Source organism: Lotus japonicus, chromosome 1, assembly GCF_012489685.1.
Source record: "Lotus japonicus ecotype B-129 chromosome 1, LjGifu_v1.2".
Taxonomy (NCBI): Eukaryota; Viridiplantae; Streptophyta; class Magnoliopsida; order Fabales; family Fabaceae; genus Lotus; species Lotus japonicus.
Window position 1 is genome coordinate 37,560,030 of NC_080041.1, and position 72,089 is coordinate 37,632,118.

At 39.5% G+C, this 72,089-nt stretch overlaps 3 protein-coding genes across 18 annotated transcripts; 2 read left to right on the forward strand and 1 right to left on the reverse strand.

Moving 5' to 3' along the window:
* The first annotated feature begins 7,085 nt into the window (after window positions 1–7,085).
* Window positions 7,086–9,349, forward strand: LOC130734613 (uncharacterized). The gene has a single exon (XM_057587101.1). It carries the CDS (start codon window positions 7,578–7,580, stop codon window positions 9,123–9,125), a length of 1,548 nt encoding a protein of 515 aa, XP_057443084.1. The 5' UTR covers window positions 7,086–7,577; the 3' UTR covers window positions 9,126–9,349.
* A 15,159-nt stretch (window positions 9,350–24,508) lies between these two features.
* LOC130734614 (nicotinamide/nicotinic acid mononucleotide adenylyltransferase-like) lies at window positions 24,509–50,375 on the reverse strand. Of its 16 annotated transcripts, none has more exons than XM_057587111.1 (19): window positions 50,121–50,375; window positions 49,784–49,863; window positions 49,611–49,681; window positions 49,027–49,112; window positions 48,582–48,665; window positions 48,308–48,392; window positions 47,725–47,804; window positions 47,358–47,459; window positions 47,032–47,090; window positions 40,172–40,274; window positions 40,017–40,090; window positions 34,463–34,564; window positions 33,900–33,973; window positions 33,087–33,714; window positions 32,654–32,712; window positions 25,544–25,649; window positions 25,255–25,375; window positions 25,102–25,165; window positions 24,509–25,014 (listed from the first exon to the last, which is right to left on the reverse strand). In XM_057587111.1, the coding sequence occupies exons 2-13, from the start codon at window positions 49,858–49,860 to the stop codon at window positions 33,943–33,945; spliced, it is 954 nt and encodes a 317-aa protein (XP_057443094.1). In that variant the 5' UTR covers window positions 49,861–49,863; window positions 50,121–50,375; the 3' UTR covers window positions 24,509–25,014; window positions 25,102–25,165; window positions 25,255–25,375; window positions 25,544–25,649; window positions 32,654–32,712; window positions 33,087–33,714; window positions 33,900–33,942. The 16 variants fall into 16 exon arrangements, with proteins under 16 accessions (XP_057443094.1, XP_057443095.1, XP_057443096.1 ...); XM_057587112.1 differs by having other exon boundaries at window positions 34,463–34,532; window positions 49,611–49,684; window positions 50,121–50,374; XM_057587113.1 differs by having other exon boundaries at window positions 33,845–33,973; window positions 34,463–34,532; window positions 49,611–49,684; window positions 50,121–50,374.
* A 5,608-nt stretch (window positions 50,376–55,983) lies between these two features.
* LOC130734855 (uncharacterized) lies at window positions 55,984–57,216 on the forward strand. Its single transcript, XM_057587208.1, has one exon. The coding sequence runs from the start codon at window positions 55,984–55,986 to the stop codon at window positions 57,214–57,216; it is 1,233 nt and encodes a 410-aa protein (XP_057443191.1).
* Window positions 57,217–72,089: the final 14,873 nt, after the last annotated feature.

Genomic DNA, 72,089 nt, shown 5'->3' on the forward strand with positions numbered 1-72,089 from the left:
TCAGTGGACAGAGGAATGCGAACAAGCTTTTACCAAATAGAAAGAAACATTGTCCACATTACCAGTACTCTCCAAGCCAACACCAGGCGTTCCCTTAGTGCTCTATTTAGCGGTTACTGACAAGGCGGTAAGTACGGTGTTGCTCCAGGAAGAAGGAAAAAAGCAGAAAGTTATATATTTTGTGAGCCATACTTTACAGGGGCAGAATTGCGGTACCAAAAAATTGAAAAGGCGGCTTTGGCGATTCTGAAAACTGCAAGGCGCCTCAGACCTTACTTCCAAAGTTTCCAAGTCAAAGTTAAAACTGATGTTCCCTTAAGGCAAGTACTTCAGAAGCCTGATTTATCAGGGCGATTGGTTAGCTGGTCAGTGGAGTTATCAGAATATGACATACAATATGAACCAAGGGGCCAAGTCACAGTCCAGAGTTTAATTGACTTCGTGGCGGAATTAACACCCACTGAAGGAGAGAAGACTCAAGGAGAATGGGTCTTGTCTGTGGATGGATCCTCTAATAACGCTGGAAGTGGGGCGGGAATAACAATTGAAAGTCCAGATAAAATGATCATTGAACAGTCTCTCAAGTTCGAGTTCAAGGCGAGCAATAATCAATCTGAGTACGAGGCTCTGATTGCCGGCTTAAGGTTGGCCATTGAGTTGGGAGTCCAGAAGTTATTTATCAAAGGAGATTCGCAGTTAGTGGTTAAACAAGTGAAAGGCGAGTACCAGGTGAAGGATCCGCAACTGTCCAAATATTTGGAAGTGGTGCGCAGATTGATGATGGAGGTCAAAGAAATCAAAATAGAACATGTCCCGAGGGGACAAAATGAGAGGGCTGATGTGTTGGCGAAGTTGGCAAGCACAGGGAGATTGGGCAACTACCAAACAGTCATTCAAGAAACCCTGCCTCGCCCGAGCATTGATTTGGTAGAAATAAAGTTGAAAGCTGTAAATTCAGTCAATGAGGGCGAGCTACCTTGGATGGAATCGATTAAGACCTTCCTAGAGAACCCACCAAAGGAGGATGATTTGAACACGAGAACAAAACGCAGGGAAGCCAGTTTCTACACACTGGTGGATGGTGAGTTGTATCGGCGGGGAATCATGTCTCCCATGCTCAAATGTGTCGATACCAAGGACGCCCTCGGAATAATGGCGGAAGTCCACGAAGGTGTGTGTTCTAGTCATATCGGCGGGCGATCCTTGGCAGTAAAAGTGATAAGAGCAGGATTCTATTGGCCAACCATGAAGAAGGATTGTTTGGAGTATGTTAAGAAATGTGAAAAATGTCAAGTCTTTTCTGATTTGCACAAGGCTCCACCAGAAGAATTAACAACCATGATGGCGCCTTGGCCGTTCGCCATGTGGGGGACTGATATCTTAGGACCATTCCCTGTAGCGAAGGCACAAATGAAGTACATCATCGTGGCGGTTGATTACTTCACTAAGTGGATAGAAGCCGAGGCGGTGGCGACTATCACAGCTGCCAAGGTCAGGAACTTCCTGTGGCGAAGGATCGTTTGTAGATTTGGGGTCCCCATGGCGTTAGTAATGGATAATGGGACCCAATTCACAAGTAGTGTTACCCGGGAATTCTGTGCAGAAATGGGAATCGAGATGCGTTTTGCCTCTGTAGAACATCCCCAAACCAATGGGCAGGCTGAGTCGGCTAACAAGGTTATCCTGAAAGGTTTAAAAAAGAAACTGGATGAAGCAAAAGGGCTTTGGGCGGAGGAACTACCAGGCGTTCTTTGGGCATACAACACCACGGAACAGTCAAGCACAAAGGAAACCCCGTATCATTTAACTTATGGAACTGACGCTATGCTCCCAGTGGAAATAGAAAACCAAAGTTGGCGAGTGGCTCGGTTTAATGAGAATGACAACGGGGAAAATCTGATAGCAAATCTGATTATGTTGCCAGAAGAACAACGGGAGGCACACATACGAAACGAGGCGGGGAAAGTAAAGGTTGCAAGAAAATTCTCAACAAAAGTCGTGCCAAGAAAAATGAGGGTAGGAGACTTAGTGCTCCGAAAAAATACAATACCCGATAAACACAACAAACTTTCACCCAACTGGGGCGGGCCTTACAGGATTATTGGCGATGTTGGAGGGGGAGCTTATAAGTTGGAACAACTAAATGGCCAAAAGGTTCCACGAACATGGAACGCCTCTCATCTAAAGCAGTATTTTAGTTGATAAAAACAACAAATGTAAATGAAGTCGCACTCTTTTTCCCTTTCTTTGGAAAGGTTTTTAATGAGGCGACATTTGTAAAGAAGGGACAATTGTTCCCATACGAAAGAAAATTAATGAAAAGATCATTTCAACAGAATCGTGTATATTTTTTAATTTATATTACGAGTTCATGCAATGCAAATCGTATCAAGGTATGCAATACCGCGAGTAAACCTTTCGGAATAAGAGAGTATCGCCTTCAAAAGTTAAAAGCCTTGGCAATTCTAGTGGCCACTAGAAACCAAGCCTCGTCGAAAAATCGGCTAAGGTACGTAAACCAAAGTAACAACGAAAGTGGGAAACAACTAAAACAACGAATGAACTTAAAATGATTCATTTAAAGTAGAGAAAAGGGGGCGACGCCCATACATGATTTGGAATGAAAATAAAAGACAGGGCAATGCCCAAAGAAAAATTTCAACTTCATAAAATAAAAACAAATTCAAGCCAGGTTCTCGTTGTTGGCGTTGTTGCCCTGGCTTGTCCCAGCTTGAGGATCTTCCTTCTCTTGATCCTCATTCCTGTGCTGCTCATTCCCATCCTCGTCATCTTCTTCGGGCTCACTCTCATCATCGAATTGGGGAAGGAGGTCGAGGCTAATGTCATCATCACCAACCACTTGACCATCCTTGATCTCCTTCAGCCACCCAATGCGGGTAAGATCAAAGCCCGGCTCAACTACACTGATCTGCTCTTTAGCCGCCAGAAAGCCTTGAGCATATTGGAGAGAAGCACGCCCTATGATGGAAGCATTCAGGCGATCATATTTCTTTTCCAACTTTTGATATTTGGCTTGAATGGTAGTGTGCTTGTCATTTATGGCTTCTTTAAGAGACTTGGTCTTTTGAAGAAGCAGGTCCGAAGCAGCCAAGTCTTCAGTTAACTTAGCACACTTCTCCTCAGCAGATTTCAGCTTTGTGTTGGCAGTCTCAGCATCAGTTTTAGCCCGCTCATAGGCTGTCTTGTAATCAGCTGCCTTCTTCTCAAAACGGTTCTTGGCTGAGATCAACTCCTTCACGCACTGAGCCATTCCCGCCACAGTACTGGCGGCAGAAAGCGCGTGATGGATCGCCAAGGAAGCAATGTTGGGGGGGCCTTGACCGGAAATGTCCTTGTGAATCCGGTTGTCAAAAGTACGGGTCATGAATTCCAGCCCGTTGAAGTGAGGATCATTCAAACTTAGCAAAGGGGGAGGAGCCTCGCCACCAATGACTGAACTAGGGCCAGCCTGGCCAAATGGAGTTGGTGGGCGGTTGATCAGCGCGCTTGAATCTTGTTGAGGGGGCGGGACATTATCATGTCCCTTCTTTTTCTCAGCTGGATGACTTTTTGGATCAAGAGTCGATTGGTGGAGAGGCTTACCACCAGCAGCACCTAAAGTTTTTTGACGTTTAGGGTCCCTGACGTTGTCAGAACCCGAAGTACCTTCATTCTTCTTCTTCTGCTCAGTTTCGGCGGCCCTCTTCTTCGCCGCCGCGGCAGATTGGGCGAGGTATTCCTTCGTCTTGATAGGGTTCGCGTCAACCTTGCTTTTTCCCATCGTAGCTGTATGGAAAACACCAATTAGACAAGATACATGAACAAAAAGAGAAACAAGTTATGTGCAAAGATTATAAACTTACTAAAAAATTGATTTAAAGTGCCGGATTTCGACGCCTCAATCAAGTCGTGACCGGAAATTACCGGTAGTGTGCGGAGGTAATCGGCGACGCCTTGTTCAGATTCATCCAAGGCGTCATATGAAACGGATATTTTTCGGCGAGGGTTCTTGGTCCAGTAAAAAGGGAAGAGAGGGTTATTGTCGGAATCTCGGAACAAGTTCTTTATTTCGGGCGACTCCACAACTTTAAAGTATTTTTTTCTGCCATACTTTGTAATGGCTTTTAAGGGCGGTGAACCGACTCATGTTCTTACGGGCTAAAAGTGGAACCCATTTCACAGAAGTAGGTTTAGTGGTGACTGATTTATAGAAAAGGAAGAACAAAGGATAGGTTGGAGTGAAACTCAGGTGTTCACAAAGAATTTCAAAGCAGCGGAGAAAACCCCAGGCGTTGGGCTGGAGTTGGCAAGGCGCCACATTCAGAAAAGAAAGAACGTGACATATAAACGGCGAGAAAGGAAGTTTGATGTTCAAGTCTAAGAAGAAATAGCCATAAATAAAGAAGAAATCGGGCGATTCATCGGCTGGTTCTTTACGCAATAAGACACAGTCATCTTCGCCACATGGGAGGACATTCAACAGATGATCTTCATTATTCGAGGTGGCGGGATTTATCTTCGTGAACCCTTGAGCAGATATTCGAAGCGAATTAATGCTCCCAACGCTGCTCCAGATAGAATGCAACAGACATTTATCTTCAACTAAATGCACGTCAGAGCGCCATTCAGGTGAAGACAAATCTCCATTAGAGGAGAGAATTGAGTCTACAGAGCCGGCGGGACCGGAATCATCATGGGTAGAAGGCGAGGAGTGAATTTCAATTATAGAGGGGGCGACAACTTCCTCCTCCGTGGAGGGTGAAGAAAGTTCTAGGGAAGAAAGGCTAGCGTTTGGTAAAGACATGCGAGGCAGTTTCATAAAAAGAAGAAAGAAGATGAACAAACTAAAAGTAAAAAGAAGATGAACAGAGTCAAAAGAAGAAAGAAGATGAACAGAGTCAGAGAAAAAAGAAGTAAACGAAGAGTCTCAAGAAAGAGAAAAACTAACCAGAGGGAGAACTGTGAATTTAAGAAAGGAGAACGTCAGCGATAGGGGAGCACCGCGCAATGACGACGGCCGGAGGAAGAAAAGGTTCACCGGAGTTCAAAGAAGAGAATGAAAGCTGCGGTGAAAAGGGTTTTCAGAACAAAAGTTTTAAGAAAGTGAAAAATGAAAAGTGAAAAGGGGATTTTATAGAGAGAAAGGAAGAGAGAGAATGAGTGGGGGAAGATCGTGGGATCGTGGGATTTGAAATTCGAAAAGGTAGGAAGCGAAAAGACATTACTCCTCGAGACGCACAACTGAAGATTGCATTTATAACAAATGATGACGAAATCCCGGAAAATAAGGATACGTGCGTCAGTTGAAAAGACGTGGTTGACGGTTATGATTAATGGCGACATATCTTTGAAACGGCAACAAAGGTGGCGAAGCGTGAAAATGGCGATGTAACAACGAAAGTAAAATGGCGATGAACGAATAAACAATAGAGGCGAACTACTAGGTAACATGATGAAGACATTTCGACTCTTTACTCGAGTCTCATGTCTTGGGGGCATGTGGACTGGGCGGGACATAAAGAAGATTATGTCCCGCCCAAAATGAACAATAAATGATTGAAGATAGCCATGGCGGGAAGTGCGACACAACGAGCTTCATTGCCCCCCTTAGATGATGGACCCACAAGCCAGCTGGAAGATTCCTTTGGATTTGTCTTATATGTACAGGGATTTGGGCCCTGATTGTCAGGCCCAAATATAGGAAAGGTCCATATCATGACCACCCCCTCTATAAAAGGGGAGGTCATCCACTTGTACGAAACCAACTTTTTCAGCATTAATGAGAATATTCCTTTTATGGTAGTTTTGTTATTTTAGTGCTCTGCTAGGATTTACTTTCTGTCACTCTTTTACGTAAGCTTGCCCTAGTACAGAACAATACCCTTACAAGGCAGATGATGACATTTGCTTGCATTACTCCTGCATCAGCTCAACTTGTCTCGTAGCTTATCTTTTGGTTGCATGGGTAAGTTCAGAAATAGATGCCAAAAAAATTGACTTTACATCCAAGGCTAAGAGCAATCGATTTTTAAAGAATATGAACTTAATAAATTTAATAGGGATTTTTTATTATTTTTGCAAATAACCCCACATGATAATGACCCGCCAATCCAAATATTTGAGGACCAATTGATTTTTTTTTTGCAAATAACTCCACATGATAATCAAAACCTTTCACAATTGATTTTGAAGTCAGAACCAATCTTATAAAGGAGTTTTAGTGACGGAAAATGATATTTGGCACGAGTGTGGACGGTTGATTTTAACCTTGCGACAACCTTTATTTCACTCTGCTAATTTTTTGTTTTTGTCAAAAGCATCATCATGTTACTATTTGTCAGATTCTTAGGCTAAGTTTATTGTGCAACATAACAACTCTCTTCAGTGACTAGCTTCTCAATATAGAAATTGATTCTGTTAAAAAATAAGCTGATCTGAACTTGTTGTGTAGTTTTATGGAGAATGAAGAGACCAGTGGCATGGCATTTGCAGTCTTTGGTTGGTTGGGATAAGAATCAAATGGAACTAAATGGAGGGCAAACCAAAGGACCCACTTTGAAAAAACTGTTTTAAAACCTCAACAAACTAAAAAGAACACACATCAATCATAGAAAGTCAAGAAGAAAAAGCAAGTTGTGGATATAGTGTCAAATTTATTTCGTCTCTTAATTATGAGATTGAGAGTTCGATTTCTTTTCTATAAGAATGAAGCGCATATTATAACCAGCATTTTACCACTTATTATGAGCACCCGCTACGAAGAAATTAATCATTATTATCAACTACGATAAAAAAAATCTTATAAAAAAGAAAGTCCAGAAGAATAATGGCCTGAGAGTGGAACCTTTTACTTGAAGTGTGTGTTACTGTTAGCACAGAGAGAAAGTGAGCATTTCTTTCCTCAATGGCAAGACAAAGGAAGGAATAGTTGGCCACAATTCAGTTATTAGTTTCAGCACTAGGGTAGGGTCCCCTCATCAACATGGATGCTGATGTGGACAAATCTGAAACCATTGGATCAAGTAGGGTCTCTCTTTTATCTCTTCTTCTTTTTAATCTTTGCTTTCATGCATGGATTTCTCATTTCTCCTCCAAATATAGTCAAGACTCAAGAGAGAGAGAGATATAGAGAGTTAGAGAAAGAGAGAGAAACAAACTCTCACCCTCACTCACGCACACACACACACACACACTCTTTTTCTTTGTTCTTTTCTTCTCCCATGGCTTGGCTTGCTCATTCTCATTCATCATCATCATCTCTACCCAATACCCAGTTACCCACCTCTTCAAGTTTTGATTTTTTCTTCACAATTCACTTCCCAAACACAAACAACCTTCTATACTAGTCCCTTCACTTCACCTTCACCTTCAAGTTTTCATTTTTTTCTTCACAAATTTCCACACTTGGCTTTGAAATCTTGATGTGATGCCATGAATTTGGTTCATCTTTCTCGCGATTTTTGTGCTCTCTGCTCGATAATCTGATCTGGGTATTCGCTAGTTTTCTCTGATCGTGCAAGAAATTCAGCATTTTTCTTCTGTTTCTGAAAATTTTCACATTTCTTGGAACCCCATCAATGGAAGAAGATCAAGAATGGAAGCACGTTTGCAAATTCTGCAGCAAGAGGTTCCCTTGTGGGAGATCGTTAGGGGGTCACATGAGGTCCCATTTCACCAATGGTGATTCATCAATTGATCAGAAGGAGAACAAGAAGAAGAACAAGAACCCTTCTTCATTGGCTAGTTCTGAAACTGGGTATGGTCTCAGACAGAATCCAAAAAGGACTTGGAGACTCAACGATTGGAATGATGATGAAGAAGAAGAAGAAGCAGCTATGGTGTTTGAAAATGTCTGCAAAGAGTGTGGTAAAGGGTTTCACTCTTTGAAAGCTTTGTTTGGTCACATGAAGTGTCATTCAGAGAAAGTGAGAGTGTTGAAGTTGATCAATCACAGTTTTCATGATCAAGATTCATGGAACAACAATGTGGGTCGGAATCGGAATCAGAAGGTGGTGATGGATAGCCAATCGGATAGTGAAGCTGCTACCATTGCTCCAAATCGGAGGAAAAGATCCAAGAGAATAAGAACAAGGTATGTGATGAGTGGCAAAGTTGCTTCTTCTTCTTCTTCTCTGTCTTTTGCTGCATACCCTTGTTCCTCCTCTGTTTCTGAGGCAGAGTTAGAGCAATATGAGGTTGCTATAAGCTTGATGATGCTTAGTAGGGATGTGAATCCTTGGTGGGGTGGTCTCAATTCTGTTGCTGAGTCTTCTGAGAATAATAACTCACTGCATTTGGAATTGGAAGCACCATTTTCAGTTCCAATTTCTAAGGTTGAGGGCAAGAGGCTTATGAATTCTGTTTCTTCTAATCTGAACCCCAAAGGGGGGAAAGGTTCAGAAATTTTGGTAGCTGAGAGTCTTGAAAATGGATCCAGGATGGACAAAACCAGAGTTTGTGTAAATGGGGTTGTCAAGAATGTAAAGGATGAGAAGCCAGAGTTTGCATTTGAGGTCAATGATAAGTACACTAGTTCAATGAAGGCAAAGTTGAAGAGTTTGGTGAACAAGGGTTCAGAAGGTGAATTGAGCTGCAAGAACACTCATAAGAGAGGCAAGTTTGAGTGCACTACTTGCAACAAGATCTTCCACTCTTACCAAGCTCTTGGAGGTCACAGAGCTAGTCATAAGAGGATCAAAGGCTGCTTTGCTTCCAAAGCTGAGAGCAGTGAGAACAACAGCATTGAATTGGAAGCTGCAGAAGCAGAACTCTACCCTGATCCTGATCTAACAACAGAAAGTAAGCTCATGATGAAGAAACATGAACTAGGTGCTGGTTTTGGTGATGAGACCATGAAGAGCAAAGAGCATGAGTGCCCAATTCGCGTCAAGGTTTTTCAATCTGATCAAGCCTTGGGTAGACACAAGAGATCTCATTTGGCTGGTGAGTCTGAGAGTAGTACTAGTCACAGTGAAACAGTTTCTGAAATAGGGGACTTCCTTGATCTCAATCTTCCTGCTGCTACAGAAGAAGGAAGCAATAGCCATGGTGAGCCTTTCAGACCCTGGTGGATAGTAAGAAGCAACCACAAGCAAGAGGCACTGGTAGGCCTCATGTCTAACTGAACCTCTCAATAGTCCATTCAACTTGAGAGTGAGAATTTCTTCAAACTGTGTATAGAAAAGTTTAGTTTCTGCTTTCATTTCATTCATTCTTTACAGGATTCATGTCCTCTTAGGTGTTGTTTCAGTTCTGTTCATATTCTTCAAGTAGTTCACTCCTTTTTGGGTGATATGTGATTGACTATTACTTTGTTCATACTTCAAAAACTAAGTTCCTATGCTGCAAATTTCAAGCTCATGATGTTGGTTCTCATTAATGAATTGTAACAGATTTTTAAGGTTGTGTAGTTTTCACACACTTTTTCTCTACCTTTGATGTATGAAGTTCCTAAAGTGACATTTTGGTGAGTAATTATGTTATCTTTGCATCAAAGAGAAATAGATGAGGTGTTGAAAAACTGGGGTAGATAAAAAGGCAAGATTTCATTAGAATAGAAATAAAGAAGGCATGTGAGGGTGAAGGTGGTTGTTTAGTCACCTACCATAAAAGCCTGACCACCCATCTATATCTCTTCTGTTCTCTTCTCTAAGTACTTGGCACACACACTACACAACACAACTAGTGTGTTTTTAAATCCTCCTTAGTGGTGCTGAGAAGCCAATATCATAATAATAATTCACCAGGGGAGAAACCGAGGGAGGTGTGCCTGGACCACAACTATGTAACAACATATAACTTCTTGACACATAGTGCACCTAATTATAATTCTGTTTAAGTGCTAGGTGATAAAAGATAACTTTTTTTACTTTTTAAGATTAGAACCTTGATTTGGTTATAATTATATATATTAAATTATTATAGAATACTTTGTAAATAAGTATGTTAACCACAGGGTTTCTAGGGAACAAAGAAAAATAAACAAAATTTGACTCTATGCTGGGATGAATTATTTTTTTGAAAGGTGGGATGAATTTAATCATAGTAGAAAGGGGAGATGGGACCATAGATGCTATTTGTGCACACCAATTAAAAGGAGTCAACAAATCCTTGTGGGTTTAAATATTGGTTAGCTATGAACGAATTTTTAAGAAAAGTACCATTTATTTTAAGTGAATGTTAGTTTGCAATGATATAAATGAAAAATTAAACACTCAACATGTGGCCTTTTAACGTGTCATAACCAACTATATTGATTTTGGTTTATCTGCAGTTAGAATACCTTATATTCATACATTCATAATATCTAAATAATACAATTAAGACTTAAGATCGATTGACTCTTATTTTTTATCGAAATTGAATGATAGACATGTCTTAAAATGTAAAAAGTCATCCTACGGTAACGGCGTGAATATAAGAATTCCGGACCACAAGGAATCCATTTCCAACTATATGGTGTGGAGCTTACTAAACAGCATAGCAGCTTGGTGGTTTGTAACTGGCACAGTATGGGGCAGTCCCTGATTTACATGGCTGCAGTAGCTGGCATTGTGGCAGGTGCTTTAGCAACTAATGCAAGGAACTAACTGCATCTGCAGAGAAAGCTCTGCAGTCCCAATACTGCATGTGTAGTTAGTTAGGCAGCTGTTCCAAAAGGGTATTCTTGTCATAAAAGTTAACGATTTTTCTTTTTCATAATTAAACTTATCTTCAAATTCATGCACTGTCATTGCATTTGCATAGTAACAAGAAAGAGATGGTTCGTCTGCTTCTTCATAACAATATTATTTTCTGCATGACTGTGGGTTGGGGTTACACTTTTAATAAATATCTTGATAAGGATATTGGGGATTTTTAATTTATCTATTAGAATTTAGAATAAGTGCGTCCAACTTAGTGCTTTGTTTTAAAAAACATAATGCAGAAATATTACAATTTAGAATTTGTGAATTAGTCAAATTCATTACTATTAAAAAAAAAAAGCAAATTCTAAAATTCTCTCCGGCCTGTTCAGCTAATAAATCAAGGAAGTGATAAGAACATAATTGTTAAGAAACTACTAGAATGAAGAGAGTGGAAGAGAGAAGCAAGAATGAGACATGTGATTCTGTGAAATAAGGTGTGGCTGATTGATGCAGCCTCCTTTATTTATAGCACTAGAACTAGGTTAATTACATGGAGAGGTGATAATGACCCAAGCCCATAGAGAAGATACATGGTCCAAACCTATATGGTCATCCTATAAATAACACTCCCCCTGGATGACCATCCCTTAAGAATGTGCCTCATTAAAACATTACTAGGAAAAACCATGTGGGATAAAAACCTAGTGAAGGAAAAAGAGTACATCATTCTATAGTTCGTCTTTATACATTGCCTCATTAAAAACCTTACCATGAAAAACTCAATGGAAAAAAAAAACATAATTAAGGAAAAAAGAGTACAATGCATTTTAATTGAGATATTTCAGCCGACGAACTCCGATATTTCGCACAGCTTTTCAAACGTTGTAGTCGGAAGGACCTTTGTGAACAAGTCTGTCAAATTATCACGTGAATGAATTTGTTGGATGTCTTTGTCACCATATTTTGTAGATCGTGAGTGAAGAAGAGCTTTAGTGATATGTGCTTTGTACTATCTCCCTTGGTGTATCTTTCTTTAGCGTTGTGTTATCTGCAAGGTGATGGATGAATCTCCGATGTAGAATTTCTCATATTTAGATATCTTTTGGGTATTGACTTTAAGTCCAAAGACTCTTATAATTTTGCAAACGAATTGCTTCTTTATATGTTGGCCAACCACACCCTTTAATATGAGTTCAATATTCTCGCACTTATAATATTGAGCGCTACTTCATATGTCGACAATTTTTCAAGTTATTGGTTCCTTGTTTCAACCGGTATAGATATAATCGATTGACATCTCTTTGTATCAATAATAACAGGTACCTGAACCTCGTCAGAAGGTTTAAAGAGTTTTCGCAATCTCTACACTTTTCATGATAATTCTCTTCATAACAAAACCATCTTCCTTCTCTAAAATTTATCTTTGGAACCAAGTTTAGGCATGCCTTAGCCTAATAAAATTTCAATAGAGAAGGTCATTTGCAGCATAAAGGAATTTAGAAATCCCTTTTTGATCAGAGAATGCATCTTTCGAACTTGAGGTTCATATTGTTGTGTGCGAGTATATATGCATTCAAAACAAATTTTCTTAGCTGCTTAGTTTTTCTCTCCCCCTTATGCCGAGAAATAACGATAAGTTAGATATGAAATATCTTCTGGCAAAAGCTCAAATTCATAGCATAATCTCAGCTTTCTTTTAATCTCACATAAGTGTTGTCTGTTGGACAACGAAGAACACATAGCATAAAAAGTTCTTAGATGAGAGATATTAGGTTCCTAACAATGAACCAATTGTAATGGAGAGAATTATAATACTCATTGGCTTGATGCATATAGATGTAGCAACATCACATGTCCAAAAAAATAAGGACATTGGTTCTCTTAATAAATGTCTAGCTATAAATAAGAAGCATATAGCTAAATATCTTTGCCAGATCATTTTAAATATGAAAATGTGCAACTTGACATTCAAAATCATGTCACATACCAACTTGATCAAGGTTGGGAGTTTTATTCTATCAAGGTCGATGCATCGATAAACACTGAATATGTGCACATGTATCACATCAAATATATTCAAGAATCATAGGGAATTCCCCTTACTTTGCCACAATTTTAATTTTTGGCTTTGAGAACATCTGAGAAATAGACTTTCGCATTATAAGATTCGGAATGGTCTAACCGGTCATATGCCAATCACAATCACTTCTTCCATCTGAAGAACTTCGCTAACAAAATAATGCTTCAATATTTCAAAGAATATTTTCTCGCATTTTGAATCCTTCTGGGATTTTCACATTTTCCTCATTTTATCTTCATACTTTGATATCACCAGTTGGGGAAATATGAGAGCTTAAAGTAGGAGACTCTCTAAATTACACTTGAATTTCAACATACTTCCCCTCAAGTGTAAGTTAACACTATTTTATCGTACTCCCCATCGGCAGAAACATATCTCTTTTGAAATATTGCTTTTAGGGTCTCTTCCGGAGAACCACCATACAATATCATATATACCATTACATGTTCTTCAGGAACAATAAAATATCACAACTTTTATCATGTTAGATGAAATATTTATTTCTGGAAATATTTCAATCATAATAGAATCACCTATTGTACTTGAATGTATATAAATGAGGAACTTTAATATAATTTGTCAATGTTGCACTTAAAATTGGCATATCATATCAACATACAAACAAATTGTATTAAAAACTGACTTTCATTATAATAATTGGAGAGTTAATGACAATCAATAATTTCCATCAAACTACTATTATGAAGAAAAAAAAATGCTGCGGTTGCTAAAATTGGTCAGAGAGAATTTGAAGGATTTAAAATTAATACTAATAAAGACTAATAAGTGAAGGAATAAAAAAAATTACAACATATATTAATTAAAAAAAAACGCGAGAGAGACTTCAAATTAAAAAAAGTTGCAAGTACTTTGCTTCCTAATCCCCTAATTACCTTTTTCTTTTCATGTCTTTGCCTATTTTTCCTTTTTCTTTTCATGTCTTTGGTCTACCTTGAGTATGTTTTTTTTTCTAAGTTGCTATTATTTTGTTTTTACTGGACAAAATAAATGATGAAAAATGTAAATTTAGATTGTCATCTTTAGAAGAAAGATTATTGAGTAAAGAATTTACTTATTATTGCATAGGTGAGGCGAGCCTCAAGAAATTTATCTCTATGATTTTCCTCTATCATAGAAATAATTCTTCTTGGTGGTCTTATTGCATCAAATTCTTCTTCTAGGTGGTCTCAAAGAAGCAACTATCGGCTAACTTTAACTCTTTTTTCAGCACCAGGAGCGGATGGACTGCCTGCTCTCTTTTACCATAAATTTTGGCATGTCATTGGTGATGATGTAGCTGAGTTTTGTCTACAAGTTCTGAGTGGAGCTACATCTCCAGGTATGATAAACCACACTCTATTGGTACTTATTCCTAAGATTAAAAAGACTGAGCATGCCACACAATTTAGACCAATTAGTTTGTGTAATGTCATTTTCAAGATTATTACTAAGACAATAGCAAATAGGCTTAAGTTGATCTTGCCTGATTTAATTTGTGAGAGTCAAAGTGCTTTTGTTCCTAGGCGTTTGATAACTGATAATGCTTTGATTGCGTATGAATGTTTTCACTACATGAAGAAGAGAATCAATGGCCGGAATGACACTATGGCACTTAAATTGGACATGTCCAAAGCCTATGACCGAATTGAATGGTCCTTTCTTGAATCTGTTTTACAAAATATGGGCTTCCCTGCTCATTGGGTAAGTCTAATTATGAGTTGTGTGACATTAGTGTCTTTTTCAATTTTATTGAACGGCAATCCTCAACCAAGTTTTGCTCCCCTGCGTGGGCTTAGACAAGGTGACCCGTTGTCACCATATTTATTTATTTTATGTGGGTAAGTCTTCTCAGCCATGATCGAAAAAGCTATGATTGATTCTGAGATTAGTGGTATTAAAATTAGTCGGCATGCGCCTGTCATATCACATTTGCTTTTTGCAGATGATAGTGTGCTATTCGCACGAGAGATAGTGGAAGAGGCCCAGTGTTTGAAGAACATCCTAGCCACCTTTGAGCGAGCTTCAGGTCAACGAATCAATTTTGACAAGTCTATGCTTTCAATGAGCCGAAATGTGCCCGATATTCATTTCAATGAACTTAAGCAGCTATTGCAAGTAAAGGCGGTTGAAAGCTATGACAGATACTTGGGTTTACCAACTATCATTGGTAAGTCTAAAACTCAAGTGTTCAATTTTGTCAAAGATCGAGTCTGGAAAAAGCTTAAAGGGTGGAAGGAAAAATTCCTTTCGAGGGCAGGCAGGGAGGTTCTTATTAAATCTGTGGTTCAGGCCATACCCTCCTATGTTATGTCTTGTTTTATTTTACCTGATGGTTTGTGTGCAGATATTGATCACATGATAGCTAGATTTTACTGGGGAGGTGACCCAAATAAACGTGGTCTTCATTGGACAAAATGGGAGAATCTTTGTAAGAGGAAGGAAGATGGTGGCCTTGGTTTTGGTGACTTCAAATATTTCAATATGGCCTTAGTGGGAAAGAATTGGTGGCGCATTTTTACTCGCCCTGAGTGTCTGTTATCACGAGTTTTTAAAGCGGTTTATATTCACAATTGCAACATGCGTGAGGCCAAGAAAGGGTATCGTCCAAGCTATGCATGGACAAGTATCCTAAAAACGAGTTGGATATTTGAGAGAGGGTGTTCTTGGAGAATTGGTGATGGAACTCAGGTTGATATTTGTAGGGATAAATGGGTGTCGGGAGATGCGCCTCTCATTTACCGACAAGATTTAGTGGAAGAATTTAATCTCACCAAGGTTGCAACGCTCATTGATCATGACTTGCACTGTTGGAGGAGAGATTTGATTGAGCTGGTTTTTAGCCCAAGCACTGCGGCCAACATTCTTTCCATTCCTTTGGGAGTGCATGGGGGCATTGACTTGTTTCATTGGCCAGGTACAAGTGATGGACAATATACATCAAAAGAGGGATATGACTTCATGCGGTTGTTGTTACACCGTGATCCTGCGTCCTCTTCCTCTACCGCTACACTTGAGCCAAGGAGCTGGAAGTTTTTCTGGGCATCTCGAGCTTTGCCTCGTTGCAAAGAAACCTGTTGGAGGGCAATTACTGGTTTGTTGCCCCTAAAGGAGAGTTTGTTCCGGCGCCACGTCGATGTCGATCCAGGTTGCGGTTTTTGTGCTTCCGAGAGGGAGAATGAAGACCATCTTTTCCTCCAGTGCCCAGCTGCCAAACACATCTGGTTTGCGTCTCAGCTAGCCATCAGAGCAGATTCTTTTACCTCGTTTCAAGCATTCTGGACAGCGGTGATAGCGATGGATGATGAAGAGGTTCTGGCCATGGTTCAGACGGTGGTATATGCGATTTGGGAGGCAAGGAACAAGGTCTGTTTTCAGCAGGGAGAGCTGGTGGTGGTTGCGGTTCTCCGCAGTGTGGCTAGTATGTTGGAGGAAGCTCAGGTTCGTGATCTTTCTTGTGCACCTTCGGTTTCGTTGCCAGCAAAATGGAGCAAGCCGGCGGTGGGTATCATCAAATGCAACCTTGATGCTTCTCTTCGTGTTGATGGAACGCGTGGCATGGGGATGGTGGCTCGCGATTGCCAAGGTGAGGTCATGGCGGCAACATGTTCCTTTCCTATCTCTTGTACTTCACCACTTGTGGCGGAGGCCATGAGTATGAGATGGACATTACAGTTGGCTATTGATCTAGGATTTCGCCGGATATGCTTGGAAACGGATTGTCTCCAATTATTCAATAGTTGGAAAGCAAAGGAAGCCGGGAGATCTTATTTGAGTTCGATTCTGCAGGATTGCTGTGTTTTAATTAATGCTTTTGATTTTGTTTCGCTTTCTTTTGTTAGACGCGCAGGTAATACTGTTGCGGATTTTTTGGCTAAGAACTCTGAGACCTATGCGAATATAGTATGGGTGGAGGAGGTTCCGGTAGCCATTTCTCATTTGGTTATTTCCGATGTAAGGACTCAATTGCCGGTTGGCCCTTAATATTTATTCAGTTTACCTTAAAAAAAAAAAAAGAAGATGCTATGAAACTTGCAGCTTTGCTTAAGCTACAATGTCGATTTCAGCAGCTTTAAGGTTTTAAATACTAAAGCGTTGCTCAAATATGAAGGAACTTTCGAGAATCATCTTGTACGCTGCTACCCAAATGCTTCAACAGACTTAGTACCTTGCAAGAGATTTAATGATTTTTTAATGTGAATATATCTTTAATAACTTGAGCATCAGTTAAGAACAGGAGAGGACAATTCGATGTTTTTTTTTCTACTATTGTAATATAATTTAATTTAGTCGTCATATAAGAGTTAGTACTAAAAAAAGTGAGGCACTCAAATTTGAACTTTTCCGAAATTCAAATCGCCTCTCCACAAACCATGAGTTTTCTACATTATTGATTTATTCATTTGTCCACTTTTTTCTTATTATTTGTTACACAACTCTTTTCATCATCACATTGAATATCTATATCTCAAAATTCCTAAACCTAGATATAATACACGTGCGTTGCTATATAAAAACTAATATAGTTTAACTGAATATTAAAATAATTTTTAATTATAATTATCATAAAATTAAAAATAATTATCTTAAGACAATTTAATAAATATTATTAGAGTTCTCTTTGTGTAAAAAAATATATACTCAACTTTAATAATTAGCATTGAATTAGTTTTAATAGTTTAATTATTTTTTATATGAAAAATAATTACGTAAATTTTAAATATTTATATTAAATAATAAGCTTTTAACATCATTAAATAAGTTATAATAATATGTTGTGTGCTCTTTATAAAAACAAAAAAAGTAATTTTAACATTTAAAATTAAAATTATATTAAATTATAACTTTAATATATAGCTATTAAAAAAAACTTAAATAGTGTAAACCATGCATTCCCAAGTCATTTGAAATTTATTCAACTTTTTTATATTATTTTTCTCGGTTATGCATTCTCAAGTCATTTTCACATAATAGATCGAAACTTTTTTTTTTCAAATTTCATTTTATGAGTGTCTAATTTATTTATGAAGGATAGTGAGTTAGTTTTTTTTAGAAAACAGAAATATATATATAAATAAATAAATGATGGAATAAGACATGAATACAGAACTCATAATATAAATGATGGAATGTTTCCATCACTATTTTGATCTACCTGGTTGCCATGCTTCTTAGTTTTTAGCATTTCAGTGTGGGTCGTCACTAGAGCTCTTGTGGTTGTGAAATCATTAAGCAAATCACCCGCTAATTTGCACATTTCTCTGCAACCGTCTAATAATACAGCATGTCGAGCCATGTTCACTGGACCCCAATGACCACTAACATCAGCAACATAACATTCAATGGAGTCTCTAGCACGTTTTGTCCACCTATGCAACACTAGACTTTTAGGAATTTCATGCATACCCAAAATAACCATTACCGCAATTATATGCTCACATGGAAGGCCAATTGACTCCCTTCTTTGGCAAGAACATTTTAGCACAGGTGTTGGTGGATAAAAGTATACATGCCACTCCTTGCTCAGTGTGCGAATTTTTGAAACTGTGAATATCTAGAAACATGCAGTCAATTTACGCCCACTAACGTAAACTATGAATGCTTTAACGATAACAACACGGAATTTATCAAATATTGCGGGTGTGTACAAAGAGGCAACTGACTTCTCAAGTTGCTTGAACGGTGTTTCCAAAGGTGGCTTCCCAACCACCGATGCTAAGTCTGCTTCCACCTCCCTAAACCGCATGAAATTCAAACATCTATGGAAGTGTTGTAAAAACTCTGTCAGGTTATACCTTGAATGAATAAACTTCTTGATTTCTGAATGCAAACTCTCACATGTGATGTGGTCCGGAACCCAGCAAAGAAACAACCCCGAATATGAGCTACTGCCCACATCTTTCTATTTTCATATTGTTGGGTAACTCATTCATTGTCTTGCGCGCCAAATTTAGTTAGCAAAGCATCCCACTTATGTTTGAATTCACCCACTTCAAAATCAACCAACATGCATTTTTGGAACCCTTCGATGACCCCTGGAACCTTAATATTTCTAGTAGCATTCTGCAGCAAGTGCCAAACACATAATCTATGATGAGCACCTGGAAGTACAATGGTAATGACATTTTCATGGACATATGACCATCAGTGATAACAGATGTAGGAAATTTTCCTTTCATAGCCTCAACCAATCTCTCAAGCAGCCATATATATGTCTCTTCAGTCTCATTTTCTATTATTGCGCTTCCAAACATCGTTGTTTGGTTTTGGTTGTTCAACCCAGAAAACATCATAAATGGGTACTGATATTTGTTCTTACGATAGGTTGCATCAAAGGCTACAACATCACCGAAAACTTCATAGTTCTTTTGGCTTATGCCATCTGACCAAAACAATAGTTCCAATTTCCCATCCTCATTAGCATGATGTCGCCAAAACAGTTCAGGGTATTTTTTTCTCATTTCCTTAAGGTACTGAATATTTGTTTGTACATCACACTTCAACTGCCTCCTCTCTTTCTCAATCTGATTGTGTAAGTTCATTTTGGTAAAGGGCACCCTATCAAATCCCCTGGACTGAGTTGCAATCATGTTGTAAACTCCAATTATGCCAATGCCAGCGTTCTGCATGCCATTAAACTGCCTTACATCACCGTCACTTAACCTTCTATGCAATGCCAACCTTCCAATATGTCTTTCACTTAACAAGTCGTGATTGTGTTCATCATCAAATTTTGTAACATACCAACGAGTTGTTGCAATGTCAACGTGCACACGGAAGTTTGCGGGACAACCACAGCGCCGCTCTGACTTCTTTCTCTTTCGGCTTTCACTTGCTACAACTTTGCGAAACCCTTCTCTAAAACATACAAATGATTGTTTCACAACATCCCCTTTTTTGTTCTTTAAGATTTTATTTTTCCTCGTTGCAAACCCTTTGACCAAGGCATATAGGTTATAAAAATCATACGCAACCTCACGATTAACAAACTGAAACTTGGCTGCTGCTTCAGTACTCAAAATCTTCATATCATAATTCAACAAATCATTCATACCACTAATAACAACTATTTCGTCCTGGACTTCGTCACCACCAGCGTTTTCAGACATGTCATCCAAACCCTATTTTCAACAATAATTAAGGTTCATGATCAAAACAATCACAATAGTCAACCAATGTAAGTCACAAACACTACAATGTGTCCTTAATAACTTCAAAATCAATGAATACATGCCCTAAGTACCTATTTTGAAATTTTTATATAATTACTATTTCCCATACCTGATCTGTCAAATGATCTTCAGCTCCGTTTGGGACTTCGTGACCTTCTTCACAACTATCCATTTCTACAATTTGGACAACAACACCTCAGTCAAAAAATATTTTTCCAATAATTAATCAACGTCCAATTGTATATCATAATGTGGATACCTCTTTTTGTTCGGGCTTAATCTTTTGAATTAAAAAATATTAATAACTTTTTTTTTTGGTCAAAAAATTATTAATAACTTAATTAGGCATATAGAATTAGAATGATCAAGTGAGTTGATTTATTTTGATTCCATGACCATGTGTCAATAATAAAAAAAGGGGCTTTGCGGTGTTTCATTAATGGGCTTTGGCCCATTTTGTGCAAGCAAAGATTAAAGAAAAAAAAGAAAGAAGTCAGAATTGAGATCCATGAGTCCCACCTTTAAGGCAAGTGGTTCCTATAAGTACAGGGTCTTTGATCTTTCTTAGTTTACCTAATAACACTGAATGCAATGAACTTGATTAAAAACATAAAACTTTGTCTAATAAAAGAGAGAAAGAGGAACAGAGGAGCGTGGCAAGTCAGTTTGTGGAGTTTGTGGCTTTGTTGAGGTATCTCTTCTTCACTCCACTGAAGCATCAGATCCAAGTGCACGTTGCTTTTAGTAGCAGATAGGCCTCGCCCCCGCCAGACCACCGTCAAAAGGCGGTGACTTTGGTGTTGTGGTGACGCCCCCGTTGATTCCGGCGTTATCAAAGCCACACGCGCATAGAAGTTGGCTACGCTGGGTTTCAGAAAAGAAGAAGAGGTAGAAGAAACGAAACAGAAACAGTAACAGAGAATAAAAAATGGAAATAAAAAAAATTAATTGAGAAAGGGTGGAATCTGTTTCTTTATATGTCTTCCTCCCTTTTCTTTCTTTTAATAATCTAACAAACATGAATACTCCATTTGAATATGCTACGGGCCCTTTTCTTTTTTTGAATCATGGCTGTGGTTCAGTTTTCTCTTTTGGTACCATGTGGACCTGATTGCTTAAAATTATCAAATATGAGTATCAACTATTACTAGTTTTCTTCCTAATTAATTATTTGCTTAAAAATTCTAAAAAAATATATTTTTCTTCAATCTTGTAAATAATCTATCATAAAATGCTAAGGTCAAACCTCTTTGCAAATCAAAAAAACAAATAATAATCTTTTTCTCAAAAAATATTAGTCTTTTAAAGAAAATTAAAAAAATATCATAACCAACTCATGTTTTTTCTACCAAGAACTACGTAGCCTTGATTTTCTCTGTTGATAGAGAATACGTAGGTCCGGGGTCACTCCCGCCAAGCACTCCAAACAAAAAATCTAAATTTTGTTCTTATTTGTAGAATAATCTTTTCATTACACTAGCAACTTGTAAATATTCTTTTCAAAAATAAAATACAAGACATTTTCTTAAAGGTAAAATAAATGATTTAGAAAGCTAAGAAATTTTGCATAATTGACATAGGTAACCGTTTCTTAACGGACGTTGTAGGGGGCTAACGCCCTATACGTAACCGACTCCCGAATCTAGATTTGGTTTCTATTATTTGGGTTCTCTTATGTTCTCCCTAAAAACATTAGTGGCGACTCTTCTGATACTTGATTAGTTTTAATGCGTCGTTCCGCCGCGACCCCGGTTGCGACACATAACATCAAATCGAACGTAACCTGCACAACCGTATGGATAAATCCCAAATTAAACAATTACCCACAAACCCTGATTTTGTACACAATCGAATATCAACCCTAAACTAAACAATCGCAGCAAATACATCCTATCTATCATTCACATACTCCAAATAAAGCCCTGGTACTCATAAACATGTAACCAACATTTACATTTTTATATATGTCTAAAAACGCCTACCAAAAAATCGTGTAATTCCAAGGGCCAATCGAGGTTATGCACATGACAAACCCACACGTAGCTTCTAATCTAGAACCACCTCAGAAAGATAGCAGACGAACATCGGCTGCGATTTTTGCTTCCACCCAAACCGGTGTTTCTCTATTTTCAGTCGATTTTTGGATGATGTGCCGCAAAATTACCCCCTTTTAAACCCTAAAACAGGTTCTGGAAACATGTACCAAAAAATAAATACAAATATGTAACACCCTCCCCGATAAATACTTACGAGGACTACCCTTGCAAATATGAAAAACAACAATAAAACCGGCTGAACCGACTGCACCAAGTCATTTTCTTGGAGCACGCGTACAATTAGGTGGTGCACGTTAAACGCACCCCAAAATGGTGGACTTTTTCAATAGTCCATATTAGGCGTTGCCTGACTGACAAATGAAAAATGGAGAGTTGTGGGAGAGATCAGATATGTAAAAAGTAAAAAAGACAAGTGTTGAGAGAAAGTTAAGGAAGAATTAATCAAGTCAGAGTGTGTTAGAGTAATCATGTTGTTATTGTTAGAGTGTTACATGCACAGACAATTAGTATAAAAGCACCATAACTCTATTAAGCATTGTACATTTCATTTTATACTATGATATAAAAATTTCTCTACACATGTATTTCCTCTCTCTCTTTTAATTCGTTGCTTTATCTTCCATATCCTTTTGATAAGCCATGGATTTTAGCTACGAAATAAATATGGGTGCAATTGCTGGGTTGTGCTATGTTCCATTTTTCAACAATTGTGATTTCCTTCACTTCAGAAAAAAAAAAAACAATTGTGATTTCCTTGATTAGTTCACAATTTCAAATGGTGAGTTGAGTCAATTATTTTTAAAGATAGGTATATGAAAGTTCTAATATTTCATTAATAATTGTGACAAAATGAGTTATATATACAAATACAACTGTAATCATGACTCTCTTGATAAATTTTCATTAAATTACTCCATTTTAAATATGCTTTTGCTAAAAATTGACAACATGATCTGTCATTTCTGTCAGCTCCCGTAGCAGGTTTATTGAATATATTGTGAAGAATTTAATTACAACCAAATGTGCCTAGCTAATCTAAATGTTGTGTTATGTTTTTATCGTAATTTGCTAGCTAATCTATTTCTTTTGTTTTTTTTTTGTCAAATAGCTAATTAATTTCTATTTTTTTTTTGAAAAGTAATTAATTTCTATGTTAATATATACAGGTAGGATAGGTAAGATCAAAGGTTTATAGTGATGGCCATCATAGGTTTTATTCTGGCCTCTGGGCCTTACTTAATTAAATATGACCATATTGCACTATTATTCACTTTTGTTCTTACTACTCTCCACCTTCATGGCTACCAACAACAATCTTCCACGCCGCATACGTCTCATCGCCAATGCAAATAAGGAGGTTGTGGAACAAGCAAAGAAGCATGCTGAACAAACAAAACGAAGAATGATAAAGAAGCATGCTGAAGAAGCAAAGAATGACAAATTGCAAGTTTATTTGGATATATGCACGAAAAGTATTGATATTTGAGTAATTTGATCATCTTTTGAAAATATCTATGCCATATAACATATTCATATGGGAGTATAAAGAGTCAATTGATGAAGAGCATGTAAAAAATATTTCACCGTACAAAATTAAGGAATAATTATATCTTCACACCTCAAAAATGAGGTATGGAGAGGTGGAGGAAGAGAGATAGGAAGAAAGAAGAGAGAAAATAAAGATGTGATAGTTGATTTGATTAATAGAGAAAATAGAAATAGATATAAATGAAGGTGAAAAAGAAGTGGAGATGTGTGTATATATCATAACTCAAAATTAAGTGTATCAACCATTGTGTATATCATGTATCAAACTTTAGCACAATAATAATAATAATAATAATAATAATAATAATAATAATAATAATAATAATAATGCTTAGTTTTTTAATATTGAAAGGATTGTTAATTTATTTTCAAATTCTTATTTAAGGTTCTTAATTATACTATGGTACCGAACCAATTGGCCGAGAAATTCTTCTTTATCATACATTAAGTATCTTTGAATCTAGACAGTCTCAATATATAGTTGATGTACTTTTAGCGAATAATCAGCCAAATTGAGTGTGTTTGGCACCATGCAACCTTGGGTGAGTCTATATTTTGTTAGGGGATAAGTTGCATGTGACCCAAACTTCAAGGGGTTAATTTGTTTTTTTCCTAAAAAAATACAAAGAATTTAGAAGGGAGTTAATATAAATTTATTTATTTTTCTCATTTTAATTCAACCAATAAAAAGTAGAGAGGTTTCACACTTATTTGAGTTATTTCTGTTCTTTTCCCTTTTGTTCTACTTATTTAGCATCCATCCTTTCATTTTCCTCCCATATTCATTGCAAAATGCAAATACATCATCACCATGTTTGCATTTCGGTGATTTCACAATAACCCACAATAGTCATTAACAATCAAAATGCAACCGGAATGGAATATAATTGCAACTTCAATGTGAACCTTCTGTACAATTTTAGAAGATGAAAATAATCATTACTCTTAAACATGCAGCTACCTAAAAGTGATTAGTTGTTAATGCAAGTAAATTCTTAAATTAAACATAACATTCGGACCAAAAAAGGCAAAAGTAAAAATATTTAAACGAGAAATCTCAAATGGACTTTCCAATTTATAGGGATATCCATAATAGAAACCCCCTTACAACACAAGGCTGGTGTCAAAAAAAAATACAAGGTTATCGATGACTCTAAGATTGTTGAACCAAAGATCCTACTATACAAGTACACACTACACAGACCCACTGCTACACATCACAACTTAAAATGCAAAAGGAACATAACAGACACTAGGAGAACCAACCTTGTGAGGTCTATGACTTTGCAACAAATCATTGGGATGAACTCTAAAGTCCAAATATATCACTTTACTAAATATTCTTCCAAAAAGCGTAGTAAACCAAATTGATCTTGTAATGCTTAACGCATCAATATCCAACATGCTAGAATTTCAGTTTACCATGAATTTTAGAAGGTATGTAAGACTCTGTCAAGAATGCAAGAGTACGCACAGATAATGCTTCAAGCTCAAACTTAACTCCTTTCTGCAGCATCAGCTTTAACTCCAACCTTCATAAACAAGTTAATACAAGACACAGCAGACAATCTTAATCCGGTTGAAGACAACAAATGTCAGAGGATGTGTATGAATATTACCTCCATCGTAGCATCTCCCTTTGCAGATAGCATCTAAGCAGCATGGCTTCAATTTTTCTCTTGTCTTTTTAAGAATATTGAAGATGCAATACATATTAGCTCAGATATACAACTAATTCAATCGAGAGAACAACAAGTAATACCTGTAGTTACCTTCAGCAGTCAGAGGAAGAAGGCACTGTTTTGGGACCAAATATCTCTCAGAATCTGAAGGAAAAGCTCCAAGCCAGTGTATCTCTGGGACACGAAGATGTTTCATGTCATAAGCCATTTGCTAACAAAATAAAAGGGAATAGATTAGTCAGACAGACTATGAAAATATAAATCAGCCATTAAACAGATTTAAATTCAATCCATTCAGTAATCCTGCACATTTCATATTCAGATCCCTGAAAAGACACTTTGAAGCATTTCTGAATTGATAAACTCTACAAATACTAACCATGGAACCAAATCTGTAAGTGGTTAAGATGTCAAAGCCATAGGGATCACAATCTACCAAGCAATACGCGGGGAGGTGCAAATTATCAACCAGAAGCCGCAAAAACCTGTTAGGATACAAAATGAATGAAATCAAACTCAGACCTTCATGAACATTTGTAACTATGTGCACACACAAACGTTCATAATGCTGTATGAAAGGGCAAACTCACATGCAGCTTTTTTTTTTTTGATAGCATAATATCTTTAGTTAAGTGAGAGATTTTTCACACCTTCTTGTTGTAAGATCAAGGTTTGATCAGTGGTTGCATCTCTATATTTTGATTATTACAATTAAGGTTTGTGATGATGAACAATTGTGGTACCCTAACGTTTGTCTCCTTGAGTTGTGACAAACAGGTTCTGATTCTGACCCAGCCGATTCCATCAGAAGAAGAAGAACCAAGGGTTACTAAAAAGAGAGTTTTAAAGCTTATCATGTTCGTTCAGAACAGTGGCAAATCCTTCAGAAGTTCTGAAGATAGAAGCTCTCAAGAGGTACTGAAGAACCGGAGTCAGAAGCTCTGAAGACCAGATGTTCCAGAAGGAACGGTTCTGAAAGTAGAAGACTCAAGTTCTGAAGACCTGTAAGAAGTTGGCTCTGAAGACCCAGGCTATTCTAGCTCTGACGTTCAGAAGTTCTGAGGAACTTGTTCAGAAGCAGAAGTTGCAAGGTCAGAGGATCCAAGCTTCCGTCTGACTCTGATCAGAAGCTTCACCAACGTTCATCTGAAGCACTCCAGATCATAAGTCAGCTGGTGAAAGGACAGGTCGCTGTCATAGTACACATCGTACAGTCTCAGTCTGTCCGCCACCTACCTCGTTCAGCCTAGCAGTCTGATATTACAAGATTGCCACTCCAACGGGCAAAACCCTAGCAACGGCTACACCTTATGTCTTGGAGTATATAAGGGCTGAAGATAGAAGAAAGAAGCTAAGAAACTTTACTGATATTCTTGAATTCATTCGAACCAATCTCTTAGCAATATTTCTTCACTGTTCTTAAACATCTGAGTTTACCATTAGCTTTTCAGAAGCAATTCTTGTAAACCCAAAAGCTTTTACAAACACTTTGTAAGTTCCTTAAGAGACCAAGGTTGGTCGGATCTTGAGAGGACTGAATCAAGGTTGATTCAGTGTTTAGCTAGTCTTGAGAGGATCGGTAGATCAGCTTCTGGAGAGAATACTAGTGAGAAAATCAGTGTATTGTTAGTCACTTAGCAGGTTGCAAGTGCAGTTGTAACACTCATTGATTTTAGTGAATTGCCTTCATCAGAAGGAAGAAATCACCTTCACGGGTGGACTGGACTAGCTTGAGCTTTTATCTCAAGTGAACCAGGATAACATACGTGTGTATTAGAGTGAATAGGAAGGTTAGGGATATGAAAATATCGCCTATGTGTACTTGTGTTTGTGCCAGCTGGAATGTCAGCTGGACACACTAGTTTTTTCTGTTATTCTGTTATGTTAGCTGTCAATTCTGTTATGCCAGCTGTCAATTCAGTTAGGAGTAGTTATAGCAGTTAGGTTGTTAGCTTAACTTGCTGAACAAGCTTCTACAATCCTATATAAGGATTCATCTTCTCTGTATCAGTTTAACCAATTCATAATAGAAGTTTTCAGATGCATTTCTTTTTCTCTCTTTCTGTTTTCTCTAACATGGTATCAAGAGCTTAAGATCCATGGCTATGGAGTCTTCACCTTCTTCTCTGCCTACTCCTTCTTCTACGAATTCTCTTTCTCAAGCATTCTCTCACAAATTGAGCATCAAGCTTGATGATTCCAACTTTTACTCATGGAAGCAACAAGTAGAAGGTGTCATCAGATCTCACAAGCTGCAGAAATTCGTTCAAGATCCTCCTCAAATTCCTGTGAAATTCTTGACTGAGGAAGATCGAATCATGGAGAATGTGAATCCTGAGTTTTCAGATTGGGAGCAACAGGATTCATTCCTCTTCACCTGGCTTCTTTCTACGCTTTCGCCTTCGATTCTTCCCAATGTGATCCAGTGTGTGCACTCTTGGCAGATCTGGGAAGAGATTCACTCGTTTTTCAATGCCAAATCGCGTGCTCAGTCAACACAATTGAGGAATGAGTTGAAGAACATCACAAAAGGTACCAAAACTGCTTCTGAATTTCTGCAAAGGATCAAAACGATTGTGAATACGCTTGCTTCAATTGGAGAACCTGTGACTTTCCGTGATCATCTGGAAGCTATTTTCGATGGTCTCTCTGAAGAGTACAGTGCTTTGATGACGGTTATCTACAACCAAACAACCTACTACTCGATTTCTGAGGTGGAAGCTATGGTGATTTCGCATGAAGCACGATTTGATAGGATGCGAAAGAAACAACAAGCTGAAACCACTCCTGCAGTGTTCCTTGCACAGGCGCAAAATCCGCCTTCATCTTCTACTGCACCGGCGCCGCCGCCACAAGCTCTGTGGACTCAGCATACTCCGGCGCCGCCATCGCCAGCGCCGCAACCTCCTGCAACCAGTGTCGCTTCTTCCCAGCCACTCGATGGTACTGTTGCTTCTGGCTATGAGAGTCGCGATGAACAAAATCGCAATTTTGGTGGCTATGGCAGAGGACGCGGGCGCGGGAGAGGACGCAATGTCCAGTGCACATACTGCAACAAATGGGGTCATGACACAGCTTCTTGCTGGTCACGCCCTTCAGGAGTTGCTCCTGGTACTAATCCTCATGGTAATTCTGGACAATCTGGAAATTCTGGTCAATTTGGGAATGTTAGTCCCAATTTAGGGTTTTCTCCAATGCAATTTGGGGGTTTTCCTTCTATGGCTAATTTTGGGATTACACCTTATGCATCCTACAATCCCATGTATCCACAGTATGGTTCTAATGCTAATTCAGGTCCTGGTATGCCTACTTGGCCTCCTTGGTGTGTTCCACCTATCTCTGGCATGCAATTTCCTCAACCAACTGGAATGCATTTTCCTCCAGCTGCTGGAATGCAATTTCCACAAGCTGCTGGTATGCAATTTGCAAGACCTTGGGCTCCTCAGCCAACCACTTTTCCAAGGTCTCCACAACATCCAGCTCCCACTGGTGTTGCTCCTCAGGCCATGTTGACTACTGCTCCTGCATCTTCTACACAATTCACTGCTGCACCTCAAGTGAATTGGTGTCCTGACTCTGGGGCCACACATCATGTGACAAACAATCCTGGCATTTTTGTGGATAATGTGCCTCTAGCAACACAAGATCAACTTCTGGTGAGCAATGGTCAAGGATTACCAATTCAGTCCATAGGTTCAGCCACTCTTCCCTCTCTTTTTAATCCTAAAGCTATTTTAATTCTTAATAAGTTGCTCCTTGTTCCTTCTATTACAAAGAATCTAGTTAGTGTTAGTCGTTTTGCTAAAGATAATAATGTTTACTTCACTTTTCATGCCAATTTTTGTGCTGTTCGTCATCAGGACACCTCTGAACTTCTTCTCACTGGAAGTGTTGGTGATGATGGTCTTTATTACTTTGATGGACCACCCTCACAAGCTGTGTCTCACTCTCCTGTTAAAGCTTCTTTGTTTCAGTCTTCTTTGCATTCTCAGCCACTGGCACAGGCTGGCTTAGCTTCTCAGCCTGTAGGAAACAAAGCATCTTCTGCTATTGATTTGCCTTCTTCATTAGTGAATTCTAGTGTTTCAAGTTCTGCACCTTGTAATAGTAGTAGTAATATTTCCATTTATGAGTTGTGGCATAATAGAATGGGTCATCCCCATCATGATGTTCTCAAGCAAACTTTGTCTTTGTGTAATGTTCCAGTTTCAAGCAATAAAAGTGTGTTTTCTTTTTGTAAAGCTTGTTGTTTGAGCAAAATACATCGCTTGCCTTCTTCTTCAACCACAGTTTACACAAAACCCTTTGAATTGGTGTTTGCTGATTTGTGGGGACCATCTTCTATGGAATCCTCTTGTGGTTTCTTCTATTTTCTAACATGTGTTGATGCATTCACAAGATATACATGGATTTTTCCCTTAAAGAAGAAATCTGATACCTACACTACCTTTGTCAATTTTCACACCATGATTGAATTGCAATTTGGCCACAAGCTTAAGAGTGTCCAAACAGATGGGGGAGGGGAATTTAAACCTTTAACTGGTCATTTTCAGGCCCTAGGAGTTGTCCACAGGGTCACTTGTCCCCATACTCATCATCAAAATGGGAGTGTTGAAAGGAAACATAGGCACATAGTAGAAACAGGTTTAGCTTTGTTATCTCATGCTTCTATGCCCTTGCATTTTTGGGATCATGCTTTCCTCACAGCCACTTATCTCATAAATCGTATGTCTACTACTACTCTACAAGGTGCTAGTCCTTACTTCAAATTGTATGGTAATCATCCTGATTTTAAAAGCCTCAAAATATTTGGTTCAGCTTGTTTTCCATTTCTCAGGCCTTATAATTCCAACAAATTGTCTTTGCACTCAAAAGAGTGTGTGTTCTTGGGTTATTCTTCCAGTCATAAGGGTTACAAATGTCTTGATCAATCTGGTAGAATATATGTTTCCAAGGATGTTCTGTTTCATGAACATAGATTCCCCTATACTACTCTCTTTCCTTCTGAACCTTTTTCACCACCAACCTCTTCAGCAGAGTATTTTCCTCTTTCTACTGTTCCTATCATATCTAGGAGCATGCCTCAGCCCTCTCCAGCTCCAATCTCTACTGAATTGGCTAATCCTGGGCCACTTTCTCCACAATCCGAAGCATCAGACCTGCAGTCACAACCTTCTCCAATTCCTACTGGTTCTGGTTTAGTTTCAACATCTCAGCCAGCTGAGCATGCATCCTCAGAATCAGCACATCAAGAAATGGCTACATCCTCAGGGGTACATGCTGCAAGTTCAGCTTCTACTGTTGCAGTACCTGTGAATGCTCATCCTATGCAAACTAGATCTAAATCAGGCATTATCAAACCAAGACTTAATCCTACTCTATTGTTGACACACATGGAACCAACCACTGTTAAACAAGCTATGAGGGATGACAAATGGTTACAAGCTATGAAGGAAGAGTATAATGCTCTTATGAGCAATGGTACTTGGTCTCTTGTCCCTCTCCCTTCCAACCGAAAAGCAGTGGGATGCAAGTGGATTTATAGAGTCAAGGAGAATCCTGATGGCTCCATCAACAAATACAAAGCCAGATTGGTGGCTAAGGGCTATAGTCAAGTTCAAGGCTTTGACTACTCTGAGACCTTTTCTCCAGTAGTCAAACCAATCACAGTGAGACTCATCTTGTCCCTTGCTATTTCCAGAGGATGGCCATTACAGCAAATAGATGTTAATAATGCTTTTCTAAATGGTGTCTTGGAGGAGGAAGTGTATATGACTCAACCTCCTGGGTTTGAGCATAAGGACAAGACATTGGTGTGCAAGTTGCACAAGGCTCTCTATGGCCTCAAACAAGCCCCAAGGGCTTGGTTTCATCGGCTTAAAGAAGTGTTGCTTCAGTTTGGGTTCAAAGCTAGTAAATGTGATCCCTCACTTTTCACCTACAACTCTCCTCTTGGCTGCATCTATATGTTGATATATGTTGATGATATAATTCTTACTGGTGATTCTATGGTCCTTATTCAGCAGCTCACTGCCAAGCTTCATTCTATTTTTGCTCTAAAGCAACTAGGACAGCTTGATTATTTTTTGGGTGTTCAAGTCACACACCTGGCCAATGGCAGTCTTCTTCTCAATCAAACAAAATACATCAATGATCTTCTAACAAAGGTGAATATGGCAGATGCTGCACCTATCTCTACACCTATGCAGTTTGGGGCAAAGCTTACCAAGCATGGAGGGACTAGCTTGCATGATCCCACTGAATATAGAAGTGTAGTTGGGGCTCTTCAATATGCAACAATAACTAGACCTGAAATATCTTATGCAGTGAACAAGGTCTGTCAATTTTTGTCTGATCCTCATGAGGAGCATTGGAAGGCAGTAAAGCGAATTTTGAGGTATCTCAAAGGTACTATCACTCATGGAGTGCTCTTGCAGCCTTGTTCAATGACACAGCCTCTTCCTTTGTTGGCTTTTTGTGATGCTGACTGGGGATCAGATCCAGATGATAGAAGGTCTACATCTGGGTCTTGTGTCTTTTTGGGGCCAAATCTTATTTCTTGGACTGCAAAGAAGCAAACACTAGTGGCCAGGTCTAGCACAGAGGCTGAGTATAGAAGCCTTGCTAACACAACAGCAGAATTACTATGGGTGGAATCACTTCTCACAGAGTTGAAGATTGCTTTTACTGTTCCTACTGTCTTATGTGATAATATGAGTACTGTTTTGTTAACTCATAATCCAATTTTACACACAAGGACAAAGCACATGGAAATGGATCTATTTTTTGTCAGGGAAAAAGTGCAAGCCAAGAGCCTAGTTGTTCAGCATGTGCCCTCAGAACATCAAAGAGCTGACATCTTCACAAAGGCCCTATCTCCAACCAGATTTCTACTTATGAGAGACAAACTGAATGTAGTTGACAAACATCTTATGTTGTCACCTACTTCAGTTTGAGGGGGTGTATTAGAGTGAATAGGAAGGTTAGGGATATGAAAATATCGCATATGTGTACTTGTGTTTGTGCCAGCTGGAATGTCAGCTGGACACACTAGTTTTTTCTGTTATTCTGTTATGTTAGCTGTCAATTCTGTTATGCCAGCTGTCAATTCAGTTAGGAGTAGTTATAGCAGTTAGGTTGTTAGCTTAACTTGCTGAACAAGCTTCTACAATCCTATATAAGGATTCATCTTCTCTGTATCAGTTTAACCAATTCATAATAGAAGTTTTCAGATGCATTTCTTTTTCTCTCTTTCTGTTTTCTCTAACAGTGTGTGCTCTAATTCATATTCTCTAGCACCTAGTTCTTATCCTTGAGTTTGTCAAAATGCCAAAAAGCGAAGCTTTTGCTTAAAAACTCTATTCAAACCCCCCCCCCCCCCTTTCTAGTGTTTTTCACACCTTCACTAGTAGGGATATCTGGGTAACCTCTTTCCTGTACAAAGAATTGAAACAATGTATTTAGAACGCCACAGACATTGATGGCTTACAGTGATGATGATGCAACGATTTGCACTACAGAACTGGTCGTTTGCTAATCTTTGGAAAACTGCAAGTGAAGTTCAACATAGACTGTCTTTTCAATAGGAAATATGTCACGAAAGAGCCTTCTTTATTTTTCGCCTCCTTCTTTTCTCAAAAACAAAAGCATTTGCTTACCTGATTCTTTCTCGACAACTAATATGTAATGAGCAACACTAACGATATCTATACACAGGAGTTAAGTACTGTTTTCCTCATCTCTGATCATTTTTTATTTTACTATGAAGTAGAAAATATGATCAGAACTTAGAAGAAGGAAGCTAAACTATTTAAGTATATTCACCCAGAAAGTAGGATAGGGTGGGCCTGCAGAAAGCTATATGGTTATATGTAATTTATATGGTGAAAATTAATGCAGCAAAATTAGTTCCTAGTTCTTACAGTGTTGGGAGAACTGATGCAGTCATATATCCTTTTTCCTTCAAAGAATCTTATCCAGCCCATGACTATCCTATAGCAGGAATAAATTTGATGCATAAGTCTTACCAGTTGAACACATTTAGACATGGTACTAGAATATGAAGAAACTGAGCAGAAGGCAAAAAAGTATCAGCTTTGAGAAAAGTAATTAACAATTTCAGACAAAGCAAGAGAGAAGAATTCAAATGGAAGAATGTCATATATGCCTGGCTTATTAATGTTCTGAGTATAAACTAGGAAGAATCATAATAGAACCATATTTTTTCACAGTCATCAGTTATGATAGCAATGGAATTTGTCAAACCAATGGCGACAATAGATCTCAAAACTCAAAAATAACAATTATTATAATAAGTATCCTTTGAATTTCATATCAACTTTCAGATGCACCAGGGGGGGGGGGGATTTTGTTTTATACAAAAAGTTATGCACTCATGAAATAGTATCAGATGTGAAATAAAACTGTTATCATTGTTCATATAAAGGGAATGACCCCGTCAAAAAAAGAAAATATAAAGGGAATGACAGAAAAGTGAAATTTCCAAGATCGAGTGTATGATCTCCTCTTGTACCCTTTCCCAGCAGGTACCTGCAAACAAGAAAAATGAAAGGAAAAAACATAAGCCTCTCAAACATGAAGCATGAATTGCTTTCTATTTCAAATGAATAAGCTGCAAGAGAAGAAGAATAGCAGAAAATTTACATGAAGTTTTATTTACCAAAATACACCAAGTTAAGAGACCCAAACTGAAAATATAGTGCAAAAAGTTCTACCACATTAAGGTCATGGCGACTGCACTGCATAATGACACATATATCATTTATTGAGCGGTCCACAACTGACTGATCTGCATTGTGAAAAGGAATAGATCACATGAAAAAGAAATAATTGTGTCATACAGCAGTAGTTAAAGCTATAAACATAGAAATAAACCGTTTAAGAATCAGCAATATAGCAGTCATGGCATTGACTTTTAAACAATCATGTGTACAAGATTGTGGCAAGTTGTGTATAATTCAGAATCATAGTATAACTTTGCAAACTTTTTCCATAAGATATCCAAAGCCTTTTATACGCGAAGATCATTGTATAACTCAAAATGGAACCTAATAAGACTATACAACTTGGCTTCAACCTCGCAGCAGTAGAGAAACAATGATGACAACTCTAGTCAATGCTGTTCTAGAACTCTTAAAAAATTCAAGTTTTCACAATAGCTGGAACCATAGTACAAAAACTAAAAAAACATATGAACAGAAAGAAACTGAAAGGCAATTATTATTATTAATCTTATTCTTAAACCAAATGACATTTACCCAAATCCTAAAAGACTCACCCAAAAACACAGATGGATGCATGTAATAGATGTCCCTCTTTGAACTGTGCTTGTTCTCTTGCAAAAGCTTCTGAACAATCAACAACACCTTCAACATAACATCTGAGACATAATATCCAAAACAAAACAAAAAAACTCATAAAAATCAACAAATCTTGAAATCTAGTGTTGAAAACTGTAAATGAGAAAACTGATTAACATTGATTTGTAAAAGCTACAGATTCAAGAGATTACATCAGTATTTATAGAAGAGCACTTAGCTTGTTGATCAAGCTAACAATCCTAACTGATTCTGTTATGACAGCTGTTATGACAGCTCAGCATAACTAACTATGACAGCTAACACTAACTAACTCTATAACTGACTGCATACACAGTCAGCAAGCTAACTAACAGTAGCTTCTCTTACACGTTACATAGTGTACTCTAATAGACCCCCTCAAACTCAAGGTGGTGAGGAAAGGATTTTCTCAGCCACATGGAGTTTGGAACGAAGAAGCTCAAACCGGGTTGGAGAAAGAGCCTTGGTAAAAATATCTGCAAGCTGGTCTTCAGAAGGAATATGGTGAACAAAGAGAGAGCCATTCAGCACCTTTTCCCTGACAAAAAAGATATCAAGCTCCATATGCTTTGTTCTGGTGTGCAGAACAGGGTTGTGTGTTAAAGCCACAGCCCCCATGTTGTCACAGAAAACTCTAGGAGAAGAAAAGGGGACCTTGAGCTCTTGCAACAAAGATTGTATCCAAAGTAACTCAGCAGAAGTATTGGCAAGGCTCCTGTATTCAGCCTCAGTACTGGACCTAGCAACTAAGGTTTGCTTTTTGGAACTCCAAGACACCAAGTTAGGACCAAAAAACACACAAGATCCTGAGGTGGACCTTCTGTCATCAGGGTCAGAACCCCAATCAGCATCACAAAATGCAACAAGAGGAACTGTAGAGGACAAGGAACAAGGATTGAGGTGAAGACCATGATGAATAGTACCCTTAAGATACCTTAAAATACGTTTGACAGCCTTCCAATGATCTTCTAAGGGCTGGCTAAGAAACTGGCAAACTTTATTCACAGCAAAACTGATTTCTGGCCTTGTGAGAGTAGCATACTGCAGGGCACCAACAATGGACCTGTACAAGGTTGGATCTGCAAAATAATCAGACCCATACTTGCTCAACTTGGCACCACCAATCATAGGAGTAGAAATACCCTTTGCTTCCCCCATTTCAGCTCTTTCAAGTAAATCATGTATGTACTTGGTTTGAGTTAAAAGCAAGGACCTATCTTTCAAGTGATGAACCTGAACTCCAAGAAAATAATCAAGCTGACCCAGTTGCTTCAGAGAAAATTCAGAGTCAAGATTCTGCACTACTTGCTGTACCAAAGGCAGAGAATTGCCAGTAATGATGATATCATCCACATAAACAAGAATGTATATGACTGAACCTTTTATGTAAAAAGTAAACAAGGATGGATCACACTTGCTAGGTGTGAACCCATACTTAACTAAGGCTGACTTTAACCTTTCAAACCATGCTCTAGGGGCCTGTTTGAGGCCATAGAGAGCTTTGTGTAGCTTGCACACAAGTGTAGTATCTGAATTCTGAAAACCAGTAGGTTGAGTCATATAAACCTCCTCTTGGAGAGCTCCATTAAGAAAGGCATTATTCACATCTAATTGGTGAATATGCCACTGCTTGGTGATGGCCAAAGTGAGAATAAGTCTGATTGTAATAGGTTTGACCACTGGTGAAAATGTTTCTGAATAGTCAAAGCCTTTAACTTGATGATATCCTTTGGCAACAAGCCTAGCTTTATACCTATTAATGGTTCCATCTGCATTCTCTTTAATTCTAAATACCCATTTGCATCCAATAGGCTTCCTATCCTTAGGAAGAGGGACCAAAGTCCAGGTACCATTAGCCATCAAAGCATCATATTCTGCCTGCATTGCAGTTTGCCATTTGGGATCCTTAAGAGCCTGCTTGGTAGTTGTTGGTTCTGCCTGAGTAAGAAGCAAGGTGGGGAACAATCTAGGCATGACAATGCCAGACTTGGCCCTTGTCTGCATAGGGTGAACATTCCCAACTGGTTGAGGAACAGAACCAGCAGAAGAAGATGTAGATGACTGATGTCCTTGGGCTGCTGAACCAGAAGAAGCTGAGGGCAAGGGAGAATGCATGGGCTGCTGCTGGACAGAAGAAACACTGTCTGCATTATGCTCAGGAGAAGGTGCAGAAACAGCAGCAGCAGTATTAGGTTGCTGAATGTGTGCAGCAGCAGGTATGAGAGGAATAACAGAAGACAATCCTTGTCCAGAAGGTGCACTCTCATTAGGATTAAACAGTGCATGATAGGGGTATGTAAACTCATCAAAAATGACATCCTTGGAGATGTATATCTTGCCTTCATTGTCCATGCACTTGTAACCCTGATGTGTAGAAGAGTATCCAATAAACACACAAAGCTTGGATCTCAAAGACAACTTGGAGTGAGTATAAGGTCTGAGATGTGGATAACAAGCACAGCCAAAGACCTTGAGAAGCTTATAATCAGGTTGCACCTTGAAGAGCTTAAAGTAAGGACTAACATTGCCCAAAACTGAGGTAGGCAATCTGTTGATGAGAAACACAGCTGCAAGGAAAGCATGATCCCAAAACTGATATGGCAAATGAGCATGTGCTAGCAAGGAAAGACCTGTTTCAATTATATGGCGATGCTTGCGCTCTACACTACCATTTTGATGATGTGTGTAGGGACAAGTAAGCCTATGAACAATCCCTAACTTAGTGAAATAGGGTGTTAAAGGCTTAAATTCTGTTCCATTATCAGTTTGAACTGATTTAAGTTTTAAACTGAATTTTAACTCAACCATGGCTTGAAACTGAAGGAAAACAGAACATGTATCAGACTTCTTCTTAATGGGAAAAATCCAAGTAAAGCGAGAATAGGCATCAACACAAGTAAGAAAGTATGAAAATCCACAAGAGGACTCAATGGAAGCTGGTCCCCATAAATCAGCAAACACAAGTTCCAAAGGAGAATGATAAACAGTACTAGAAGAATGAGAAGGTAGTCTATGTGATTTAGAGAGACAACAAGCTGAACAAACTGTAAATTTTGCTTTATTAGGTACTGGAATATTACAACTATTGAGAGCTGAATGCAAAGCCTCATGATGAGGATGTCCTAGTCTAGAGTGCCATAAACCATAAGAGGTTGGACATACAATAGTAGATGATTTATTACTAGAACTAGGAATAGTAGAACTAGGGAAAACAGCTGACAAGGCAGAAACTGAATCTGAAACAGCAACTGGAGACAAGGAACTTGGAACTTGAACAGAAGATCTCTTGGAAAGAGAAGGAGTGTGCATGCCTTCAAAGACATACAAGCCATCTGGACCAACATGACCTTTAAGAAGAACCCTAGAGGTGACCTGACATTTCACAACACAAAAAGAGGAGTGAAACTCAAAGTAAACATTATTATCTCTTGCAAATTTACTCACACTAACCAGATTTTTGGTTATATCAGGAACTAAAAGCAGATTTTTGAGAGTGAGTGTGGTGTTAGTATGATAGGGAGAGGGAAAGGAAGCAGATCCTATAGAGAGGATTGGCAAACCTTGTCCATTCCCCATGAAGATGTGATCATTACCAGCAAGAGAAACACTATCTGAGACAACTGATGCATCATTAGTCACATGGTGAGTTGCACCAGAATCAGGGAACCAAGTGCTCAGATTTGCTGAGGCAGAAGAGCCTCCTGCTTGTGATGAACCTGTGATCATAGCTTGAGGTGGTCTTGCATTGTAATTTCCAGGTCTGTGCCCTACACTTGTGAACTGAGAAGAGGATGAATTATTCCAAGGTGTACCAGCAAAAGGATGAAAACCAAACTGCTGAGGACCAAAAGGAAATCCTGGAAAAGAGGAACCAGGTCCAGAGTATTGTTGTTGTCCAAACTGAGTTGGATTTCCAAACTGAGGAGAACCACAGTAAGGAGAGAAACCAAACTGAGGCATAGGAACCATAGGGAAATTAGGAAATTGCATTCCATAGCCTGAGTTCATGCCAGACATGCCAATAGAAGGAGTGGAAGATGCACGATGATAGCAGATACTGGCATCATGACCATACTTCTTGCAGATCTGACATTGCACACTGCGATTGTTGCCTCTGCCTCCGCCACGTCCATTGTAGCCACCGCGAGAGTTGTTGCCTCCGCCACGTCCATTATAACCACCACGACCACGCGAATCAGAGAAACCACTGCGCTCATCACCGCGCTCATCAAAGGAGCGCTCCTCATAGGAAGAATCGACGGAACTGGAAGCATAATTTGCCTCAGAAGGCACCGGCGACGGCGCCGACGATGGAGGTTGCGTCGCTGGCGGCAGCGAAGCCTGCGTCAGCAGCGCCGATGGAGGATTCGCAGTAACCTGACGAGATCGAGCGCGATCTAGCCGCGCTTCATGCGCGATAATCATTGCTTCGATCTGCGAGATTGAACTCGGTGTTTCACGATTATAGACAATCGTTTGGAGATGACTGTAATCCTCTGGCAAACCATCAAAAATTGCTTCCAATTGTTCACGATAGGAGATTGGATCTCCAATAGTGATCAACGCATTAACAATCGACTTGATACGTTTGAGATACTCGGAACACGACTTCGATCCCTTGGAGATGGATCGAATTTCAGATCGCAATTGCGTTGACTGTGCGAGAGAGTGTGCTTGGAAGAAATCGAGCACTGCCTCCCACACTTGCCACGACTGAGAACAGTTCACCACCGTAGGAAGCACCGATGGCGAAAGAGACGAGAGTAACCACGTGAACAGAGCAGAGTCTTGCTGCTCCCAGATTTGATATGCAGGATTCTCCACTGCATTCACACGATCTTCTTCACTGAGAAATCGTGGTGGAATCTCAGGACGAGCAAGATAACTCTGCAATCGATGCGTACGAACGATCCCTTCCACATGCTGCTTCCATGAAAGAAAATTCGTATCATCAAGCTTCAGTGAAAGCTTGTGAACAAGAGTTGAGGAACTCAACTGTGGTTGAGCCACTGCAACTGGAACGGGAATCGGAATCTCAGGAGCTTCTTCAGCCATGGTGAAGAAAATGAAGAAGAAAAATTTGAGAAGAGAGACCTCAAGGATCGTACCCTGCTCTTGATACCATGTTGAAAACTGTAAATGAGAAAACTGATTAACATTGATTTGTAAAAGCTACAGATTCAAGAGATTACATCAGTATTTATAGAAGAGCACTTAGCTTGTTGATCAAGCTAACAATCCTAACTGATTCTGTTATGACAGCTGTTATGACAGCTCAGCATAACTAACTATGACAGCTAACACTAACTAACTCTATAACTGACTGCATACACAGTCAGCAAGCTAACTAACAGTAGCTTCTCTTACACGTTACATAGTGTACTCTAATATCTAGATAACCGCATCGATAATTTGAGCACAAATAATTCAATAATAAAAATGAAATTGAAAATCATGAAAAATTGAAAAATCGAAGTTAGAGTAGAGTGTGACCTATTCTGTGAACATGGCTTCCCTTGCAAAGTGTGAGAGCTTCCTTTCCACATGGCAAACCGGAGCCGCAGAAGCTGCAATTTGCGAATCAGTTAAACAAAAAACGTTGGAATCTGAGAGAAAAAAAAATGGTTGAGATTAGAAAGGAACCGAACCAGTTGTTTGAGCTGGGATTGGTGCAGTGATTTCTGAATCGATCGATGAGAATGAGCGGTGAGCGTCCACTGGTGAGGTCGAAGAGCAAAGCTCGAGTGAATTCTGCAAACGCAAAATCAACATCGATTTGTAGAAACGTGTAATAGAAACCTCTAACTGTATAAAAGAATTGTAATATTGAATTATGAAAAGGTAGCTATTACAGAAAGAGATCCAAGCTATATATAGAGAGAGAAGAAGCTTGCGCAGCAAGCTATCATAAGGAAAAGCTAAGCTAACTAACTACTCTAACTGATTCTGTTATAGCTTGCCATGTCAGCAAGGTCACTAACTGATTCTGTTATGGCTTGCCATGTCAGCAAGGCCATGTTGATACATATACTCTAATATCCTCCCTCAAACTCAAGGTAGGTGAGAAACAAGTTTCTCACGCACATTGAGTTTGCTTCTAAGGTCTTCAAAACGAGTAGGAGAGAGGGCCTTTGTAAAGATGTCAGCAATCTGATCAACAGAAGGGACATGATGAACAAAAAGAGACTGATTTTGAACCTTCTCTCGAACAAAAAAGATATCAAGTTCCATATGCTTTGTCCTAGTATGGAGAACAGGATTGTGAGTCAAAGCAACAGCCCCCATATTATCACAGAAAACCTTAGGTACTGTAAATGGAACTTGCAATTCCTGTAATAAGGATTGTATCCATAATAACTCAGCAGAAGTATTAGCCAAACTTCTATACTCTGCCTCTGTACTGGACCTGGCTACCAAGGTCTGCTTCTTAGAAGTCCATGTGACCAAGTTTGGACCAAAAAAGACACAAGAGCCAGAGGTTGACCGTCTATCATCAGGGTCTGACCCCCAATCAGCATCACAGTAAGCCACCAAAGAGACTGGAGAGTGCAGAGAACAAGGCCTGATGTGTAAACCATGATGAATAGTACCTTTGAGGTACCTAAGTATGCGCTTGACAGCCTTCCAATGCTCCTCCAAAGGTTGGCTGAGAAATTGACACACTTTGTTCACTGAAAAACTAATCTCAGGCCTGGTCAATGTTGCATATTGCAAGGCACCAACAATGGATCTATAGAGTGTAGGATCTGAAAAATAATCTGCCCCATGTTTACTAAGTCTAGCACCACTAACCATAGGTGTAGAGATGCCTTTAGCTTCAGCCATGTCAGCCCTTTCAAGGAGATCACCTATGTATTTAGTTTGAGTTAGGAGAAGAGATCTATCTTGCAAGTGATGAACTTGAACACCAAGGAAATAATCCAGCTGGCCTAATTGCTTCAAAGCAAATTCTGAATTCAGTTTTTGAACCACTTCTTGAATAAAGGGCAAGAAATTGCCAGTGATGATAATATCATCCACATAGACTAGTATGTAGATGACATTAGACTTGTTGTGAAAAGTAAAGAGAGAGGGATCACAACAACTTGCTTTGAACCCATACTTGACTAGAGCTGCCTTCAACCTGTCAAACCAAGCCCTAGGAGCTTGTTTAAGCCCATATAAGGCTTTATTTAGCTTGCACACAAGTGTTTTGTCAGAATTCTGAAATCCAGCTGGTTGTTGCATGTAAACCTCTTCTTGGAGAGCCCCATGAAGAAAAGCATTATTCACATCCAGTTGGTGAATATGCCACCTTTTGGAAACAGCCAAAGTGAGAATTAAACGAATGGTGATTGGCTTTACTACTGGAGAAAAGGTTTCTGCATAGTCAAAGCCTTTCACTTGATGATATCCCTTGGCAACTAGCCTGGCTTTATATCTATTTACTGACCCATCTGCATTCTCTTTGATTCTAAAAACCCATTTACACCCTATTGGATGCCTGCCCGTGGGAAGAGTGACCAAAGTCCATGTATTGTTGGACATGAGTGCATCATACTCTGACTTCATTGCAGCCATCCACGTTGGATCCTTAAGAGCATGTTTTGTTGTAACTGGTTCTGCTTGGGCCAGAAGCAAAGTGGGAAGGAGTCTAGGCTTAACAATACCAGACTTTGCTCTAGTTTGCATAGGATGCACATTGGTCACTTGTTGAGGCTGAGAAGAGCCTGTTGTAGTAGCTGGGATGGAAGAAGCAGAAGCAAAATGATCTGAGGAAGATGTGCTGGAAACTGCATTGGGAGAGACAGTTCCAGAGGCTGCAGGATGTTCTGAGACAGTGGCAGCACTATGAACTGGTGAATTGGGCATTGACTGCAGGGAATCAACTGAATTAGGAGATGAGATGCCAGTGGGATGAGAATGATGAGGTGAAGGGATTGGTTGCTGCAAAGAAGGCACATAAGAAATAACAGGAATAACAGAAGACACAGAAGAAGGATTGGAAGCAGGAAATTCTGAGGAAAACAAAGTAGAATAAGGAAACTTGAATTCATTGAATTGTACATCTTTAGAGATGTAAATTCGACCATCACTAGCAAGACACTTGTACCCTTTGTGTGAAGAAGAATATCCAAGAAACACACATTCCTGAGATCTAAAAGAGAGCTTGGAAGAATTGTAAGGCCTGAGATGAGGATAGCATGCACTTCCAAACACTCTAAGGATCTTGTAATCAGCTGGAACTTTAAAAAGTTTGTGATAAGGACTAAGATTGCCAAGAACTGGAGTTGGAAGTCTATTTATGAGAAAAGTAGCTGTGAGAAAAGCATGATCCCAATAGGATGTGGGCATGTTAGCACAAGCTAAAAGAGATAAACCAGTCTCCACAATGTGTCTATGCTTCCTCTCAACACTACCATTTTGATGGTGTGTATGAGGACAAGTAAGTCTATGAGTGATGCCTAGCTTTAGGAAATGAGGAAGTAAGGGTTTGAATTCAGTACCACCATCTGTTTGTACAGACTTAATTTTTAAACCAAACTTTAATTCAACCATAGCTTGAAACTGAATAAAAACAGTACTGGTTTCAGATTTTCTTTTAAGGAGATAAATCCAGGTAAACCTAGAAAAGGCATCAACACATGTCAGGAAATATGAATAGCCAGCAGAAGATTCAATAGATGCAGGACCCCACAAATCTGCAAAAATTAATTCTAATGGAGCAGTATAAAGAGTAGAGGAAGCAGAGGAAGGTAATCTATGAGATTTGGCAACACAACAAGAATGACAAATAGTATATTTTGATTTATGTGGAACAGGAATTTTACAAGTGGTAAGTGCTGATTGCAGTGCCTCATAATGAGGATGCCCTAACCTAGAGTGCCACAAGTCATAAGCTGTGGGACTTGGTACATTATTGGAAGTAGAAACAATAGTATTCACTGCAGGAGATGCAGGCTTGGACAATGAAAAAGCTGAAGAGACAGGAACTTGAGAAAGATCCTTATGAAAGTTTGAAGAGTGCATGCCATCAAAGGAGTAGAGACCATCTGAACCAAGAGAACCTCTGAGAAGAGTCTTACAAGTATCCTGAGAATTGACAGTGCAATGAAAAGGGTGAAATTCAAAATAAACACCATTATCCTGAGCAAACTTACTAACACTAACCAGATTCTTAGTAATATTTGGTACTAGCAAGAGATTTTTAAGAAGTAAAGTGGTTTGTGTGTGAATGGGAGAAGAAAAAGAGGCTGAACCAATGGATTGAATGGGCAAACCTTGACCATTCCCCATGTACACCTGATCATTCCCAGTCACTGACATTCCATCTGAAATAACAGAGGCATCATGAGTAACATGATGAGTTGCACCTGAGTCAGGATGCCAATTACCAAGAGTAGAAGGTGCAGAGGCTAGCATTGCATGTGGTGCACGTATCTGTGGTGCTGGAGCTCTAGGAGGCAAACCAAATCCATAACCAGAACCAAATCCATAACCAGGAGGTGTAAACATTCCACCAGAAGCATATGGAGAACCAGAACCAAATCCTGAGTTTGGAAATGACATTCCAAACTGTGAGAGAGCTCCATAAGGTTGAAAACCACGAAATGGAGAGTAACCAAACTGAGGCATCATGCCAAAGGAAGAACCAAAACCAAAGGTTGGTGCCACAGGTGCAGGTGCTTGATTAGTCATGTTTGGCTGAGAGTTAGTAGCAGGAGATGTAGAATTTCCCCGATAGTAGCAAACACTTGCATCATGACCATATTTATGGCAGATCTGACACTGGACAGAAGATCGATCACCGCCGCGTCCACGGTTGTTGTAACCGCCACGACCACCGCGTCCACGGTTGTTGTAACCGCCGCGATCGCGATTGTCATCAGATCGAGAACGATCGTCGTCACGAACTTCATACGCACGATCATCAGATCCAGTGCGTGAGACGTAGTTGACTTCCGACGAAGGAGGAACAATCGCTACCGGTGGTGGCGCTTGTGGTGGCGCTGGCGACTGCGATGGCACAAGCGGTGGCGCCTGTGGTGTCGACTGCGGTGGCGTAGTCGCTTGAGCAAGAAACGCTGACGGCGGTGAAGCTGCATGTTGACGTAGACGCAAACGATCCAAACGCGCTTCGTGCGCAATCACCATCGCTTCTGCTTGCGAGATCGAACACGGAAACTCGCGACTTGTCACGATAGTCATCAGATGACTATAATCCTCTGGAAGGCCATCAAAGATTGCCTCAAGATGTTCACGATAGGTAACAGGATCACCAATGGAGATCAAAGCATTCACTATCGACTTGATCCGCTTCAGGTAATCAGAGGTGTTCTTCGATCCTTTGGTGATGGATCGTAACTCAGATCTGAGTTGTGTAGACTGTGCGAGAGAGTGTGCATGGAAGAAATCCAGCACTGCTTCCCAGATTTGCCATGAATGTTGACAATTCACCACTGTAGGAAGCACAGATGGTGAAAGAGAAGAGAGGAGCCAGGTAAACAAAGCTGAATCCTGTTGCTCCCACACAAGAAAAGCAGGATTCTCCACTGAATTGACTCGATCTGCATCAGAGAGAAAACGAGGAGGAATTTCAGGCTGATGAAGAAGAAAACTCTGTAATCTGTGAGTGCGCACGATTCCCTCCACATGCTGCTTCCATGAGAGGAAATTCGAGTCGTCAAGCTTCAAGAGAAGCTTGTGAACCAGCGAGGTGGAACTCAACTGTGGAATCGCAACCGAAATCGGAGTCGGAGTTGGAATCTGAGTCGGAGAAGCTTCTTCTGCCATTGAGACGAAGAAGAAAAAGGTGGAATCAAAGAGAAAAATCCACTGGATCGTAGCTTGCTCTTGATACCATAATAGAAACCTCTAACTGTATAAAAGAATTGTAATATTGAATTATGAAAAGGTAGCTATTACAGAAAGAGATCCAAGCTATATATAGAGAGAGAAGAAGCTTGCGCAGCAAGCTATCATAAGGAAAAGCTAAGCTAACTAACTACTCTAACTGATTCTGTTATAGCTTGCCATGTCAGCAAGGTCACTAACTGATTCTGTTATGGCTTGCCATGTCAGCAAGGCCATGTTGATACATATACTCTAATAACGTGATTTCACAGATCTCAAACACGAAAATGAATAAATGTGAATTTGTAGAGTTGGATTGGGGAAATTGAATGGTTTTTTCGTGTGAAGTGAAGTGAAGAAGAACCTCTGATCTTTGTGAGAAGAATATTGCTCTGTGATTGTGATTCCGACTTCATCTTCCTCTTTCCCTCCAAAGAGGCATGTAAGTTGCAACATCACTCCATCGCCCCACGGTCAGCGCACTAAGTGGTAGGGGGCTGACCAAGGAGTTTTTTCTATTCGCAAGAGTTGGGATTCGAACCCCCAAATATTGCTCTATGATTATTAATCTTTTTTTTTCTAATATACAAAAACCATTTTAATCTTTCAAATATATATATACTAAAACATAAAGTACAATTTTTTTAGTTAATTTCTAAATTAGTTGTTTAAAACTAATTGATATCAATTTTATGGATGTCATATTTAATACCATTTTGAACATAAAATATTACATTCATTTTTTTATTTTGTTTTTTTAAGAAAGCATAAAGATATATTAAGCAAAAGCTTAGGGAACAAAGCTCAAAAGAGCACAGGGTAATAAAGTGATTAGTATAACAAAAAAGCTAATCACCTAATATTGAAACGCCAACCCCAAAAGATATGAGATAGAACGCCCCACAAAAAAGAATCTCGATCAAGAATATACATAGGAGATTCCCAAATAATAAACACCAACCTAAAAGCTAACCTGAGAGAAAGGATCGACCTTCCAAAGAAGATTTACTCTGATAGGCTCCAAAGGGCCCTATCCCAATCTGCTCGAGCTAATTTGAGCCACTAGACCTTGAAGAGCACTCTCGTCAAAGCAATCATAAACCATACCACACCTTTTCCCCATTAGTAAAGTGCACCTCACTCTAGACAAAACGCATTTAGAAGAAAAAATGTAACATGATTTTGTTCACATCACTTTTACTTTACTACCTTAGTCCATAGGTGGAGCCCAGAGGTGTCCTAAGCAATGTGCCTAAGCAAGAAAATTACATGAAAGTAATAACTTTCTTGAGTTAAAGCGAGCAACTTTAATACTACTATTCTTAATCAATTAGTATTTGATATTGCCTTGTGAAGTCATGTAATGTTTACTTATCTGCAAATTTACAACCTCAAAAATCACCTTAAAGAAAAAAGGCATCATAGTTATCTTAATGGCTCTAAAAGAGACTAATAAACAATATAAAATACAATGTGTAGCAATTATTTATCATCTGAGTTCAAGTACAATTGCTGCTCTCTGATATAATCAATCACTTCATCCACAGTAAGATATTTTATTGATAATCCTCTTGCAATGCAATCCCTGAATAGTAAAAAAAACAGTAAAATTGAACAATCTGTCCCTTCTGTTAAATCATCATGTTTTTACACTTAAACAAGGTCATATTATTACCTTACTCTCGTTGAGCTGATTTGATTTGGTACAAGCTCATCCACAACTTCAATATTAGCCTAAAAAAATTGTAGTGGTGAATTAAAATACAAAAAAGAAAGCTAATTAGCAAAGCAATTCATTCAACAGCTTATTCTTGTCCAGCAAAAAAACATGGAAAAATGCTATCAAGACAATATATAGTACTGTGAATCCTGTTACATAACTAATCATGGTTTAGAGGAATTGATCAATTTAAAGATTTTATACACCTATAGTTTGAACTTAATGTGGTCAAATACAAATAAAGAAAGGCAACAAATAAAAAAGTTTGGAATGTGATATACCTGATTCGCATTCAAAATTTCATCATCAGATATAGTCTTCTCCACATCTTGTCCTTCTCTGCGAATGCAGACTACTCCATAATCTCTGCATATAGTCTTAACCTAAAGCAAAAAATGAAAATTAATTTTAGTCCATTGTTTCCATTACCAGCATACCAATTCTAACAGTAAAAACATCACAAAACCAATCCAACTCCTTTGACTTTGATTTCCCCTACCTTTTAAGGATAATTTACCAAAAATATTACGTGGATCAAATTAACGAGGACATTGCACTATGCATGTTCTCGTAGAGTTTAAGCTAGAGACATGACATCCTTCGATCTAAAATTAAGTAATATTAGATTTTTCTACAATGCATAAGTACCTGGTCAGGAATCCAGAATCCAGGAATGCCAAAAGAATAGAGGAGATCAGAACCACAAACAAGCATGACCTTGAGGGATTCTGCACTAATCAATACAAAAGAAAATTATCGTATTGCTTTTAGATCATACTCCCTCCGTTCCTAAATATAAGACCTATTCCAAAAAATTGCGCTTATTAAGAAATCACTTAATGTGACTAATTAGTGTATTGGTTTTTTAAAAATGCATACATTCTTCCCTATTTACCCTTTGTCATTTTCTCTCACTAATAATCATTGCATTCATAGTTTGTTGGAATAGTAGTAATTAATGGTAGGTGGTAACTTTGGAATTGAAAACATACAATTAATGTGAGGGGTGAACATGGAAGAGTACAAAACCTTTTGCTAGATTTTTGTAGGAGGTCTTATATTTAGGAACATGAAAATTTTGAAACTAGGTCTTATAATTAGGAACGGAGGGAGTAATCAGCAAAGAAAAAAAAATGGTTAGCATGAGATTTTATCAAAGGAAAGGCACTAATGCATCTTGTAACTTGTTAGAATAATGTGCTTTCCTTGAAGACTTGTTTGTTGAGCATACCTCTAGATACCAACCCTGTCTCACAAATAGAACTGTGGACTCTGGAGAGAACAGTTAAAGTGCGCTGATATGTGCTTTGATTTGCCTGTGAGTTTATACCCAAACAAAAATGAAAAGTATGAAGAAATCAGGCCAGCCAGATTGATATATTTCTTGCAATAATATACATGATATAAAAGCACTCTTACAAATTCAAATGTTTCGATGATGAAACTTTTCTATAAGCATAAAGAATAAAAGATGTACAATCTAGCATATAGAAAAAGTGATTTACCTCCCATGGATCAACCATTACAAATTCTGAACTTTTGCAAGCTAGATGACATAATCGTATTCGATGTTCAGCAGATATTAGGTTCTGTATGAACATACAAGTTACAGAAAATTAACCCAATGTGCAGCTGTGAAACTAATAGTATTGCTTGAAATAGGGAAAAAAGAAAAGAAAAGAAAGAAAATCATGATTGTATGAATAGCAGCATAGTACTTGATCTCCATGTCTGAATTCCTAGAAGAATAACAACTTAAAAAAAAGATTATTAAACCTCAAACATGTTTCTCATGGACTTTCGTATAACTGCAGTGTACCCCAAATGTCAAGCATATATTTTTCCTTATTCAGTCATTTGAACATCTTACAACTTTCACAGATACACATATATATGTACTATATAATAAAATTAAGATACCCTTTCTCTCTCTGCTTGTGAACAACATACCTTTTTCTTGTATGCATCATTCGCAGGTGACATGTAACCTCCTATTACACAGTAGCCTTTGGAATTCAACACATCTCTTGCAAGCTCTAGGAGTAACATCCATAAATTCAGTTTTTTTTACAAGACAAGAAAATAAATGAAATTGAAAATTGAAGCACTCTGAACTCATAAAATTTTTGTCAATGAAATTTCATCACGTGACACTTGAAATGAACTAGAAGGAAGTTTTTAAATAGGTATCTCTCCCCTCTCTCCTTTACTTTCATTTAGAGACCAGAAACTCAGAGATCATAACAAATTTAATCATAAAGGAAGACAACATAGATAAAGAGTTGGTTATAATGTAAAACAAACTGTCAAACACTTCATAACAACTCTTGTAAGCTTATAGTAATCTAAAATGTTATTCTTATTGTATGTATTTGATTAGTATAAGCATTAATTTTTAATACATTGAAGCATAAATTGAGCATGTTCTATCAGTGGTTAACATGTGATGCCAAATGTTAACAGTTACTGCACTTTTAAAATTCGGGATTTCTCCATCCAGCAAACACTGCAATCTAATTGCTAATGCAACTCACCAAACATGCGTAAATGCACGAAAGTAGGCGGATTAAAGCTTCCAGTTGCAACCAGAATTGCATATATCTTGCTGCTGTTATTTATGGACAGAGATAATGTCATAATTCATAATAAGGTCAATAGAAAACTCCTTCACACAATTATCTAAACTAAATAATAAGGAGACACTTACTTGCTAGTGTTTCCAGGGGAGGTTTCATTACTAATCAGTTCTAAAGCTAATTTATCCAATGGCAAGGGAACATCCATGACCTGAATTCATCATAAACAATCAATGATAAGAACTAAACACAAAGCAACATGTATTTTGTTTTCCTTGATTAATTAAACTTGGAATCCCAAATTCAACCACCAAGTAGTACTAAAGAAGATCCTTTTTTTCTTTTCTTTTCAGTTAACATGGAGAGATGGAGCTTCAAGCTCAAATTACAAATTGATCCATGTGAACAGAGATTATTAGGTGGAACAATACTTGCAAATATATCCCAAAAATCACAGAATGAACATACCTGATACCCTAGTTTGAGTTTTTCGATTCCCTTTTTAGAGAACGAGAAAGAGGAAGAAGCAGTGCGCGATTCAGATCAGATTGGAGTCGGAGGGAAAGAGAACGAGAGGCAGAGAGGAAGAAGGCGATGTGCGAAAGAGAACGAGAGACAGAGATTCAGATTTGCCCATTTTTTGAAAGAAAAAAAAATCCCCAGAAAACTGCATTCAAATTTTTGAAAGAGAACGAGAGACAAAGATTCAGATTTGCCCATCATCACCATGTCTCTTTTTTTTGTTTTTTGGGACAAAGGTGTACAGAATAAAACTCAAAAGGTTGTCAAACGGCACTTACAACATGCGAGAATAAGGCTATGTTTGACATGTTTAGCTGATAAGCTAGCTGAAAGCTGAAAAGCTAGCTGAAAGCTTATAAGCTAACTGATAGCTGAAAACTGATAAGCTAGCTGAAAGCTGAAAAGCTACGTGATTGAAACAAAAGTATTTGGTAAAACTAGCTGTTAAACAAGCTGAAATAGTAAAATGACATAAAATGACATACTTGTATAATTATTTTTATATTTAACATTACTTTATTTTCACATTAATACCTATATGATATTATTATTAAAATTATTATCACTTTAAATGTTTTTATTAACTCAAGTTATTTATCATCTTAAAAATATAATATTAATTTTTACTTATTTTTATTAATATAATATTTTTAATATCTGTGGTGCACAGCGGTGTGACGGGAATGGTGGCGGGAACTGCATACGTAAGTGTGAGGAGAAAATAAGTATAGTGTTTTTATAAATATATAAGGGTAATGGTGGAATTTTAATAAAATAATAAGGATAAAAATGATAATAAATTTAATAAGCTATAAGCTTTAAGCTATAAGCTACCTGAGATAGCTTATAGCTTAAAGCTTTAAGCTACTGAAATAAGTTCATTCACCAAACACTTTTGAAGAGCTTTTAAGCTAGTCAAATAAGCTTTAAGCTAGTCAAATAAGCTATAAGCTAGCTGAAATGGCATGCCAAACATAGCCTAAATCTATGAGAGCTACCACAATACACACAATCATAAGAAAATAAAGAGCAAGCATGCCTACTCAGCTGAAACAATCAGCATTAAACATGATGTAAAAACCATTGAGACAAACAAAAGCCCCTCAAAACCCAAATTAGCAAAGCGCCATATGACTTTTGAGCGGAGAAGATATGAAACAACTTTAACCAGCGCTCCCAAACCTACAACCCGACTCTGCCGGATTAGTTGCGCGCCGACGAAAAGGAAGCCTACGGCGTGGCTTCAGCGGCAACAAAAGGGGTCATTTCACAGCTCTGAGAACAAGGCGATGAGGGAAACTTCTGACGATTCCAAAAACACAACAGCAGCAAAAGCTGAAGGGGGTGAAGGATGAAGTAGGTGAGAGAAGCCCAGAAGGAATGCCAGAGATCGTTGTGCCGTGAGCGAAACCAATAGAGTGGAGAACCAGCGCTGGTACTATGGCCGGAGCTAAAGGTGGGAATCAGAACTGTTACCACGAACAGTGGAGCACAGATCCAACCCACTTTCCTAACAAAACAGATTCAGCTCAAGGTCACCTCTTACAACCTAAGGTGCCACCAGAAAGAGACGGAGAAGAAGATGGCCTCAGGCACAGGTTGCAACAGAGCATCACACCACAGGTCGAGCTTCTGGATCATTGAGGCTAAACCAGAGACCTAGTTCCTTTGAAAAAGACATGAACGCTCTAGATCTGGAGCTTTGACACCCGATGGTTGAAGGTGGCGGCAGATTTGGCGGTGGAGGCAAAGGAGGCGGATTTGGAGGTGGCAGCGGCGACGAGTTGGCCGGTGGAGGAGGGGGTGGCGGTGGGAGGAGGATGGGGTGTATGGCCAAGGAAGGGAGAAACTCAAGCTAAAACAAGAGAAACAAAACCCACTTATTTGGGTAAGAAATCCACCTAATGTGGAAGAAACCCACCTGATGTGGGAAGGAACCCACCTAATGTGGGAGGAAAGCCTCCATGGTGGAGGAGAAAACCCCCCAATGGGGGAGGAGACCCCCAAAGGGGGTTGACGGCGCTGCACACCAAGTTGTGCCCTAGCAGAGGAGTTGTTCTATGAGTGGATTGTTTAAATTTTTTGGACAAAACCTTTCCAACCTTATCATCACCATGTCTCTTAAGTCTTACCCAATGCTCCCTGTAATATTTGGGCCTTTTTGCCCAAATGCTATGTGGCCCATCTGATGTCACAAAACCATAAAATTTTGCGTGTTTTATTAGTTGGAGGTGGAAAACTCCTAAATGTGTTTTTTTACACTTCGTGTTTAGCGGATGATTTCGACTGCCACTAAACATGTATGTTGGTTGAATGTCACGCCTTGTCAGAGTTTATGTATAAACACTATTTTGGAAAAAAGTAATGTTGGTTTGCACGACCCTTGAATGAGACGACCTTCATGGTACATTATTTCTTTGATTAAACTATATTTTTAAACGGTAAAATAAAATTAAAAAAATAGAAACATAACAACAACATAAAGTTGTGTAAGTAGTGCACAATAGGGGTCGTGTCATTGTACCACTGCTTGGGAAAATATTGGTAGACACACACTGTAGAGATCCATAAAAAAAAAGAGAATAGAGATAAGTAATGATAATGGACGAATACGCGATGTCATGTAATAAGAAAATAGAGAAGTTTGTGTGGTGTTTGTAGTGTTAGTCGGTCAACATATCATAATTGGTTAACTTATAAAGGATAATCTAGGACGCTGGTTAATTGGTTTTTGCATAATGATAGACATGTCCAACATCCTCCTAGCTAAGTTTCGGGCAATCAAAACATCATTGATGTTAAGTAGTGACGTTAGATATAACAAAATGTCCTCAACTATTCAATTAATCACTTCAAGTCAGGATGTGACTTGCCCTTATTTGGAATCAACACATCTATCAAAGATATTATTCCAAAGGCAAACTTAAAAATGTTGTTTGTGTTTTAAACAACAACCATGCCCCCCATTTATTGGCCAATAGCAAAATGTCTAATGTACTATACTGCCATGTCATCCATTTGACTAGTAAGTTTAATGTTTTAAATTTGGGTCTCTAAACTTCTTATGTTTTGCATTTTATCCTCCAACTATTTCCTTTTTTAATTATTTTTGGAATTAAAAAAAGTCAAATTAAACCTAAAATAAAATTTGAGAAACACATTCATTAACCTAAAACCTTTTGGATTCATCATGTTGCTCTGTTCAGCCGAAGCTTCCTCGCCGGTGGGGTTCCAGTCACGGTGGAAGATGAAGGACCTAAATCAAACCAGAGAGCCCAATCCCCTTTCACTGCATCGAACCTACAACATCCCTCACAACCTCAACTTAGCCTTCTTTCCCTGTATGAAACCCGCAAACCAAAAGTTCCATGACTAAACGTGTTCAACTATATACTATAATACTATATACATTTCATTTTGATTTTTGGTAAAAAACCAAATCAAAACCAATGCAACAGAGTGCCCGTGAGTGTACTTTTCTTTCACCCTTAAAATCAATACTTAAAGAAAGAATTCTCAATTCTTATTTTTTTTAAGTTCTAGTTCAACAGTTAAAATCAACAACAGACCCAAGTAACTCAGATCGTGTTAGATGATCTTCAGACGTAAAGGGGCTTGTGGGGGAGGAGGTCCTTGACAGAAGAGGAGGAGGGCTTGCATCGGCAACGGAGCTTCTGGGCTTGAGCGGAAGTTAACAGCAGTGAACGATGAAGATGAAACACAGAGGAGGAGGAGCGGAGGAAGGATTAGGTTAAGAGATTTTCCCCAAATCAAACTTGAAATTAATTTTAATAAAGGTAAAATCAATTTTAAGTTTATTTTCTGAAAAAATAAATGTATTTTTATTATATTTTAAAATTTAGAATACAAATAGTTTGAGGACCAATTTAAGAATTTTATAAGTTTAAATGACATGGCACAGACATCCCCTTGGCATTCATCTATTGGCTATGAGAGAAACAACATTATAACCCTCCCTCACCAAACAACATGCAAAAGTTTGCCTATTCTATGGAGATAAAATTTCAATTTGCCCCTTGGATGACTAATCGTTTGACTCACCTTTCTCATGGGTTTCAGTTCAGTATGACCTACACATACTTATTTCATTCCACTTTAAAGTATTGTAGTATTTTCTCATGTACCCTTGTAGCCGGTACCCCCGTGAGACTCATTTGTCAATTACTTTAATTACTGGTGTAATGTTTTTAAGTGGTTGTTCTTAACAGTCATGTGTTGGGTGCGTGTCCACCCAAGGTGCAACCTTGCACAAGGAAAAAGTTGTGTACAGTAAATGAACCCGTAATTTTATATTTAAAATTATAAAGTAACAATTTAAATTTTATACATTGTTCCGTCTGTAACAAAAATAAAAGGTTACATATGCTGGTTATGTTTTTGTCAAGTGAGCGAAGTTTCATAGCTATAGGTAAGTGACCCATTAGTAAAAAGTGACGTGAACAAACTTGGAAGATTTAACACTGATCACAAAATCTACTCAAGTAAGCAAAAAGGTTCTTAACTAAAATTTTATTTATTAATTTATTCTTGAATAAATTTGGCTCGTAAAACAAGATTCATTAGGCTCGTCACATTTTTATTCAAGAATAAATAAAATTAATAAATTAAGCATTTGGAATTGGAAGCACCATTTTCAGTTCCAATTTCTAAGGTTGAGGGCAAGAGGCTTGTGAATTCTGTTTCTTCTAATTTGAACCCCAAAGGGGGGAAAGGTTCAGAAATTTCGGTAGCTGAGAGTCTTGAAAATGGATCCAGGATGGACAAAACCAGAGTTTGTGTAAATGGGGTTGTCAAGAATGTAAAGGATGAGAAGCCAGAGTTTACATTTGAGGTCAATGATAAGTACACTAGTTCAATGAAGGCAAAGTTGAAGAGTTTGGTGAACAAGGGTTCAGAAGGTGAATTGAGCTACAAGAACACTCATAAGAGAGGCAAGTTTGAGTGCACTACTTGCAACAAGATCTTCCACTCTTACCAAGCTCTTGGAGGTCACAGAGCTAGTCATAAGAGGATCAAAGGCTGTTTTGCTTCGAAAGCTGAGAGCAGTGAGAACAACAGCATTGAATTGGAAGCTGCAGAAGTAGAACTCTACCCTAATCCTGATCTAACAATAGAAAGTAAGCTCATGATGAATAAACATGAACTAGGTGCTGGTTTTGGTGATGAGTCCATGAAGAGCAAAGAGCATGAGTGCCCAATTCGCCTCAAGGTTTTTCAATCTGATCAAGCCTTGGGAAGACACAAGAGATCTCATTTGGCTGGTGAGTCTGAGAGTTGTACTAGTCACAGTGAAACAGTTTTTGAAATAGGGGACTTCCTTGATCTTAATCTTCCTGCTGCTACAGAAGAAGGAAGCTGGACTGGGCGGGTCGGCACAAGCCCGTTGACCCGCCCAGTAAGACTAATGCCTTATGGATAAAGGCATGGGTCCCAGCAGGAAGACGTGGGCCCGAGTTACTTTGTCTTGTTTATATTTAGGGGTATATATATATTTGTCTTATTCTGAATTGGGATTTGGGCCTTGCATGTAAGGCCCAAATCCATGAATATTCTAGATAAGGACCGCTCTCACTATAAAAGGGGTGTCCTCACCTTTTACTAGGTACCTTTTTTATCATTAATGAGATAATTTCCTTATTCACACATCATATATATTCTTTTAGCTCTGCTAGGGTTTATCAAGGATACTTTATAACCATTGTTAGACCTTAGGACGGAACATTGGCGCCGTCTGTGGCTCTTACTCAGTGATTGTTCTTCTACTGATGTGAGAGGCAGATCATTTTTTATGGAGACACGTTCTTGTGGTGGGCGAGCACCACGCCGTCGTGGTGGTGGCTGTCATAGTGGAGGCAGAAGCCAGGCACACGTGGTCCGACCTGAACTGGAGGGGGAAGCTTCTTCCGATGGAGCCTCGGTGGCAGTACGATCTCACGCCACCACGGTTCCAGAAAATCTGGTACAGCCATGTGTGGCTGTCAGGTCCGGTTTGGACCTTAAAATGAAGCTTCCCACCCCGGAGACAGATGCTTTGGGTGATAAGCAAGCTGAAACACCTGTGCGGGCGCCGGACAATGCATTGGGAGCATCATCTGCTGAATTGAAGCAGGTGTTGGATACTATCCAGGCGGTGCAGCGTCAGAATGAGCACTTACAAGCTCAAGTGGAATATCTTAATCAAATGCGGGATCTGAGGCGTGGCCAGCGTGTGGATGCGGAGGATGTGGTAGATTTTCAACCCTTTGCGCCCATAGTGGCTGCAGTTGAGATTTCAGAGCACTTGCAAACTTTGACATTGGATATGTATGGGGGCGACACTGACCCGATAGATCATTTGCGGTATTTCAATACTAAAATGGTCATTGGAGGGGCGACTGATGCGGTAAAATGCAGATTATTGCCTTCCACATTTAAGGGCGTGGCAATGACTTGGTTTATCAAACAGCCTCCATATTCCATTTCAAACTTCACCGATTTGTCAACCAAGTTCCTAACACAATTTTCAGCCAATCAAACTCAAAAGGCGACCCCGGCTGATTTGTTCAACATCAGTCAGCACGTGGGCGAACGCATCAAAACGTATATGGCTCATTTCAGTCGAGTTTCAGTTCAATTAGAGGACGTCAGTCTAGAAGTATGTGTGGCGGCCTTCAAGAATGGGCTCAGGTGTGGCTCGTTGAACAAAGACTTAACCAGAAGACCCGCCAAGGACATGATGGACTTATGTGCCAGGGCACAGGAATTCATCTTAGTGGAACAAGATGAACATACCAAAAAAGATAGAGACAACTGGCGTACTCAACCTGAAGTTACAGTAGAAAGGAGGCGTGGTTCAAAAGAGCAACACCCAACTCAAACACCGCGCCAACAAAGGCCGGCGCCCTACCCTTCAGGCAGGCAGGGGCCACAAAGTAACATTTGGCATCGAAATGCTCAACCTGCTTTAGCGAATCAAGGAGGAAACGCACCCGCCCAAGGGCAACAAACCAAACTGAATGCTCCTCTCAGTACGATCTTGTGAGCAGTAGGGCAAACAAATGTAGTCCAATACCCAAGGCCAACTAGGTGACCTCCTGCGAATGTGGACACTACAAAGTAGTGTGAATTTCATAAAACTATGGGACACACTACGGATAATTGCTGGACTCTGCGCAAGGAGATTGAGAGATTGATTAAAGCAGGTCATTTGACAAACTTTGTCTCAGGAGAAAACACACAGTCTGAAACAGTTAAGGCCACTGAGGGCAGATCATCAAAAGGAAAGGAGGTAGTGGAGGATTTGGGAGCACCCGATGGGTCGTGCTCATCAATCGCTGGAGGATTTGGTGGGGGGCGTCTATCTTGTAAAGGGCGAAAAAGGTATGTGGAGGCGGTGAATTTAGTACACAAAGCCTATGAGGGTGAGTGTTGGTTGAACCACACTCCTATCACTTTCACGCCTAAAGACTTCGCTCATGTGATTCCACATGACAACGATCCAATAGTGGTGACTTTGCGAGTGAACAACTATGTTACTAAGAAGGTCTTTTTGGACCAAGGTAGTTCCGCAGACATCATTTATGGCGACGCATTTGAAAGGCTAGGCTTGAAGGAGACAGACTTGAAGCCATACACAGGATGTTTGGTGGGATTCACCGGCGATCGGGCCAAGGTCAGAGGATATGTGGAGTTGGCAACAGCTTTTGGAGAAGGGGAATTTGTGAAAAAATTCCAAGTGAAGTATTTAGTTCTTCCATGCAGGGCGACGTACAATGTACTTTTGGGGCGCGATACTTTAAACAAAGTGTGTGCTATAATCTCAACCGCCCATTTAACAGTAAAGTATCCAGCTTGTAATGGAAAAATTGGAATTTTAAGGGTGGATCAAGAGGCTGCAAGAGCATGTTATGCTGAAAGTCTGGCACTTTATGGTAAAAAGGTGGCCAAGGAAGCTCATCGTGTCACGGAAATATTTCCACACGAAGATTGTAATTTGGATCCACGTGATGACTTAGAGGAATTGCGATCTCAACCTGCGGAGGAAACAAAATCTATTCAAGTGCTGGGGCGGGCTTTGAAAATTGGAAGCACCCTATCAAAAGAACAAGAAGACCAGCTGGTCGACCTACTCAAAAATAATTTGGATCTATTTGCTTGGACAATCAAGGATGTATCTGGCATTGACCCCGATGTTATATCTCATCACTTATCAATTCTACCCGGGGCCAAACCTGTGGTACAAGCCCGAAGACGAATGGGCGAGGAAAAGGACAAGGCGGTGCAGATGGAAACCCAGAAATTACTGGAAGGAAAGTTCATCAGAGAAATTCAATGGCCAACTTGGTTAGCAAATGTGGTCATGGTACGAAATGCAAATGGAAAATGGAGGATGTGTACGGATTACACAAGTTTAAACACGGTGTGCCCAAAGGATTCATATCCACTCCCAAACGTGGATAAGTTAGTAGATGGGGCTTCTGGAAATGAAATGCTAAGTTTGATGGATGCATATTCGGGTTACAATCAAATCATGATGTACCGCCCAAACGAGGAAAAAACGGCGTTCATGACTAGTCAGGCGAATTACTGCTGCAGGACAATGCCTTTTGGATTAAAAAATGCAGGAGCAACTTACTAGCGTTTGATGGACAAAGTTTTTGCAAGCCAAGTGGGAAGAAATATGGAAGTTTACGTGGATGATATGATTGTTAAAACTGTTAAAGGGGGCGAGCATCACAAAGACTTGGCCGAGGCATTCACACAGATCAGGAAGTACAACATGAGGTTGAATTCGGAAAAGTGTTCCTTCGGAATTTTGGGCGGTAAATTCCTAGGATTTATGATCACTTCAAGGGGGATCGAGGTTAATCCAGACAAATGCAAGACTATTTTGGACATGAAAAGCCCGTCTAACATTCGAGAGGTCCAAAGGTTGACAGAACAATTGGCGGCCTTATCTCGCTTTTTTCCAAAGGCAGGCGATAAGGCGGCACCATTTTTTGCATGCTTAAAAAAGAATACAACTTTTCAATGGACAGGGGCGTGTGAAGATTGAAGGTATGACAAACGATAGAAAGGGGGGTTTGAATAGCATTTTCAGATAAAACTTTTCCCGCTTGAGATTTTAACAAATCTCTCAAATAAAGAATGCAAAGTGCTAAGATAAGAGTTGAGGAAAGCACACAAGGATTTTATCCTGGTTCACTTGATAAATCCCTCGAGCTAATCCAGTCCACCCGTTAAGGTGATTTCTTCCTTCTTAGAATGAAGGCAATCCACTATTCAGAGTTTGTTACAACTGCACTAGCAACCTGCTCAGTGACTAACAATACAATGAACTAGTAAACACTAAGATTCACTCTCTTAGTCTTCTCAAGGATCTGACCAACCTTGGTCCCTTAAGGAAAAACAAACTAACTATTTGAATGTTTGGGTTTACAATGAAATGCTTCTCAGAAAGCTAAGGTAAACACAATGAGATCGGTTTGAAGAAAGATTGCTAAGAGAATATTTAATATTGCTTGAGCTTGAACAAGGTTTCTTCTACGGCATCTTTCATCTTCAGCCTCTTTATATACTCCAAGGATTAGGGTTGTATCCGTTGCATGGATTTCTACCGTTGGAGGGCAAATCTGTAACTTCCAGATTCTGCTGTGGCTGATTGTCTTAGGTAAGGTCGTCAGGATAGTACAATTTCTTTTGTACTTGGATAACGACTTGACCTTTATCCTAGATGACTTCTGATCAGAGCGACGCTTCATGTTGGAACTTGTGAAGCTTGGTGATCAGAGTCAGAGGGAAGCTTGGATCCTCTGACCTTCGTAACTTCTGCTTCTAGACCTCAGAGTAGAAAGTACTTGGTCTTCAGAGCCAGCTTACTCTTGGACTTCAGAGTCTTCACTTCTCAGCTTCTGGACCTTCAGAACTTCTGATCCTTCAGAGCCTCTGGACCTTCATAGCTTTTGGACCTTCAGAACTTCTAGTCTTCAGAACTTCAAGTGATCTGAATCCATATCAGAGCTTGTAAACTTCAGAACTTCTGAAGCATATACTACTGTTCAAAAGAACATAGTGAGTGCGAAAGCGTTGCATAGGTTACTCTTTGGGCATAGTACTTCTGATAAGTGTGAGTATTGACCAGAGTCAGAGACTGTCACATAAACACTCAGAAAATAACGTTAGAGTACCATAATTGTTCATACACAATAGTTAACATGTAATCATCAAAACATAGAGTTGTACTACATGATCAAATCTTGATCTTACTAAGACGCTTTCCAGCAGCTGAAAGAGATGTTGGCCTCGCCACCTATGCTGGCCAAACCTACACCGGCGATTCCTTTGACTCTTTACCTGGCGGTCACCGATGCGGCGGTCAGCATAGTTGTAACACCCCGAATTAAATAATTAGATTATTTATTTACTTTCGTCGTGTTGATTAATTAAGTAATTATATTTTATTTTTTTATGTTATTTTCATGACTCGAATCCTATTACGAGTCACGAAAACTATTTATATAATAATTAAGTTCAGATTATGTTTAAGGTTGACACTGTAGTCAGCTTAAGTAATAGCACGATCCATATTCGCACCCGACTATGGTTGAGAGTGTCCGAAAAAGGCTATATCCACTCCTAGAGCACTGTTTAAGAGAATTTTAGAATTGAAGGGAGAATAAGAACCTCTAGGTATTTTTCCCATGACCAGTGTTCCGATACGAAACCCTGGACTGTACGCTTGTTAGGTTTCGCTTTCCGGAAGTCCACCGAAGCCAGACTTTAACTTCTCGGGGACTTTAACTAAGACCCTGAATGAAGAGTTTTTCTATTCGGAGCTTCTAACGAAGTTTCCATCCGCGTTGCCTCATTTCTTTCGACGTTTGTGATCTTTTTCTTGAAGGAAGTTTCTTCATCCGACGTCGACTGCAAAAAGTAGTTTTTCGGCATAAATCGACCCACACCGTCTTTGAGACGTTTTCCTCAATTAAATGAACCTCGATTTGAGTTTCGACATTCTGTCGCTGAATACTCAATTTTTATCAGCAGATGAAAGTACCAAAACAACCAGAACCGCGAGATATCGATTTTTCGGATTTTCGCCTCAACTATAAAAGGAGAAAAAAATGAGAAGTCTCTCATTTTTCTCCCATTTGGCCAAGAGAGAGTGTGGAGATTTTCTTCAATCCTTGCCTGATCGTTCTGATTTCGGAAGCTACGCGTAGGCAAAGAGGTAGGGATGCTTAATCTTACTTCTATTTCTGCTTTCTGTCGGCTTATTCTATCTATTTCTGTGCTCAAAGTTTTGAGCTTTTTGTAAAACTGTCTGATTACCTAGATTTTTCTTTCCAACTATCTTCTACTGCAACCCAACATGCTATAATCACTGTCGGATCGTTCGGATTTTCACCGAGTCGCCGTAGATCTGAAAAACTGACTAAAAACTCATTTTCTTCACATGTGCTTACTTTATTATCAAAAAGTCGCAACCAAGCTTAGTACCCTTAAGATTAAGTGCTATAAACGTCGTTGTGAACAACTCCATCAATTCTGTTTTTCAAAATTTCAACTTTGAGTTTTTGGTCGTTAATTCTGGACCAAAATACCCCTAAGTCGTATTTTCAGTCGTTAAATATTTCTGAGAGTTTCCCTGGCCTAGATATCACCTACGAATACCTAGGAATTAAATTAGATCGAAGAAAAAGTTCGGAAACCCTATTTTCTAAAGTGGCCGAAACATTTTGGAGTTGTACCGTGTCCAAAAATAATTTTTGGGTTAGTATGGCCTGAGCCATAGCGTATCCCTTTCTGTTGTCAAAATTTTGGCTGTGGTTTCATGTCATTCCGAGGTCTGTAGCTCGAGTTATGCGCAATTTAGCGAAAACATGTCTTATTGTCCATTCGTGCCTAAATGTCAAACTCTAGAGCTTCGAAAGCTTCTTTTCGGGTTTTGATAGTGTTATTAGTTGTATTGTTTCTTAGCGACTAAGCAATGATACTTTGCTTAAGGTTTGGAACGAGTTGAGTTGAGGAAAGAGACTTTGGAGCAATTGGTGAGGTTTCACAACTAAGGAGGACGCCCGGGGAACTTGCTGAGTTCGGGAGCTTAATTTTGGATTGGACTGGGATGTTGAGCTTGGATGGAGAAATTGGCTAAGGTAAGGGTAACTCAGTTTTAGAGCGTCTTTGAGTCTTGCATGCTTTTATCGTACTGCATGCGTTTGAGATGAAGTTGTTTAAACTTGATTGGCAATTGATTGAAATGTTGGTATGCTTTCAATGTTGTATGCTTGCTTATGTTGACTGTTTCTGAGGCTTGTGCCAAATGTTTTCTGAAGGCTTCGGCCGAGTGAACTTATTGAGACGTGTGTCTCCGTTTTCTGAGAGGCTTCGGCCGTTTACTGGTTTCTGTCATTACTGCTTTCTAGTAGATCAGACATGATTATTGTTGATACTTGACTTGACTTGAAATTGTTGATTGAGTGATTACTGAGGTTGAGGATTGTTGTTGACTAACTTGACATTTAGGGCTTGAACTTGAAGTGGCAATGTGGTGGCGATGGTTCCACGTGATTGTCCCGTCTTTCAAGACGTTATAAAGTGGCGATGTGGTGGATATTGTCCCACGTGATCGTCCCATCTTTCGAGATGTCCTAAAGTGACAATGTAGTGGCGATGGTCCCACGTGATTGTCCCGTCCATAGTGGCGTTAAGTGGCGGTGTGGTGGTGATTGTCCCACGTGATCATCCCGTCTTGAGAGACGTTGCTGATCGATCCATATTGGTAGAAGCATATAGTCACATTATAGGACACTAACATTTAATTATGTTATTATCTGCTTTAGTTATATATTGTTGTTTATGTTTATATCGGCTTTAATTATATATTGTTGATTATGTTTATATCTGCTTTAATTATATATTGTTGACTATGTTTATATCTGCTTTAATTCTATGTTGCTAGCTTAATTATCGGAATGTTTTGGAGTTTTTGAAGTGACGATGTGGTGGATATTGTACCACGTGATCGTCCCGTCTTTCGAGACGTTATCAAGTGGTAGTGGAGTGAATATTTTCACATGACTATCCCGTCTTTCGAGGCGTTTGTTAGTGGCAGTGGAGTGAATGTTTTCACATGACTGTCCCGTCTTGCGAGACGCTATTGTTTGATTGATATTGTTGAGGATTATTGATATCTGATTGGTTGTTATATTGTTGAGGTTGTTGATATCCGAATTGATTATATTGTTGGCTTGACGATATCTGATTTGATTTACATTGTGGGTTTTGTTGATATATGAGTTGATTTGTATTGTTGGTTTTGTTGAAATTTGATCTACATCTATACTGTTTAAGTTATCGTTATCTGAATTCATCTATGCTGTTAAGTTATTGATTCACGAGTTAGTTTATGCTGTTAAGTTTTGTTAATATCTATTTTAAAACCATATCGTTTAATTCTGTTAAATATATGATTTGATTTCATGATCGATAGGATGAGTTGTCATCTAATTTGAGTTAAATTGCTAGTTTATTTACCATGCTAAGTAATCAAATTTGAATAGTATGATTTTCTCTTTCATATGTGGTAGTTGTATGGAGTTAACCCTTTCTGTTTGCTATTTGTTGTTTGGGCGCTTAACGCTATTAGGCGATGGAAAATCTTCGATGGAGCTTGACCTTCGTACGAGTCGGAGAGGAGAACTTGAAGAACTGTGGAAGACTTGAAGAATAGAGTCGGGTGTAGGGTTAGAGCCTTGGGTTAGAGAGCTAACCATAATTGGTTTAAGCTTGCATAATGATTTTAGAAAGGCTTAATTGCAATTTTGGTCCCTGACGTTTACAAAAGCCACAATTTTGGTCCCTCACCTAATTTAATTACATAAATCGTCCCTTACCAAACACTCCGTGAGCAACGTTAGTCATTCTGTCAATTTGCTAACGGAAGGAGGCTGAGGTGGATTAATAATCTGACGTGGACGACACTGGGGAGTGAGAGAGAGTCACACGGGGACCCTTGTACAATCCACAGCCATAAAACACCCTTCCATGACTACATGGTGTCTCTAATGCTACAAGGAGAGCTTCAACTCCGCAATCACAAAGAATTTTCAGTGGCTTGGACCTGTGGAATTGCCTTCCAGATCCAGAACAGGCAGATGAACCTTTGCTAAATCCCCCCATAACCGTCGAACCCAAGGACCTGCAGCAGCTGGAGAAGCTTCTTCGTCTTTCACGCGAGTTGCAGTAGTTGGAGAAGGACCCTTACCCTTACACGCGAGCTGCCTCTGTTTTATAGGAGAAAAGGGAAAGAAGGTGACTGTTGGAGGTCACGTGCTCCCCATGTGACTCTCTCTCACTCCCCAGTGTCGTCCACGTCCATGTCAGATTATTAATCCACCTCAGCCTCCTTCTGTTAGCAAATTGACAGAATAACTAACGTTGCTCACAGAGTGTTAGGTGAGGGACGATTTATGTAATTAAATTAGGTGAGGGACCAAAATCGTGGCTTTTGTAAACGTCAGGGACCAAAGTTGCAATTAAGCCTTTTAGAAATTTATATTTGGGGTTTCGGGTACTCGCCTTGTTCAAGGCTTGATGTAAACCCCTTTGTAGTTGGGAGTATGCATGACATGTTTTGGAAGTACATTTGAAAAGAAAAAAAAATATACTCGTGTTTATGTATCATTTTGGAAAACATTGCATATTTATTTTATTAGACTGTTACCGTATTCCTCTGAAATTCGGGGCGTTACAACAGTCTTGCTTCAGGAAGAAAACAAGCAGTACAAAATCATATACTTTGTTAGTCATACACTGCACGGGGCGGAGGTGCGTTACCAAAAAATAGAAAAGGCAGCTCTAGCAATACTGAAAACGGCCAGGCGACTTCGACCATACTTTCAAGCTTTCAAATAAGGGTCAAGGCTGACATTCCTCTGCGGCAAGTTTTACAGAAACCTGAATTATTAGGGCGACTGGTTATTTGGTCGGTAGAACTGTCAGAATACGACATCATTTATGAACCAAGAGGACAAGTCACAGTTCAGAGTTTGATTGACTTTGTAGCAGAACTAACGCCTACTGAAGGCGACAAAGAAAATTCAGAGTGGGTACTTTCAGTTGATGGTTCGTGAAATGAATCAGGAACAGGGGCTGGTGTGTCAATCGAAAGCCCATATAGAATGCTGATTGAACAATCGTTAAAGTTTGAATTCCGGGCGAGCAACAATCAGGCTGAGTATGAGGCATTGATAGCTGGTTTGAGACTTGCCATTGAATTAGGAGTGCAGAAACTATACATAAAGGGCGACTCTCAGTTGGTTGTAAAGCAAGTTCGCGGCGAGTACCAGGTGAAGGACCCACAACTGTCTAAGTATCTGGAAATTGTCCAGAGGCTTATTCAGGAGATCGGACAAGTTAAGATTTAGCACATACCAAGAAGCCATAATGAGCGCGCAAATGCATTGGCTAAATTGGCAAGTACTGGCGACTCGGGAATTACCAAACTGTGATACAGGAAACCCTACCCCGCCCAAGTACAGATATGGTCGAATTCAAAGTGGCAAAGGCTATAGAGAACGGTGGACCATCTTGAATGGATCCGATTATCGAATTTTTAAGTTAGCAACCTCAGGATGAAAGCAAAAATACCAGGGAAAAAAGAAGAGAGGCTAGCTTTTATACCTTGGTTGGGGGACAATTGTATAGGCGGGGGATTATGTCCCCAAAGCTTAAATGCGTAGATACCGCTAAGTCTCAAGAAATAAAGGCTGAAGTTCATGAAGGAGTCTGCTCAAGCCACATTGGAGGGCAGTCTTTGGCTGTGAAAGTACTCAGGGCGGGATTCTATTGCCAACTATCAAAAAAGATTGCCTTGAATATGTGAAGAAATGCTCGAAGTGTCAAATTTTTTCTGATGTACACAAGGCCCCGCCTGAACAACTCACAACAATGACCGCCCCATGGCCTTTCGCCATGTGAGGGACGGACATCCTGGGACCTTTCCCAAAAGCTAAGGCTCAAATGAAATTCATCGTGGTGGCGGTGGACTATTTCACCAAGTGGATAGAAGCTGAAGCACTAGCCACTATTACTACAGCCAAGATAAGAAATTTCTTGTAGCGGCGTGTTGTGTGTCGCTTTGGAGTTCCAATGGCTTTGGTCATGGAAAATGGCACACAATTCACCAGTGCATTGACCAAAGACTTTTGTGCTGACCTAGGGATTGACATGCGTTTCGCTTCAGTCGAGCATCCCCAAACAAATGGCCAAGCTGAGGTGGCCAACAAGGTCATACTGAATGGGTTGAAGAAAAAACTAGATGAGGCAAAAGGATGGTGGGCGGAAGAGTTAGCAGGAGTCTTGTGGGCGTATAACACTACCGTGCAAACAAGTACCGGGGAAACGCCCTATAGGCTGACCTATGGTTCTGATGCTATGTTGCCCGTAGAAGTAGAAAACCAAAGCTAGAGAGTTATGAACAAGAATGAAGAGGAAAACAACGACAATTTGATTGCAAACTTAATCATGCTTCCAGAACTGCAAAGAGAGGCGCACTTACGCAATGAAGCTGGAAAAGTAAGGGTCGCCCGTAAATACGCAACCAAGGTCGTCCCCAGAAAAATGAAGGCAGGAGACCTAGTGTTGCGTGAAAGAACGTTGACTTCAGGAAAAAACAAGTTGACACCAAACTGGGAAGGACCCTTTAGGGTTAAAGCTGAAGTAGGCGCAGGGGTGTACAAGCTTGAACAACTTGATGGCGGTGCAGTGCGTCGCACGTGGAACGCCTCCAATTTGAGACAATATTATAGTTAAGTATAAGAAAGTCGCACTCTTTTTTCCTTGAAAAAGGTTTTTAATGAGGCGACCTATGTAAAAGAAGGGAGGAAACTCTCATGTAAGGATCTATAGATCCTAGTTTTATTTACAGAAATGAGAAACATTTTACAGTATGATATTCGTCACAACTGACAAGATGTAACTCATGAACTTTCTTAATCAATTTTTCTATGGCGATGATCTAGTATGACAAAAAGCTTTCGCAATCAGAAAGTGTCATCACTGAGCAAACATAGCCTTGGCAATTCTAGTTGCCACTAGAACCCAAGCCCCGTCCGTAAAATGACTAAGGCCAGTAAAATGTGCCTAAGCCTTGGCCATTGTACCAAGCATAAAAAAGCCTCGCCAAAGGGCGATCAAAGCCTCAGTAAAATAGCCAATAAAATCATATTAATTGTAGCACATGGTAATTAAAATTGGAAAAGGGGCAAGGCCCAAATATCATAGTCTTTACAAAAAAAAGAAAAAAAGAGAAGGGCGAGGCCCAAGATCCAAGCAATAACAACTTAAAAACAAAGAGCCCAATTACAAACAGGCAGAAAAATTTAAACTTAGTTATTCTTCACTTGTCTGCATCAACATTGGAGGCATCTTTCTCCACGCCCTCGCCTTGGGTTTCTCCATCGGTGTTGGTGGCAACTTTCTTCATGCCCTCGCCCGTGGCTTCCTCATCATCAGATTCTTGCATAAAGGGAAAGTTGCGCACGTCGGGATCGGCGGGACCAATGACCTTTCCATCCACAATTTTCTTCATGAAGCCAAATTGGGAGAAATCCAACTTAGGATACAGAATCTGCAGTTGAGCCTTGGCGCCTAGATGACCAAGGACATACTGGCGAGAACTCTTTTCCAAAAGAGTCTCGTCAGATTCCTTCAGCTCGGCCTCAAGCTTCTTGATCTTTTCTCCGCAGCATCAAGCTTGGTTTCAAGACCCGCTTTCACAGCCCTCTCCTTGGCGAGATCCTCCGTCGCCCCTTGTAACTGACGACGAACACCGGTCAAAGCATCTTCAGTTTGCTTCTTGGCAGTATCAGCACGCTTAGCAGCGATATCCGTCTCAGTTTTCAAATGGGAATAGGCTGCCTTAGCCTATTCAAGCTTCAATTGGGCGTGAGCCTTCTCAGTTTCAATGTTCTTCAGATGAGGGAGAAGCCCGGCAGCACAGTTGGCAGCGGCGAGGGCTTGGTTCACGGCGAGGGTCACCGCACCTCGGACACCTTGATAGGCCACTTCATGAGGAATTTGGGTATTAAAATTCCTCTCCATAAAATGGAGCCCATTGAATTTAGTGTCGAAAACGCTGTGAAGAGCGTCGGTGTCACTACCGGTGTAAGACCCGGATTTTCGGAACAAGTTAATTTCCGACTCACGCGTGGAATCAGTGTAAGTGTGACAGGAGTTTGATATTTGAGAAAGATTAATGAAGAAGAAAGTTCAGGAATTGCTCGAGGAATGTGGCGTTGTTTCTTTCGGAGCTAGTGCGAGTCGTCTGCACACCTGCCTTATGGCGAGCATGTCTAGAATAGGCTAATTTCGCTTTTAAAGCAATGTTTAGGCGATATTTCGAATTCTTGGAAAATTTAAAGATTCTCTTTATTTTTCCTTCGACCAGCATTTCATTTCGGAACTCTGGACTGTACGCACGATAGTATTTACTTTTCGGATGTCCGCCGACGCTAATTTCTTTGCTTCGAAACCTCAGTTTTGAGCGAAGGATGAAGACTTTTTCTATTCGGGACTTCTAACGAAGATTCCGTCCGCGTTGCCAAACTTTTTTCGACATTTCCAATCTTTCTTCTGTTGGAAGTTTTGTCGTCTGAGCATCACAGCAAAAAGTAGTTTTTCGGGACAGACTAACTTACACCGCTTTTGGCGTTTTGGATATCGTTTTTCCTAAATCTTAGATATTTGTTTTGAGTTCTGGAATTCTGACGCCAGAATCTCTCTTAGAATTCCACGGTGATCGTGCTGCAAAAATCGGAATCGCGAAATTTTCATTTTCCCGCGATTTCGCCTGCCTATAAATAGCTCAAAAAGCAAAAATTCCTTCATTTTCTTCCTATTGTGGCAGAATTTCGTGGAGAGCAAGGGGGGAGGAGATTTTCGCGAAAACTTGACCAATCTTCGCGCAGCTCGTCCCTACTTCTAGGTATCGAGGTAACTAACACGATTCCTACCTCTGATTGTTGTTTCTGTTGCGTTTCTAAAGTCGTTTCTGTGCTCACAGTTTTGAGCTTTTTCTAAAATGGTTCGATTTCTTCGATTTCTTGGTTGGGTTATGTTCCTTACGTTCCCCAGAGTCTAAAACCTCTGTCAGTAAACGCTGATTGTGATCCAGTTGTCCAGGATCTGAAAAACTGTTTCAAAACCCTTTTTGTCTCACATTTCGAAACTTTATTGTCGAAAAGACTTAATCTGACTTCGTGCCTTTAGGATTTGTTGTCACGGATGTCATGAGGATCATTTCTGTCAAATTTGTTTTCAGAACTGATAACTTTGAAGTTTTGAGCCTTTATTTTGGACCAAAATGCCCCTGGATAGTTGTATTTCGGCCCGATTGTCCGAAAATTGTTCCGACAGTTTCTTTGCCTTAGTTTTACCCTAAAACTACCTTGTGAATTGATTTGATCGAAGAAAAAGAGCCGAAGCCCTTTTCTCCTTATGGCCGTGGGCTATTTCCTAAGGGGGGGGGGAGTTTTTCGTTTTCGAAAACTTGTCCTTTCGTACCCGATTGTCGTATTCTGAAGCTTTAATGCTTTGTCTATCGTTTATGTATTGTTTTGCGATCGAACTAATCGATTTTGTTTGGTTTCTGCTTTGTTTTCCTCCGAGGTTCAGTTGAAGGAACTTTGGAATACTCAGAGCAATTGTTTGAGGAGAACTTTGTTTGCGAAGCTGGAACAGCTCGAGGTTAGGGCAACTTGCTATATTTAGCTATGATTGCATGATAGGCGTCGATAAATTCGACTTATGCTTTATCTGATGTTGTTTATGATGATGATTTATTGTTATGATTGTTTTCATAACTTATGATATTGATGATGTGTTGAATTGAGCGTTTTGACGCAACTTCGGAGTGGAGGTTCATTGACCTGGTGATCTTTGACATTTCGGGTTGGATGAACAACCCTAGGCAAGTCCGAATGTGGGGTTTGAGACTTAGCCATTTGTTGGGATTCGTTGGAATTCCTAGACTTTCCCCGGGAAATGTATTTTGTGTGGTTGATTTTTGGAAACTTAGAATGATAGAGCTTTCGAAAAATAAAGACTTGGGAAACTTAGACTTTGAGAAATAAACTCATAATTTGACTAATTTGAATTGAAATCATTTTTATTAACGTTTAAGCATAGGAGAACTGAAGGGGAAAAATATTTACGAAAGGCGGGGAAAAGTCGACCTTTGTTGTGGGTTTGGAGAGTTATCGGAATTGGGAAAGCCACTAAGGTGAGCTATGGTGATGATTGAAAGTCACCGAGTACGTTAGTACTCTTGGGGAGTGTTGTGGAGCCGTGTTGTATTGACCGACACCTAGTGCTCTTGTTGTTTGGGCTGTGTTGTATTGACCGACACTAGACCCTCGTGTAATCTTGTTGGTGGAGTTGTGTTGTATTGACCGACACTAACTCTTGGGTTGTTTTGAGTTTGGGTCGGAGCAGTTTTTGACCATCGAGATTTGATGAGTCAGATGACTCAAGAAGTCATCAAGGGTGATCGCACTCCTTTCATAAATAATTGTCTTTTGTCGCCGAATCGACATATACCTTCGGGTACAGTATATCTATATACCTTCGGGTACAGTATATACCTTCGGGTACAGTATATCTATATACCTTCGGGTACAGTATATACCTTCGGGTACAGTATATCTATATACCTTCGGGTACAGTATATCTATATACCTTCGGGTACAGTATATCTATATACCTTCGGGTACAGTATATACCTTCGGGTACAGTATATCTATATACCTTCGGGTACAGTATATACCTTCGGGTACAGTATATCTATATACCTTCGGGTACAGTATATCTATATACCTTCGGGTACAGTATATACCTTCGGGTACAGCATGCCTTCGGGTAACTCGGGCATTCGTTGGAGGGAAAAGTCGACCCGCAGGGTTAGGACTGATCCGACTATGTCAAGGTTGTAAGTGACACCCGAGGGTTATGGTCGGCACAATGCTAGTGCTAGGACCGACTCGATCGTGCCCAACCTATTTCTTCCGGAACCTTCTTAATTGACGTTGCATTGACATATCATGCACTCTAACTACATCTGCTGAGATATTGATGATTTGATGTTGATAAACATCGTTATGTGTTTTGATGATTGAATTGTATTAGGGAGTTGATACAATACATAACTTATATGTATATATACAACATATATATATACCCCCTTTATCGCATGTTGATTGTATATCAATTGTATTCTGTAAGTTGACCCTAGCACCTTGGCTTTGTTTGTATGTTTGTGTTTGGGCGGTCGGCCTGCTGCCAGGCGTCTGTCAGCCGGTTCGTGATGATTCGTTGTGCGGGAAAGACCCGGAGCGAAATGTCTATTACTGAAGCTTTCGACGAGGACCCGGACTTCATGGCTGATCGAGGGAGAGTCGATAATAGTAGTGTGGGATATGGGTGGTTAGAGTCTTTTGAGTTGGTTGTCACTGTCATAGCTCTGATTCGTCTTACTTTTGGGACCGGGTAGGTTCCCGATATATGGCTTTTTGTGTGGTTCTCTTGCTGAGGATCACAGAGAGTCTGTCGGACTATAGGGGTCTTGGGTTGAGGCCATTTTGAGGCCGACTTTCTCTTGGATAGTGGTATATTTGATGCTTTTGCGTACAGTTCTGGTTTGTATATATTCGCCTACGGGCACGCTACCTTGGAGTCACTGCGTGTGCGCGTGACGGGATAGTGCAGCAGAGGCTGTACCTTTGTATATGTTGTTTATCGGTTAGTTTAGTTGTTGGGCTTTGTCTTTATTTCTTTATTGCTTTTATTAAAAGGAAACAATCAAAAAGAAAAAATTACCTGTTTTCCGCGTAAAGTTTATTTTTGGTTATTAAAGTT

Bases quoted from the DNA above. Each gene is read 5' to 3' on its own strand.
- LOC130734613 (XM_057587101.1), top strand. From the start codon at position 7,578: ATGGAAGAAGATCAAGAATGGAAGCACGTTTGCAAATTCTGCAGCAAG.
- LOC130734614 (XM_057587104.1), bottom strand. From the start codon at position 49,860: ATGGATGTTCCCTTGCCATTGGATAAATTAGCTTTAGAACTGATTAGT. The intron at 47,460-47,724 runs GTACTTATGCAT...TTTTTGCTTTAG, and splicing joins GATTCTGGATTCCTGACCAG to GTTAAGACTATATGCAGAGA. The intron at 40,275-47,031 runs GTAATAATATGA...TTGCGTTTGCAG, and splicing joins ATCAGCTCAACGAGAGTAAG to AATTCACTCGAGCTTTGCTC.
- LOC130734855 (XM_057587208.1), top strand. From the start codon at position 55,984: ATGGAGACACGTTCTTGTGGTGGGCGAGCACCACGCCGTCGTGGTGGT.